This window comes from Cupressus sempervirens, chromosome 7 (assembly GCF_028749045.1).
Source record: "Cupressus sempervirens isolate cs-2001-9-10 chromosome 7, ASM2874904v1, whole genome shotgun sequence".
In the NCBI taxonomy this organism is placed as follows: domain Eukaryota; kingdom Viridiplantae; phylum Streptophyta; class Pinopsida; order Cupressales; family Cupressaceae; genus Cupressus; species Cupressus sempervirens.
The window spans coordinates 284,489,377-284,561,465 of record NC_143124.1 but is presented as its reverse complement, the minus strand read 5'-3'; positions in this window follow the sequence as shown (position 1 = coordinate 284,561,465).

The window sequence follows — 72,089 nt, the reverse complement described above, 5'->3', positions numbered from 1 at the left end:
TGAAGATTAAACTCTGTTCTGGAGATAATCTTCTAAATGGTATCAATTTTAGGTACCTAGATGTTCTGTTTGGATCCTTAAAGATTACGCTCCATTCTAGAGATAGTCTTTTAAATGCTACCAATCTTAGGTATATAGGTGCTCTACTTAGATTCCTTGGGATTAACCTCTGTTCTAGAGATAGTCCTTAAAAGCTTATCAATTGGTCTCCATGTCATCAACTTTAGAACCAATCTCATTTTCGCATCATGCTTTCTGATTTTCTTTGAATTGAACATGCTGCTCGCACATTCATTCAAAGAGGGGCAAAATGTAATACCCAAAAATTGGCTCATTGGCATGATACCAATTTTGGTCTATTTCTCACCAATCCTAAAGTCCTATTCCATTAGGAAAATTCTTATTTGGCTACTCGCTACTTGACTTAATTGTCAGATGCAAAAAACCCTAATCTGCATTCATCATGCTTATTATTTAATTCTTATAGTATTTACTCATATTAGTCACATTAAACCTATTGATTAATATTTAATTTAATTACTAAGTATTTATACTTTAATTAAATTAAATTATATCCTAAGGCTAATGTACTATAGAATTAAATTTATTTAATTTAATAAATGTGCCTATTTTAATTAATTTAAAAAAATTATTTAATTGAATGGAGAACTTACTTCTAATTAATTAAAAAAAATTATTTAATTAAATGGGAAGCCATTTCTAATTAATTAAATGAAGTTATTTAATTAAATAAGAAAAGTGTCTCTAATTAATTAAATAGAATTATTTAATTAAATAGAAAAGGTAATTATGAGAGCATATCTCATTTTATTAAATTAAATATCTCACCAAAATCTCTCTTCAGTTCAAAAAAGGAAATTCCCAGTTCATTGTTGATCAAAAAGGAATTGAATCAGTTAACTCCTTATTCTACTCAAAAGAAATCAATTAGCTCCCTCTAATTTGGGAATCTTCCTTTATGATTGAACTTCACCTTTAATCTTGACCGTTGATTAAAATCAATCTCAACCATCGGATGTTTTTTAGAAAATCCATATAAGAGACCCTCCTCTCTTCATTTCAGGGGAGGTTGAATGAGAATTTGCATCGAATTTCTACTGGATTGTGCATTCATTTGAGCTCATTATTTTCATAAGATATTCATTTTCTATTTTAATCTCATTTAGCATAATATGCATACATTTTAGCATAGCTTTCTTTTACATGTTCTTAGATTAAACGTGCATACTCCATTCTAGATTAATATGCATTCTCATATAGATTAGTTGCATTTTATTTTAAATCCTTTGTTCTTAGAGGGTCTGGTTGCTTAACACCTCAAATCTAAGGATATCTAACAAGCAATTCCCTTTAGATAGAAGGCAACAGGTTGCCTTGCCGACTGATTTCTAGATGAACAATCCAATGTTCATTCCAGGATGAATTCGCAAATAATGACCATATTGAAGTGTGTGTGTTAGTATAGGCCACATTTTCACATATATAGATCTTACCTAGAAATAGTCAATATTTTTTTGAGTTAAGGTAGAATTACCTCTGAGACAAGATAAATGTAGCTGAGAGTACACTCACTAACATGGAGTTAGCAACAACAAGGCTTGATGATAGAATCATTCAAGCCCAATAGTTCTTGGAAGATGATGAATTTAGGAAATCCACCGAATTCAATAGATTTCTATACAAAATAAAAAAAAGTGAGCTGGTACTAAAAATGAAGCTACTAAAATTAGATGAGAAAAAACTAGAACTGGTGGAGAAGTTGTAGGCCTATGATCCTGAGAGTGATGTCATGATTTTAGAGGAGGCAAGGGATCTTGTACAAAGGAGTGGTATGTTATTGGTGCCTGGATGGGACTTGGAACAAGCTATTATGCTTGATGAAATAAGAAGGTAGGAAAATGCCATTTCATATGAGGCATTTGGTGTTGATGGACTATAGAGAGGAATTTTTTTTTACATTGATACCAAATCTTTGGTAGTTTGGAGTATGGATTCATCATCAAACAAGCCAAAATTAATGGATGTATAGAGCACTAAATAGGGTAATATGATTATATGGACTCTACAAGGCACCTCTGGTATAGATATTTCTAAAGCCATGAAATTTTTTTCATTTATGAATGAAGCCAAGGTAGAGGAGACAGAGACTAGACTTTCCAAATCCATACATGATTACATTGATGTAAGAAAGCTCTATGAAGATGAGATTGGAAAGAGGCATACGTACAAGGAAAGAATTGTAGAGCTTGAGGCCAATCTCTAAGAACTTGAAAATGAAGTTGCATCACTTAGGGAGCAAATTTTATAGGTAGAGCAAGTAGTTGCTATAGAATGGAGACAAGAACATGAAGAACAACAATAGCCAACTAGGAATATAGCTGAGGCTCCAACACAAACAAACGATTTGGGGGAAGAGGAAGTAGTAGAACTTAGGAGGATGAGCATTGATGCTCAATTTGCTCAACAGGGAGATGAGATAAGGACAACTGTCCTTTAGAGTTTGATGAGCCATAGGATTGAGATTTTGAAAAATATGTCACAATAGGCTCATATTTTTTTCATTTCTTTACAAAGTGTTGGGCAATTTTGCAATAAGGCACTTTCATGGCTATCACCCACATTTAATCTTTAGGGTACATACACTTAGTTTTTGGAGAGGCTAATTGTACTAATGGCTAAAAAGCTATATTTTCCTAACAAAATAATCATAGTGATGAAAAGCTTGGAGATAGTCAAAGAATTGATTGGTTTCTTCACTAGGAAGTTACAAATTATGCAAGGAAAACTAAAGGTTTTATCTCAAGGAGTACAACCTTATATACCATAAATTTTGGATGCTGTTGACATAGTGATAGATTAGAAGGAATGGTCCAATTACTTTGGTGGAATTTTAACTTAGGAGGCTACAATATCAAATTTTTAAGATACTTTTGATGTCCCATACGATAAATTAATTGGTTCCCTTTTTAAGGTAGAAATAGATATTAATAAATTTATTGTTGAATCAAAAGCAATTATGGATGCCAGGTGGACCAAAGCCGCTCAGGATTTGCAAGAGTTCAAAACTATAGAATGGCCCACAAAAAGGAAAAATTATGTTTGGGAGGTGGTAGGAGAGATTAAAGCTCTACTGATAGGAAGTAGTTGAGATATTTCTCATGAAGGATAGTGAAGGAAAAAGAGGAGAAAAATCAAAAGCATGATATAAATGTTCACTTACTTTCTCAACTACTTTTCTTTTTCTGATCAATCTTTTGGACGAATGTTCTACATACATTTTTGTTCCCATCTTCCAAGTTTTTGTATCCATTCTTGTTTTGACATGTGTCATCCTCTTGTCTGTAGCTTTTTGCAATCCTATATGGATTTCGAAGGTGAAGAGTAGAGGTCAATTATCTATAGAATTTTCTCATTATCATGTATTATTTTGTAGTCCATCTATTTGATCTAAGATTATGTGAATGAATTTAGTTATTACATACTTGAATATAAAAAGTAAAAATTTGGTACATGTGGCTTATCTCTAAGTTATATTATGAGTCTCTATTAGCATTAAAAATATCTTAATAAGAAGGAATTTCACTAAACTATCATTGTCTTTGAGTTTTGTCTCCTTTCTCATATATTCATAATCTTGGGATTGATATAAACAAGTTTCATTTAGTTTAATCCACAAATTTTATATCTCTTATTGATTGCCACTAATTTAAAGAATTAGGTAATTACTTTCTGTAATGGATAAGGTTTATGGTTTGTGAAAAGGATATAATAAGAATGAAACTTAGAGTTTAATCTTGACAATTTTAATCACAAGTTGATTAAAAAGGTACAAATTTGTTAATCTTTGACTCTATATCCCATTGGATAAGACACTAGTCTATTTAAAAGTTCAAGAATAAACTAATGATTCACTTAATTATAGTAAATTTATAACAACAAACCAATTTACTATTTCATGTACTAAGAGCTAACAGTGCTGGTCATTACTTATTTGCATATACTTTTTGGTTATAGAAAGCTAATGTGCTTAGGAAGTTTATCAATAAATCATAGAAGAATATTGACCATTTCTACTATAGGGGATAGTCTTGTAGAGAAGAGTATTATGTTAATAAGATCAATCCCTAAGGTTTTCCCACCTTGGCCTTACAGAGCCTAAAGTGAAGTGAGTCTTAATGACTCTGTTAATTTTGGCCTAGAACTAAGATTAACCCTATTGAATATAGGATTGAGCTCATCCCCGTTAGATTTAAAACCATCTAATATGTTCCTTATCAGAAATAACTCCAACAGGCTCAATTCTTCTTGCTAACTAATCCATTAGTTTCTCATTAGATTCAAAATTTTTAGTACTTGATTAATTATATTTATAAATTGATTAATGATTGGTGTTTCCTCATCTAAATTTTATATGTCAAAAGAATCAACAAAAATATGCTTTACATCTTGTAATGTCTGTTGTTGCTATAGCTCTTTTAGCTCTTCTTGACTCTTTTTCTTCTTCAAAATTTCTTATAGAAAAAAGTTTTACAGCAAGGTGAGATTTTCTAGATCAAATTGTGGCATCTCAATGTTTTCATCTAGACTAACCTCAATATCTGGTGAAATATCTTTTATTTCTTTCCTCTTCCTATTCAGTAAAGGGGTACTACTTCTCAACACTGCCTTAGGAGTAGGTGAGAAGGTGTCACTTCTCAATCTTGCTTGTGCATCTATGCTCAAGATAGCAACAATTTTGCTTGGTTCAACCATATTTAATTCTTTGTTTTTCTCAATATGAGGTGCTGAAACAATGTTATCATTTTCATTAGTTTCTCTATCTTCACTATCTTCTTCATCATTTGTAAGCCTTGACCACTCAACTTCTAGAGTATCAGGGATGTCCACATGTATAGGATACATGCTACCTTATGGACTTGGCACACCTAAGCTTTCTTCACTACTATGCTCATCATCAATGTTCATAGTCTCTTCCTTCTTTGTAGTTATCCCAAAAATGATCTTCCATAGAAACTTGCTTTGCTATTGTACAACTTCCTCTTTATTTATCTGTATAAAAAATGTTCTAAATTTTGGGACAAATTTTTTCTTGTATTGCTCCAAAAATGTGTCCTTCTACTCTTGTGAGAGATCAAGAATAACTTTGACTAATGTGTCAATTCTTATATGATTTTCTACTAGCTTTACCTATTGCCATCTTCTCTTTAATCTTTCAAAAATATCTTGAAGTATCTATTTCTCCATTTCATTGGGAACTATCCTTAAATTTGATATCATTTCTATCATAACTTCTTTAATTCTATTCTTCTCATTATTGTCTAGTGTGTCATATTTCACAAATTTAAAAAGTAGATACTCCTGGAGAATTTTTTTATATCTAAACATACCTCATCAATGAACTTCTATTTCCTTTGAGGTGGTCCTTTGACCAATCTCCTTCTTCTAGTATAAGGTTCACTTGGTTTGGTAGTCTCTACTACTTCCTACTTTTCAAACTTCTTAGCAATAGTAACTACCTTGGTGATGTAGGAGCATCTTTGGTTGCCTTTTTATCCTACTCATTTTTGTTCATTCTACAAGTTGTTGCCTAGAAATTCCTTTACATGCCTAGTAATTCCTTCATATGCCTAGCAATTCCTTCATGTACCTAGTTACTGTAGCAACTCCTTCATGTGCCTAGCAATTCCTTCATGTGACAAGTTACTATAGCAATTCCTTCATGTGCCCAGAAATCCTTTCATGTGCCAAGTTACTATAAAAATTCCTTTATGTGCTCAGTTATCCAGTATATATTGAGTGACTCTTCATGTGATGAGTTACCTAGTGTATGCCAAGTGTCAACATTTGGATATGATTTCTATAAGCTGACTTGTGGGATTTATTTTGATCACAACATTTATGTTAAGATCTTTTCTTGAGATGCATCTAGACCATTGTTGGGTTGGCCTTCCTCTTATGCAGTATTCTAGAATAATCTATAAGCCATTTTGACAAGTATATATAGAGTTTTTAGGCTTAGAGTTAGGCAATTTTTTGAGAAGAGGAATTTTGAGAGTAGAACTAAAAGTGTGAATTTGTAATTGGATCTTTGAATGTGAATGTATTTGTAACTGGCCATAACCTAGAAGGTCTTATAGCTAGGCATATATGAAGATGTTTTGATGAATCAATAAAAGTATTTCTCTCTTCTTCCTCCTTTGGTTGCTATTCCTTGTGTTTGATTCTATTGTGTTAACTCTTGCAGGGTGGTTTGGATAGCTAGGTGAGCCTTTGGCCCTATTTATTCCACCCTTGCCTATGTTAGTTGGTATTAGAGCTTGAGGTTCATCCTTGCAAAAATTGGATCATGGAGAACCCTAATTTAGATCTGGTTGTAGGGTTGGAAATCTATAGATTTGAACTATAACTTGCAGAGGGTTATGATCTTGCAAGAACCTAATTTATGAAGATGGTTTGTGGTAGAGGAAATAATGTTGATAATGCTATATTGGATCAGTTGAGACAAATTGTAGCCAGATTAGATGCTATGGAGATAGCCTAGAGGAGAGGAGCACATTTTGATGATGTAAGTGATGATGAAGTAGTAGCACCAAACCATAATCTAGAACCTAAAGAAGATCAAGGTGAGGAATAATTAATGCGAGTGTTGTCTAGGGAAAATTCAAAGCCTATTGTAGTAGTTATTCATTGTGATGGAAAATTGGATACCAATGTTATGTTGGATTGGATCTATGACATGGAGAAGTTCTTTGAGTATGCAAACACTCCTGATAATAGAAAGGTGAAGATTACAGACACTAAGTTGAAACGTCATGCATCACTATGGTGGGAACATTTGCAAACTGATAGACTAAGGAGAGGAAAGGAGAAGATTAGAACTTGGCTAAAGATGATGAACAAGGTAAAGAAAAAATTCCTTCCTACTAATTACCAAGTTAGCTTGTTGAGAAAGATGCAAAATTTGAAACAAAAGAACATGAATATGAAAGAGTATTCTATGGAATTATATAGATTGGACATTAGATTTGGACATGTGGATGATGATGTTGAGAAAATTGCAAGTACATAAATGGATTCAGATCTAGAATTCAAGATGAAATAATTTTTATAAAGCTGGAAAGTGTTGAAGAAGCATATCAATATGCCTCGAAAGCTGATGAGATCTTAGCAAAGAAGCATGAACCAAGACAAAGAGGTAGAGGTGGTAGATTCTAGAGAGGTAGAGGTAGATCTTATGGTGAAGGTGGTAGATCTAAAAGTTTTGTGTAGGTTAAAGGAAAATCTAAATGGAAGAATGACGATAAAGGCAATACTAAATGGAAAAGTTGTAATTCTTACCAAGGAGGTACTAATTCTTATCGAGGAAGAGGTAATTCTAATTCTAGAGGTGGATTTCATGGTAATTATTTTAGATATGGTAAAGAGGGACATAGATATTTTAAATGTAGATCCTTTGAAAGTGGACAAGATAACAAAAATGTTGTGGTTCAAGGAGATGATGAGGGTTCACCAAGTGGACTTGAGGCAGGAGAAAATTTGATGGTGAGAAGAACCTTATGTAATAAGGGAAGTGATGAGGAACTTGCTCTAAGGAGAAGTCTTTTCAAGACAAGATGTAAGATGGCTAAAAAATGCTACAAAGTGATCATTGATAGTGGAAGTTCTACAAATTTGGCATCAGAAGAGCTAGTTACAATGTTGCAATTGTAGAGGCAGAAGCATCCCAAACCTTATCATGTTTCATGGATCAAAGATGAGCATAATATATTGGTAAGCAATGCATTGTGAAGTTCAAGATTGGACATTACTTTGATGAAGTTTTGTGTGATATTGTGCCTATGGATTGTTGTCATATTCTATTGGGTAGACCTTGGCAATATGATAGATATGCTATGCACGATGGAAGATTGAATCAATATACTCTTTGGGTGAATGGGAAGACACAAACATTGTTGCCTTTGATTGAAATTCTAGATGAGGTTAGTTGTACTGCAATAAAAGTTTTCATGGTTAATGGAAAGAAATTTTAAAAGGAAGTAAAGAAGAATCGAGTTTTTTTTGCTATAGTTCCTAGAGGACCAAGTGTTGGTAGTAATGACTAAGCAGTAGAAGCTAGTAATGATTGAGTTATAGTAGATAGTGATAGCTGAGTACCAGTAGAAATTATAGAATTGCTGAATGAGTATAAAGACATTATTGCTAATGATATTCTTGATGGTTTACCTCTAGTAAGAAGTATAAGTCATTGTATGGATCTGATTCCTGGAGCTAGTTTGCCAAACAAAGCACCATATAGATTGACACCTATAGAGAATGAAAAACTTAACAAACAAGTGAATGAGTTGTTGTAGAAAGGTTTGATTAGAGAAATCTTGAGTCCATGTGCTATACCTACTATATTAGCACCTAAAAAAATGGATAATGGAGAATGTGTACTGATTCTAGAGCTATTAACAAGATCATAGTGAAATATAGGTTTTCTATAATAAGGATGGATGACATAATGGATTGTTCGAGTAGAGCAAAGTATTTTAACAAGATTGATTAAAAGAGTGGCTATCATCAAATTAGAATCAGAGAAGGTGATGAATGGAAGACTACTTTCAAGACAAAAGATGGTTTGTATGAATGGTTGGTTATGCCTTTTGGTTTGACTAATGCACCTAGTAATTTCATGAGATTGATGAATGATTTTCTAAAAAGATTTTTGGATAAGTTTGTGATTGTTTATTTGGATGATATTCTGATATTTATTAAGACTAAGGAAGAACATCTTAAGCATATTAGACAAGTATTACAGAGGTTGAAAGAGAAAAAGTTGCCGATTAATCTAAAAAAGTGTTCTTTTATGCAAGAGGAGATTGTGTATTTGGGATTTGTGATTTCAACTGATGGATTGAAGATCAATTTTGAGAAGGTTAAAGCAATTTTGGAATGGCCTACACCTAAGAATGTGGGTAAGGTAAGATCATTTCATGGTTTGGCTAGTTTTTATAGAAAGTTTATAAAGAATTTTAGTGCTGTTTGTAATGCTATGACTAAAACAATGAGGGGAGATAAAAAGGAATTCAAGTGGACACATGGAGCTGATAATAGTTTTGAGACTTTGAAACAAAAAGGTTGCTGAATTACCTATATTGGTTTAACCTAATTTTAAAAAAATATTTCAAGTTGAATGTGATGCAAGTGGTAACACAATGGGAGCTGTATTAAGTCAAGAAGGTAAACTTGTTGCTTTCTTTAGTGAAAAGTTGAATGACGCTAAAAGGAAGTATTCTATGTATGATCAAGAGTTTTATGCTATTGCTTAAGCATTGAAGAAGTAGAGACATTATTTGTTTCCTAAGGATATTGTATTATATACTGATCATAAAGCTTTACAATACTTGGAAAGTCAACATAAATTAAATTAGAGACATATCAAGTGGGTTGAGTACTTGCAGAGTTTCAAAATTTTTATTAAGCATAAGATTAGAGTTACTAATAGAGTTGCTAATGCATTGAGTAGAAGACATTCTTTGTTGACTAAAATGAAGGTTGAAGTTCTTCATTTTGATGAAATGAAAGAGTTTCATGATGCTGCTCCTAATTTTTCTAAGGTGTGGAGAGAGTGCAGAGAACCAAATCTAATAGATTACATAAGTAAGTATGATGAGTATTTCATTCAAGAAGGTATGTTGTTCAAAGGTATTTAGTTGTGTATTCTTAGAAGTTCTATGAGGTTGAATCTGATTAAGGAAAAACATAGTAGTGGATTGGCTGGACATTTTAGAATTGACAAGACATTGAGTTTGCTAAAAGAGAAGTATTATTGGAAACAAATGTAGAAGGATGTTCAAAAATTTATAAAGAGTTGTGGATTTTGTCAAGTTGCAAAAGGAGTGAGTCAAAATACTGGTTTGTATACACCTATTATTGTTCTTGAGAAACCTTGGAGTGAGATTAGTATGGATTTTGTTCTTGGATTACCTAAGATAGTAAAGGGGTATATTCCATATTTTTTGTAGTGGATATGTTTTCTAAGATGGCTCATTTTATACCATGTAAGAAAACATTAGATGCCAAGCATGTTGCTAAACTTTTCTTTAAAGAGATTGTGAGATTGCATGGATTACCAAGAAGCATTATTTTGGACAGAGATAGTAAGCTTTTTGGTTATTTCTGAATGACTTTGTGGAAGAATATGGGCACTGAATTGAAGTTTAGTTCTACATTCCATCCACAAATAGATGGATAGACATAGGTTGTGAATAGAAGCTTAATTAATTTGTTAAGATGTTTAGTTGGGAATAAGCCAAGTAATTGGGAGATGGTATTGGCACAAGCTGAATTTGCATATAATAATTATGTGAATATAAGTACAGGGAAGAAACCTTTTGAGATTGTTATTGGAATGCATCTTAGAGGTATATCAAATTTGAGAGATGTTGCTAGTGAAGAAAAGAGAAGCATTGTAGGAGAAGAATTTGCTGATTTTATGGAGTCTCTACATAAGGAAGTGAAGTTGAGGTTGGAACAAAGTAATTAGAAGTATAAGGAGAATGTTGATTAGTCTAGAAGACACCATGATTTTCGAGTTAGTGATGAGGTGATGATTCATCTGAAGAAAGGAAGATTCCCAGTTGCAACATATAATTAGCTGAAGATGAAAAAATTTGGACCTTGTAAGATCTTGAAGAAGTTTGATAGTGGTAATACTTATGAAGTTGAGTTACCTTATGACATGTATATATCTCCTATATTCAATATTATTGATTTGTATAAGTATCATGAGTTAGAGGATGAAGTTGTTGTATCAGATGATTATCCTAAGAAGCAGATTGAAGAAGTTGAACAGATATTAGATCGGAGAGTTTCCAAGAGCACAAGAGGAAAAGATTATTATGAATATTTGGTAAAGTGGAAGAATAGACCTATTGAAGATGCATCATGGATTTTTCAATTTGATTTGGATTTAGCTCAGGTTGTGACATCTCAATGATTCAGGAGAATCATTTCTTTCAAACCTAGTTGTTTGATGCAGGAGCATCCTAGATTGCCTTGTTATCTTGCTCATTTGTGTTCATTCTACAAGTTGGTGCCTAGAAATTCCATCATGTGCATAGCAATTCCTTCATGTTACTAGAAATTCCTTCATGTTCCTAGTTACTATAGCAATTCCTTCATGTTTCTAGTTACTATAGCAATTCCTTCATGTACTTGGAAATTTCTTCATGTGCCTAGAAATTCCTTTATGTGTTGAGTTACCTAGTATATGTCGAGTGACTCTTCATCTACGGAGTTACCTAGTGTATGTTGAGTGTCAGCATTTGGATGTGATTTCTACAAGCCAACTTGCAAGATTTATTTTGATTGCAACATTTATGTTAAGATCTTTTCTTAGGATGCGTCCACACCATTGTTGGGTTAGCCTTCCTCTTATGTAATGTTCTAGAATAAAATTTAAGCTATTTTGGCAAGTATATATAGAGTGTTTAGGCTTAGAGTTAGGCAAGTTTTTGAGAAGAGGAATTTTGAGAGTAGAATTAAAAGTGCAAATTTGTAGTTGGATATTTGAATGTGAATGTATTTGTAATTGGCTGTAACCTAGAAGGCTTATAGCTAGGCATGTATGAATATGTTTTGATGAATAAATAAAAGTATTTATCTATTCTTCCTCCTTTGGTTGCTATTCCTTGTGTTTTCTTCCATTGTGTTAACTCTTGCAGGGTAGTTTGGATAGCTAGGTGAGCCTTTGGCCCTAGTTATTCATAATTTGCCTACATCACTTGGTCCTTAGATTATTTGGTGGTGGAGGTGTCACTGCCTTCTTCTTCTCTATTCTTGGAGCCTTCTTTCTTGGTGGTATGAAAAAAACTATTGCTTTACCTGTTTTAGCTTCTTCTCTTTCATCTTCCTTATCACCACTTTCTTTTTCTTCATCTTCACTAAGACCTTGTGTTATTTGCAATGATTCTTTTCCCTTTCCTAGGGTGCCTAGTTTAGCTTCTAGGTCTTCAATCATCTTCTTTACTTTCTTCTACTTAGAATCTATCTTGATGGTCATTATTATCCTTTGCTTTTCTTCTTCATATCTTCCAAAAGGTTTGGCCTCGACATCTATTTCTTCTTTTAATAGTGCATCAATGTTTGTACTTACAACATCACTATCTATCTCATATTCAAAGCTTTGTAGCCACACCTTCCTTGGCTTCATTGCTTGTACAAATGTTGTGTTTGTACCAACAAGGAAACATGTTAGTGTAATATTTTATGACTAATTCCTCTAAAATTCTCATTCTCCTTTTCATCCTTAACTTGAATTCATCAAAAAATGTATTCATTACATTATAAAACTTGTCTCCCAATCAAGTAATAAAACCATTAATTTTCCTTTTCACTAGTTTATCTTGTTTCCATACATCATTACCTATACTAGGAAAATACTTTTGGATAAAAAGAATATTCAAACAATTAGGGAACTAAACTTATACATTGAATTCTTTGCCTTTCTTATTAATGATAGTTTTTCTACTAGTTGTAACATTTTTAGCTTAGTAAGAGCATACTCATGATCTTTCATCACAATCTTCCATGCTTGGTCCACATCCATACATGACACAATATTCAATCTACTTGATTGATAGAATTTGTGAGAAATGGCCCTCACTAAAAATTCTATGGGTGGATAAAAAATTCTTGTAATGGATTGACCTCATCCATTCCACTATGATCCTATATTAGCCTCAATTTCTCCTCAACTCAAGAATCACATGGTTCTATTCTTATCTAGGGTTGGATAACTTGTAACCCTATGTATCACCTTCTTCATGATCTCTACTAGTCCACTATATAACTAGTACTTCATATCATGAAATCTCCTCACTATAAATTTGATCCATTCCATTCTATTTTTTTTTGAAAATTCTAGGGCTCAAGTTAACCCTTTCCTCTCAAAAATTTGAAACTCATCCTTCAAAGTTCATTACACAACTTCTCATAAGCTTTCCTAATTTCATAATCTACCACTTCTCCAATTTTTCACATGTAACACTTCCAACATCATGAATCATAATGACTTTAGGTGGTATCAAGGATAATGCACCCATTGAGTCTCTTTGACAACAATCTCTAAAATAACGCAAAATTTAGGTGGAGGACAAGTGTCACTCATCACCAGTTAAAATTTAGTAACCTTTTTGAATCATTATAGTGGTTAATAAAGCTTCTATGATCATAACTAGGGTTTTATGTTCTTCCAACTCTAGATACTTGACACTCATTCACACTCTTTACTCATTCAAACTTCTTGATCAAATTGCTCCTTGAAATCTTTGTTGGTTTCTTGGAGTCACTTAATCTCTTTGAGCTCCTCAAAAGTCTAGATGCAAGGTATGAAGTAATGTATTTGAATTTTTTTATACACCTTATATTTTGATCAATTAGGTTCACCATTAATGTTGTGGACTTCATTGAATGGAATCCAACTAGTACAACAACTTGGCCTCTTCCATAACCTTCGGTCTCTATTGGAGTTCTTAGTCTATGTTGTGATGTTTAGTCAACATAGAAAATTGACTAATACTTGACAACCTTTCACAAAATTTGTTCTCATGCATCTTAAATATGTAAATATGAACTTTTGGAACACATTTATGTAAGGAATTGATGTATGATATATCATTTAGGTATACAGTTCCATACATACCTCTTTTTCTTAGTTAGAGATGACATGATCACCTTCTCCATTAGATTGGGTGACCTCATCTTCATTAGCTTCACTATTTCCATCTTCTATTTTATTTTTCCATGTTTGGTTCATTTCATTCCTCATTTTCTCAATGCTTACTTTTCCTTTTCCTTTGTTCTTTGTCTAGTTTTCTAACTATACTCAAGTCTTATAATTCTTGCTTTGATGTCCAAACTTGTGACACTTGGAACATGTATTATTAGATGCATAATTCTTCTTTCTCTGACTTGGATAGTAGGATTTTATCTCTGATCTATATTCAAATGCTCTATGCCCATATTTTTGATAGTTATAGCAATAACCTTCAAATCTATGTGTAGTAGGTGTATTTCTATGTTTTGATCTACAATCATGTATTTGACGACCTTTTTTCTTGTAGTAAAATAGTAACCAATAAACTTATGTTTAGAAGTTTAGAATTTTGCATACCATTTTTTCTTTGATAGATATTTGCAATATGACCAATTTTTCCATAGTGATAGCATGTTGGTTTGGTTTTTGGCTTTGTCTTTCTCATTTCTCCATTCCTAGATGATTCTCCTTTCTAAGCACATGAATGTCTTAATCCATTAGAATAGTTTAATAAATTCACAAGTTATTCAAAGTAATTCATTGATTCCTTTGGTTTCTTATAATTATCCATAGTTTCCTTCCCATTATTTAGTTAATTATTCAATATCTTATTGTGTGATTTCAGATTTGCAATATCCATATCCTTGTGATTCAATTCCTAATTTGTAGTCATTAGTCGATTCATCAGATCCATTTCTGTATTCATGAGCTTCTACACATCTGATATCCTTTCTTCAAGTCTAGTAGCCATTACCCTTTTATCTTCTTCTACCATAATCCTGTCTTCTTCAACTCTCTTTCTTTGTTCACTCACTTTACATAGTCTTACTAACTAGATTTCATGTTCTCTTTTCAGTGCCTTTGTCTCTTCATTGAGGAGTTCTTTCCTTTCAAGTAGTTCAATAGATTCTTTATCATTAGGTTTTATTTGTTCAAATAGTCCTTTAGTTTTAACTTATTCATAAGAATATTTCTTTATCTAGATGGAAATTTCTTTTCTCCCTTTTAGGGAATCCTTCAAATCTTCTCTTTCTTTCTCAAGCTTCTGTGGTGTGAGTTAGATGTTAATCACCTAATTGTCAATAGTATTGTCTAGTTTCAAAGCCTCTATCTTTCAAGATCTAATATCCAAGTCTTTAAGCTTCTTTTAGATAACAAGAGATCCGATACCAATTGTTGATTTATGGAGGTGTAAAATAGATACTAAGAGAGAGGGGAGTGGGGGTTGAATTAGAATCTATAACAATTTATACTTTTCACTAATTCATCCACATCTATAAACAACTTGTGGATGCAAACTATGAATGTAAATTTCTTGTAACATGTAAATTAGTTCAATCAAATGCATGAAAGTAATAACATATAACACAATATTTGTTACCCAAAAACCTTCCAAGGTGAAGGTAAAACTAGGGTGGGGCTAACACCCACAAATCTTCACTACTATAGTAATAAAGTTAACTAGTTAAGGTTACCATATTTTACCATAACATATGATCTACCCTATGAGAAGTCTATCCTATTAAAGACTTAAGAAATGATTAGGTTTTACCTTGTTAAAGGATTTGACACTTACAACTGAGTAAGGACTTTGTGAGGATATTTACAAAGATTTGTTAAGACCATTCTGTTAAGAGATTTACCTTGATTTACATCTATTAAAACTAACTGAGTACCTAACTCTCAATTTTCTCTACAAGATGATTTCATGTCTCCTCCTTACTAATTGATCCTCTCCTCTGATATGATAACTCTTGTCTTTCCCTTTTACTTTCACTACTTATGAATAGGTCACTTGCTCTATTAGATGATAAAATAAACCTTGAATGAATTTTGGTCTTCTCTAATCATCATCTCATGCTCTCATACTATGACCTAGGTTAAGATCATCACTATTTAAAGATTCTATGAAGAGTTTTATAGATGGTTCTATGTTTTTATCTCTTCATCTTGATTATTGAACATACACGTAGGGATATGTGATCCATGTCATGTAAATGTTTTGTAACAATCTCTTTAAAACTTAAGTAAACCTTCCAAGTTAGCATGATAATCGTTTTGCCTAAAACTCTGTTCCATTCTTGACTTTTATATAAACTCCACAATGCTTAGCCTTTACTATTTCTAATGCTTGACATTACTATTGCTTGGCCTTTGTGAACCTTCTGATGCTCAACATATACTATGCTTGACATATACTATATCACTTGATACTTGGAATTTCACTCAATCACTGATGATTTGCTCATCACTGATGAGCTTAGTACATATAGAAAATTACTCTAGGACCATACTTACTCAATTTCTATAGAATTACTTAGTACATACTATCTTATATGCATGACTTGGCCTATGTAGAGTAGCTCAGTTGTAGTGATGAACATCTAACTCTACCTAATAAATGACTAAGTGATTGACACTAATAAACAATAATGGTTAGAGATACCAACAACTTTATAGTTAGTATATAAACAACACAAAATCCTTAGGCATCAAATAATGTCTCTATTTCTTCAAAGCTTGAAAATAGCATAGAATTATTGATCATAAACTAAATATTCTCTCTTAGCATCATTCAATTTCTCACTAAGGAAAGTTATAGGTCTTCCTCCTTGACTCAAAACAACTCCAATGGAACTTCCACTAGCATCATATTCAACTTGGAAAACTTTTATTTAGCAAAGAAAGTGTAGGAAATTTTGAAATCTTTTGTTTTAATGTTTTAAAACTATTTTGTGCTCTATGTATCCACTTGAAATCCTTTTTATCTCCTCTCATAGTATCAGTCATAGTATTACAAATAGAGCTAAAATTTCTGATGAACTTCCTATAAATAATTTCCAATCCATGAAATGATCTTACCTCTCCAATATTATTAGGTGTAAGCCAATCAACAATAACTTTCATCTTTTTAGGATCCATCTTTAAACCATTAGTTGAAATAACAAAGTCAAGAGACACAGTTTCTTCCTTCATAGAAGAAATCTTTAGGTTAATCAATAATTTCTCCTCTTTTAATCTTTGCAATACTTTCCTAAGATGTTCAAGATGCTCTTGCTTAGTCTTGAGATCTATTATATTTCCACAATCCATGCTAATGCTTTCAAATTTTTGGATTTGATTGTGTATAGGTTTTTTACATCAACATTTTAGATCATACTACATGACCCATCATTAGGATGCTAGAGAGAAAAGAACACGAGTATCAAAATGTCATCTAGGTATACAATCACAAATTTACCCAAGAATATTTTCAAAACCTCATTCATCAACCTCATAAAAGTACTAGCTGCATTAGTTAAACCAAAAGGAATAGCCAACCACTCATACAAACCTTTATTATTCTATTATTCTTAAAGTAGTTTTTCTTTCATCCCCTTCTCTAATTTTGATATGATGATAACTACTTTTCAAAAAAATCTTGGTAAAATGTTTTGCTCTACTCAAACTATCTATTATGTCATCCATCTTAGGAAAAGGAAATCCAAATTTCATTGTTATCTTGTTCATAGCTATAGAATGAGTGGACATTCTCCATTCCCCATTCTTCTTAGGTGCTAACACAATAGGTATTGCACAAGGACTCAAAATTTCTCTAATTAGACCCTACTCAAGAAACTCTTACACTTGTCTATTTAATTCAACCTTTTCATTAATGTGTTAATCTATGTGGTGCTTTATTAGGAAAACTAGCTCTAGGTATCAAATCCATACAATGTCTTATACTTCTTATAGGTGGTAAACCATTAGGTACACTATCATAAATAATATCTTGGAATTATGCTAACAAGGACTCAATCTTAGGTGCCTGCTCTAACTCATCTTGTTTCCTAGTCTTTCTAGGAATCAAAGAAAAAAAAACATTTTGTTCCTTCATATCTTTAGAAAATTGATTACCTTCAACCAAACATGATTTAACTATGGTACAATGGTTCTCCTAAGGTTTTTCTATTGAGGGAAGCAATATTTGTTTCTTTCCATCTACCCAAATAGTATATTGATTCAATCTACCATCATGCAAAGATTTTCTATCATACTATGAAGGTCTACCCAAAAGAAGATGACAACAATCCATAGGCATAATATGGCACAAGATTTCATCATGATAATTCCAAAATTTGAATCTAACAAGGCCTTTCTCACTTACAAGTAATTTATGCTTCTTCTAGATCCAAAAAACATGATAAGGCTTGGGATGTCTTAATCTCTAGAATTGCAATTTGTTAACTAGTTCCTAAAATGCCAAGTTATTAGAACTTCCACTATCAATGATTACCTTGTAACATTTTCTAGCTATCCTATATCTAGTTTAAAAAAAAATTATTCTCAAAAAAGGTTCTCCATTAACTTCTTCAATCCACAAGATTCTCCTTTAGGTTCTCACTATTTTTAGGTTTATTAGGTATTTCAACAACTTCCTCACAAGCCAAAGTGCTTTCCATTGTTACCCCCAATCTTCTTCCCAGAGTAAGTACATTAAAAATCTCTATACCCTTCTTCTTCAAGCTTATAACAAGTACCTTTTAAACCAAAATCTTTCTTCCCATTTTCCACCTTTATTATTCCTACTGTAACTAATATAGCTACCTCTAGTGTAGTTACCTCTTCTACTAGGAGGTTCTTCCTTCCATTCTAATTTTCCTTTATCTTGAATTGCATTGTTAGATGTGCCACCTTCTCCAAATGTTATGGTCTTCTTCTTTGGAAATTTTCACCTCTTCCTCTTTGTCTTTGATCATGTTTCTTTGCCAATATTTCTTCAACCTTAAAAGTGTACTGATATGCTTCCTCCATATTTTCCATCTTAACATAGCTAATCTCATCTTGGATACATGTCCTTAAACCATTCAGGAATCTTGCCAACTCTCAAATTCATCATCTACATACCTAGATTTGATATCCATTCTATAAAATTCCTTAGTATATTCCATTATACTCATGTCCTTTTGTCTCAAGTTTTGCATCCTTCCCAATAGATTAACTTGATAGTCAACAAGGAGAAATTTTTTCTTCATCTTTCCAATAATCTTCGCCCATGTCTTACTCTTTATTTTTCCTTTTTTTGCCCCTTAGTTTGTAAATGATCCCACCAAAGTGAAGAGTGACCTTCAAATTTTTGACTGCTACTTTAACCTTCTTTTTATCAAGAGTAGTTTCATAGTCAAAGTATTTATCCATCTGAGTAGTCCAATCTAATACAATATTAATCTCAAGTCTTCCATCATAGCAAGCAACTTCAACAAGAGGTCTAGCATTAGCCCTAAATAAAACTCTTAGAATCCTTTCCTCATCTTGTTCAACCTTAGGTTCAAGGTTAGGATTTAGGGCCTCCTCTTCATCATCATTAACATGTTCAAGATGTACACCTTTTCTATACATTGTCTCCAAATGTTCAACTATTTTTGTAATCTACCTCAGTATATCCATAATAGCATTATTAACATTTCCTCTATGATAAACAATCTTGATAATAGTTCTTGCAAGATCACAACCTTTTGCAAGTTATAGGTTAGAATTTAGATTTTCCACCCTAGAGCCAAATTCAATGAGGTTCTCCACAATCCAAGCCTCATGAAAGAAATCAATCAAATACCACATGACACAATGAGGTAGGGGAATTGAAGAAAAATATGTGGAATAAAATAAAATTCAACCATCCAAAACTCCTTGCTCATAGATGCATACATAAGATACAAATAGATCAATGAAACCACATGAAACATAAGGCCAAATGAATCATATTTGCAAGTGTAATTATTTAACTTTTCATATAAAGAAAACACAAAATGCCTGACTGTAAGGAATTTTGGGTTGCGCCCTTATAAAAAATAAGAAATATACAATCTTGAAGTCTTAGTTTGCATCTTCTATCTTCTTTTATTGAAGAATGCTACTTTCCTACATCTAATCAAGTTTCTTTTATACCTAGCTAAGCCACAATGTAGCTAGTCAAACATTTAATTATAATATAGGTCTAGACTTGGAAGGGTAAGCCAAAATCCATGTAAGTGACAATATGAGATGATGCACACTTGAAGGTAGATCCACACATGTGTTAGGAGTCATCTCCTAAATGTGCAAGATGCCATGTAATCAATGGAAATTGCACCAATTAGGACAACATGCTACACAAGATGCAAACAATACGAAAACAAGACCACAAAGAATAACATAGAACTTGAGAAATATAGAACTCCATAATTCACACGCTTAGGACAAGGATATAGGAGATGTCCTTGATAGGGTGTCAACTATGCATAACCTGAAAAAAAAAACAACAATGACTACTTTGTGAATAAAATACTAGTATAGAAAATTGGAAATATTTTTGGTTGATGCAAGATTACTCAAAGATCCAAGATGCTCCTGCATCAGTAACAATATTTTAGTACTATCTTTATCTAAGACACTTTTTTATTGGATTTGATCAACCCAGTAACCTTGCACATGTAATTTAATCTTTAGTAAAAGAGAGGATGGTAATGTAGTTCTAAATTTGTGGTTATCATCTTAGAATATTTTTGAATATATATTGATGAGTGGTTGTATAATAAGTGATGAGCATTTCTTTCACTATATAAATGCCATGTTAGTAGAATGGTGCATTTATACTTGATATTTATGTTTAAAGAAAAGTTGAACTATATAACAAAAAGAATCATTAAATTTTGTAGTTATAAATCTATGGTATACTTATAAGTAAAATGTGTATATCTAGTTTTCATCCAAATAAATTTTGAATGGGGAAATGATTCTCTTGAAATTATTTGTTAATTTAAATAAATAAAAGTAAAAGAGATCTATGAATCAAAAATAGAAAATAATTATTTGATAAAGCATAAATAGTCAAACTTATCATTCAATTATTGATCATATTTTTTTTTTTGATTTGTGATGTATTTAAAGCTATTGAGGAAAACAACTAAAGTAGAGGGGGAGAACCGTTACATTAATTTTCTCCAAGAGAAAATAAAGTTATAAAATAATCTTTTTAGAATTATAAAAAAAATAGAGATAAAAATAAAGAATATTATGATCCTTTAAAAGAAATAATAATAAATAATATTGATCAAAACTACTATTAAAAGAGAAGATTATATTTATTAAAACATAATTAAAGGTGATTTTTACAAAAGGGTGTGATAGTTTGGAAACTGCCTCTGAAGGTCTATATATGTCATTATTGGAGACCTAGAAAGAGGAAGAGGGAGAGATTGAATAGAGAAAATAATAGTGGAAGGAAAGTAAATAATTAGAAAAAGACATGTGTGCGGGTATAGTAAAGTTCTCTAACTAGGCATTAAACATTGGAGAAAGGGCATACAATGTGTGTCCAAGTCAAGGTACAATGTACACCAAGAGTATCCTAGCCACGACTATGTTATTTTAATCTATGAGGAATATATTTCATACTGTAAAGGTATGTAGGGTTTTCAGTAAGAACCATGTCCTCTTGTGAATGCTCCTTGCTTGCAAAAAAGCTAGAACCTATAACTAATCCTCTACTTGTCATTGTTCTTTGGTGGATAACAAATTCTTCATGACTCACATATACATATAAACCCATTTTTATATTATAGTTATTGAGTTGTCTATTGAGATTAATATATTTATTTTATTAATGATACATTAATAATTATAAATAATCAATAAATAATATAATATAGCATAAATATTATTTTGAAGGAATATAAGATTTAAAATATAGTAAATGATTTACTTTTAAAAAAACCTAATTTTAATTACACTTTACAATATAAGAAAAATCATTTTAATTCTAACTGATTTTACTTGAGCTGAAATGGTAAATTATAATGAAGATCTCTTGTTTATAAGTGTGTTATCTGCAATTGCATCTTGCTATATTTTGTTGTGTTTTATTTTTTGGAGGTTTGGTTATCTTTTTTGGATATACACCTATCTTGTACTACATTAAATGATATTAGAGTTGAAGGTTGAATCTTATTAGAACAAAAGGTTGAATCTTATTAGAGCTAGTTGTTTGATATGGTTGATTCCTGTTAGAGCAAAAGATTGATATTGTTAGTGACTTTTCAAAAGGTGGTTGGATCTAATAGTTGTTGATCTAATCTTGTTTATTCTTGGAGAACTTGTGAAGACTTGGAATCCTTGGTTGTGAGGTGATAGATTGAATTTTTGGCTTGCAACTACAGAGGACTTGGTAAATTTTTGTTCAATTTCTATTATAGACACTTTGATCCTTCTTGGTGGAAAAATCATCAAATTTTGAGGTAGTTTCTCCTTATTTTAAGTCAGTATGCCACCTAGAAGAATGAATCCTAGGAGGTTGGAGAATATGTTTGAAGAAGTTAATGCTAAGATGAGGAATGAGATCCAAAATTTCTTGAATGGCTTGAGAAGGAATCTTAAAACTAGAGAAGAGTATGTTGACACTGTTGAAGATCTTGAAGTCCCTAAAGTAGAGATCCCTATAGAAGAAGAAATACTATTAAAGGCTATGGAACAAGTTTATAAGAGTCATAGAATTGAAGTTTCAAATTATTTTGGTTCTTTAGATCCTAAGAAATTGGTAGATTGGATTAATGAACTTTAGGATTACTTAAGAGCTTGAAAATATTGTAGATCCATAGAGAGTCAGGCTTGCACAAACTAAGTTAAAAGACCATGTTGCTATGTGGTGGAAATAATTGTAGGAAGATAAAGAAGATAATGATGACCCTAAGATTAGTATATGGAAACTCATAGTTTCTAGATTGAAGCCTAAATTTATTTCCAATGACTATGAACTTGAATTGTTTAAAAATTGCATAACTTGAAGCAAAAAGATATGTTTCTACATAATTACATCGATGAATATTACAAAATATAAATAATATCTAGACATCCTAAATCTTCCAAGGAAAATGTTTCAAGGCATGTTAATGGTTTAAAATTAAATGTTCAAGATGAATTGAGAATATTGAAGCTTAGTTCAATTGAAGATACCTATTAATATGCATTAAAGTTGAAGAAAAGTTATGTAGAAAGAAAGGTAAACAAGTGACTAAGTTTGACAAGGGTAAGCAAGTTATTTATGATAATAATATTTTACTTAGATGTACTTTTTTTAAATGTGGTAATGATGGACACTGAGCTTTTAAATTTCCTAGTCCAAGAGTTGATAAACGAAACTTGGTAGTATAGGAAGAGCAAAAAGTGAAATCTTCTAATGTTGATTTGGCTAATTTGAAGAATCTGTTTTAATGAGAAGAATCATGTTGGCTAAGCATGATGTGGAACTAGTGCAAAGAAGGAACTTATTCTGAACTATTTGTAACTATGGAGGTAAATGTTTTACAGTTATTATGGATGGAGGTAGTACTGATAATCTTGTTTATGAAGAAATGGTAAGGAAAATTGGTTTGCAAAGATTACAACATCCCATTTCTTATGGTATAAAATGCTGGTTACAAGATGATCACTGGATGTAGGTTTGGAAATAATTCTTGGTTAATTTTAGTTTTGGACCTTTTAAGGATGGAGTTTTATGTGATGTCGTAGACATGTATGCTTATCATGTTTTACTTGGAACACCTTGATGATTTGATAGAGGAGCTATACATTATTGTAAAAAGAACACTATCACCATTGAGAAATATGTTAAGAAATTTGTTTTGATTCCTTTGAAGAATGAGGAAGTTGCTAGAGAAAAGAACATGAGTATTTTCAAGACTTTTAGTTTGAAGAAAGAAGGACCCGTGGTTGAGGTTATAACTGATGAAGGATAGTCTAACTTGAAGAAGTTATCCAATCATGTGGTTAAGAGAAGAGATAAATGATATAAATCTTCTAACTAGTTAAATACATGTAATAGCTTTAATTCATTTAATCTTAGAAGTTGTAGTAGTAGTAGATCTGAGGTTTCTAATGGCATAGTTGGTTATAGAAGTGAGTTTGGATAGACTTCCATGTTGATTGATGAAAAGGGTTTGTGGATTAAGAATGAGCATGATATTTATGTTATAAATTATGTTAGATGTTCATAGGTTATTATGGAACATCTTTTTATCACCTTGGGTGTTTGATGTAGGAGAATCCTTGGGTTGTCGGCAATCTTGCATCCCAAATTTTTTAATTTTTTTTTTGGATTACAATTATTTGTACAATAGTTTAATTTGGAAAACTCTTGTTTGTCATTTCTAGATTTTGCAAGCTTGGAACCATATGTTGGAGCTATCATGGATCATTATACCAAGTTCAAATAATTGAATGTTACATTTGAAAGAAGTCATGCTTCATCTTCTTGAGTGTTGATTTCTTATGTTGTTCTTCATAGGATGCCTGGTATTTAATTCGGTGATGTTCTATATTTAAGATTTTTATGTGCTCTTGGATCTAGTTAGTTTGTTAACATGTGGATATATACCTAAGGATACACAATATTGTCTCATGTAATATATATCTAGTTATTGAATATGTGAGGGCTAGTCCTATATTGTAATGTGTGTTTCCTATTATTGGAGATTGTGAACTCTAAGCCAACTTGTGCATTCTCATGGCTATATATGTAGTGTTATGGAGTCTTGGAGGGATTATTATCTAATAGTGATCAAGGAGATACTTGGAGGAATATTGAGGCTAGCAAGTTTTGGTATATGATCTAGAACACATTGGCTATAACTAGGAAGGCCTTACAACCTTGCATGTTGCTTATCACTTTGTATGGAACTCGTATAATCAATCAATATTCAATGATGTATATGAAGATATATTATTTATAATTGTGTTATCTTTGATTGCATCTTATTATATTCTATTTTATTTTATTTTTTGGTGACTTGGTCATCTTCCTTGGAGGTACACCTATCTTGTATTGCATCAGATGGTACGTGAGTTAAAGGTTGAATCTTATCACAACTAAAGGTTGCATCTTATCATAGATGGTTGTCTAATCCATTTTAATCTTATTAGAGCTAAATCTTGATCTTGTTGGTGATTTTTTAGAAGATATTTGGATCTAATAGTTGCTGATCTAATCTTGTTTAAGCTTACAAAGCTTGTGAAGACTTGGAATCCTTGGTTTTGAGGTGGCAGATTGAAATTCTGGATTACAATTATAGTGGACTTGTTTAAGTTTTTTAAATCCTATTACATAACTATTGATCCTTGTTTGTGTATAGAACACTAAAGTTTGAGGTAGTTGCACCTTTTTTTAAGTTAGTATGTCACCTAGAAGAATGAATCCTAGGAGGTTGGAGAATATGTTTGAAGAATTCAAGACTGAGATATGAAATGTATCGAGAAGAAATCCTAAAATTGAAGAAGAATATGTTGAAGTTCTTGAATAACTTGTAGTCCCTGAAGTAGAGATCCTTGTATAAAAAGAAATATTTTTGAAGGCTATGACACAAGTTGGTAAGAGTCATAGAATGAAAGTTTCAAATTAGTCTAGTTCTTTAGATCCTAAAGAATTAGTAGATTGGGTTAATGAACTTGAGGATTACTTTGAGCTTGAAAATATTGTAGATCTATAGAGAGTTAGGTTAGCACAAATGAAGTTGAAAGGTCATGTTGCCTTATGGTGGAAAGAATCACAAAAAGATATACAAGATAATGATGAACCTATGATTAGTAGATGAAAACCCATAGTTTCAAGATTGTAGGCTATATTCATTCCTAAAGAGTATGAACTTGGATTTTTTAAGAAACTGCACAACTTGAAGTAGAAAGATATATTGGTGAAAATTTATAGTTAGGAATTTTTAAAAATACAAATAAGATCTTGACATTGTGAGTCTTCTAAGGAAAAGGTTGTAAGGTATATTAATGGTTTGAAATTCAATGTTTAGGATTAACTAAGTATGTTGAAGCTTAGTTCAGTTGAAGATGCTTATCAGTATGCATTAAAGGCTAAAGAAAAGTTAGGTAGAAAGTAAGTTATACAAGTAACTAATGTTGATAAGGGTAAGAAAGTTGTTTTTGATAAGAAATTTGTATTCAAAGGTACTTGTTTTAAATGTGGTAAGGATGGACACCAAGCTTTTGAATATTCTAGTGTGAGAGTTGACAAATAGAACTTAGTAGTACAAGAAGAGAAGAAACTAGAATCTCCTAATGTTGATTTGTCTTCACCTCAAGTTGGAGAATCTCTTTTAGTGAGAAGAATCATGTTGGAAAATAACTATGTGGAACTAGTGCAAAGAAGGAACTTATTACAAACTATTTGTAAGTATGGAGGTAAATATCTTAAAGTTATTATGGATGAAGGTAGTACTAGTAATCTTGTTTTTGAAGAAATGGTTAAGAAACTTGGTTTGCAAAGAGAGAAACACCATAACCATATGATATCAGTTAGTTTCAAGATGATTATTGGGTGTAGTTAGAGGAAAATGCTTGGTTAATTTTGATATTGACCTTTTAAGGATGAAGTTTTGCATGATGTATTAGATATGAGTTTTTGTCATGTATTACTTAGAAGACCTTGAAAATTTGATAAAGGAGCTACACATGATTACAAAAAGAATATTGTTATCATTGTGAAAGATGGTAAGAATTTTTTTTGATTCATTTGAAGAATTAGTAAGTTGCTAGAGAAAAGAATCTAAGTGTTTTCAAGACTTCCAATTTGAAGAAAGCAAAACGTGTGGTTGAGGTTAGAATTGATGAAGTTCAATTTGACTTGAAGAAGTTAACTAATTTTGTGATTAAGAGTAGAGGTAAAAAGAATATTTTAATAAAACAAAAATATGCAACATATATGATTTATTTGTTCCTAGAAGTTGTAGTAGTAGTGCATCAAACATTTTTGATGGCATAGTTGGTTGTAGCAGTGAGTTTGCATATACTTTTATTGTGGATTGATGAAGAGGATTTATGGATTAAGTATGAGCATGGGATTTATGTTATGAATTTTATTAGATGATCATAAGTCCTTATGAAAAATCTTTCTATCACCTTGGGTGTCTGATGTAGGAGAAACCTTGTGCTATTGGCAATCTTGCATCCCCAGAAGGATATTTGATGTTTATATGTTTCATAGTTATCTTACAGTTTGATTTGGTGAACTCTTGTTTGTTCTTTCTAGATTCTACAAGATTGGCTTCATATTGTGGAACTATCATGGATCATTATCCTAAGTGTGCATAATTTAAAGTTACAATTTGTGGAATTTATGATTCATCTTCTCTAGTCCTAATTTCCTATGTTGTTCTTCATACAATGCTTGGTATTTAATTTGGTGAGGTTTTATATTTAATAGTTAGCTTATGCGCTCTTGGATCTAGGTATTTGGTTAAAGTCTAGACTTATACCTCAGGCCCTATAATGTTATCTCATGTAATATGTATCTAGTTATTGATTATTTGAGGGTCAATCCTATATTGTAATGCACATTTGGTATTATTGGAGATTGTGAACTCTAAGATAACTTTTGTGTCATGATGGCTATTTATGTAGTTTTCTTGACTCTTAGAGGGATAATAATCCAATAGTGATCAAGGAGATACTTGGAGGAAGCTCAAGAGTAGTGATTTTTACTCTATAATTTGAAATGTATTGGTTGTAATTGGGAAGGCCTTACAACCCAACATGTTGCTTATCATTTTGTATGAAATTTGTCTAATCAATTAATATTTAGTGATGTATATGACAATCTATTGTTTATAAATGTGTTATCTACAATTTTATCTTGTTATATTTCACTATGTTGTACCTTTTAAGAGATTGGTCATCTCTTTTGGAGGTATGTCTTGAGTGGTCATTTTGCATTATGCTTAATGAAAAAAATACTTTTTCAAATCTCTCTCTTGAAAATTTGATCAATAACAATCTCCAAGGCTCTAGATGGTTGTTTTTCAATCTATTGGGTAACTCAATTGAAGATAAATGCGTATGTTCACAAAAAGCCTTTGCTAGTACTAACTAATCTGCACACCTATTACTGAACTATAACCACACAAGTGATATTTTTTTGTATTTTTTATTTATGATGAATGTAGTTTATCAATGCAACTATATGAATTCCTAGTTTAACCAAGCGCTTTGAAAAGAAAATAACAATGATAGAGTAACAAGAGATTAAAGAAAATTACTAAAAGGGAATATTTGTGATGGGCATAAACCAAAGTAACAACACCTCTATGAATTAAATTATTAAAATAATTTGGTAGGAAACCAATGAAATTAGGAGAAAAACTTCCTCATCTCCACTGATGCAATTTTTGATGAGAACTTCAATAATAACCAAAAGATATTCCATATTTCATTGAATTGCGAGTGTTGGAAATGATTGAAAACATTCTTTACTAGTTCCATCATTCTTCACTCATGATCTTTTCAATCACAATTCTAAGTTGAATGTTCTTAAGTCCTCTAATAGGGCACACTCCTAACAGGGTATAGAAATCCTTTAATAGGGTCACATCTGACAGTTTGTAAAGCCTTTAACAGGGAAAACCATTCGAAGTGGTTGAAATCAATTGCACACTTATTTTTTGGTTGTCATGCCCACCCTAGTTTTACCTTCTTATTCTTGGAGGGTTTTTGGGTCACCAAAATCCTTTGTGTTATGTGGTGATGCATGTTTACTTTTCATGATTGTTTAATGTTTAATTGCATGCATGATAATTTCAATTATATGATTGGGCGGGGGCCCTAGCTCGGTTGGCTAAATCTTCCCTATTGCAGGGGGTTGGTCACAGGTTCTAGTCTCCCCCATCCTTGTGGTACTGATGGGCATGTCACACCAGCACTACCGGTCATGTTAAAAAGTTTACCCGACGCACTGTAGTTTATAGGGGGGGCCGTGCTGCACTCGATTCCTGCAGTCTAAAAAAATAAATAAAAAAAATTCAATTATATGCCATTAAGGATTTGAAATTTTTATTGGACATATTGGACCTTGAATAACTGATTCACCCCCCTCTCAATTATTCTAAAAGAATTCTAACAATTGGTATCAAAGTCCACTGCTAATTTGTTTCAAGGTACTAGCAGTAGGAAGATCAAGATGTCCAAGAGAGAAGTTCCCAAGCTAAACAAAGACAACTTTGTTGCATGGAAAAGTCTGATGAAGTTGCACCTTGGATCAATAGGTGACTATGCATAGACCTCAATCATAGTTGATCATGTAGACCTTGCAAGAACCCTCACTACAGAAGACATGAGCAAGAAGAAGGAGCACAATCAACTGATGTTAGATATTGATTTAGAACTAAGCTATGCCAAGTATGATGACATCAAAGAATGTGATATTACACATCAAATGTGGAAAACATTATCAAACATATATGGAGGAGACGATAATGTCAAGAGAGCCAAAAGAGAGAGCCTAAGAGGAAAGTTTGATGACATGAAAATTGAAGGAGAGAATGCTGCTCAATACAGTGCAAGGATGAAAGAAGTGGTAAGTGCCATAAGAAGCCTAGGAGGATAGTTATCAAAAGAAATAGTATGTGGCAAATACTTGAGGACTTTGCTTCCTATCTATGCTATAAGAGTATCAACCATCCAAGAGCTAAGGTGTGTACCAGGCAAAACATTGTCATTTGAAGGAATAATTGGAAGACTCACTGCCTTTGAGCCATCCAACTTTGACAACTACAAGCTAAAAAAATTTGAATCTGCATTCAAAGCCAAGATGACAATAAAAGACAACAAGGAGGTGCAAACAAAGAAAAAGAGTGGAAAAGGAAAGTATGTATCTATTGACAGTAGCACTGATGAAGATGATGTAGAGTAATTGGAGGCATTACTAGCAAGAATATTTCATAGAGGAGTATGTATCTAGTGACAGTAGCACTGATGAAGATGATGTAGACTGATTGGAGGCATTACTAGCAAGAATATTTCATAGAGGAAGAGGAAAATTCAAAGGTAAGCTACCAATCATTTGCTTCAATTGTAATGAAGTTGGTCACATTGCACAGGATGGAGGCAACTTCAAGAACAAGAAAGAGGACAACAAGGACTACAAAGGTAAAGGCAAAAGATGCTACATTGTTCAAGAAGACTCTGACAAGAATGATAATGAAGTAGTCTATGTGGCTATGAATGATGAATCAGATGAAGATGAAGCAATTGCACTAGTAACCTACATGAACAAGAATAAGAAATGGATTATAGACAACAGATGCTTTCATCACATGATCGGAGATAAAAGTAAGTTCATTTCCTTTATTTAACATAAAGGAAACAATGTTAGATTTGGTAACAATGCACCATGTCGGATCAAAGGGAAAGGTAGTATCAAGCTTACTAAAAAGATATCATGTAATATTGCATACTATGTTGAAGGCCTAAATTATAACTTGTTAAGTGTCTCATAGTTAGGCAACATAGGATGCAAGGTTGAATTTAAAAATGGAGTTGACAAGATTTATGATTCTCAAGGAAGTATAATAGGAGAAGGCAACCAAACTAGGAGTAATTTGTTCTACCTAGACATGGATGATGCTTCTTGTCTCATTCTTCAAACTGTTGATGTATGGTTATGGCACAAGAGGCTATGTCATGTAAATTTTGACAATATGATAAGCATTAGCAAAATGAAGAAAGCCAGAGGTTTGCCAAAGTTGAAGAAGCCTGATAACACTATGTGCAAACAATGCCAACTAGGGAAGATGACCAAGTCCACTTTCAAAAGCAAGGCTTATACTTCTAATGAAGTATTAGAGCTAGTTCATATTGATTTGTGTGGTCCTATTGAAGTACAAGGCTACAAAGGTGATAGATACATAATGCTATTTGTAGATGACTATTCAAGGATGATGACAATCATGTTCCTGAAACAAAAATCAAATGTGTTCCAAATGTTCAAATGGTACTTGGCTAGAGTTGAGAAAGAGACTCAGAAGAGCCTAAAATGTCTTAGATCTGATAGAGGAGGTGAATTCACATTAAGAGAATTTGAAGAATTCTGCAATGAAAGAGGAATCAAAAGGCAGACATCATCACCTAGGACTCCACCTCAGAATGGTATAGTAGAAAGAAGGAACAAATCAGTTATTGACTATGCTAGGACCTTAATGATGGAGAAAAATGTTGCACTAAAGTACTGGAGAGAAGCTATAAGTACTACAGTCTACACAATCACCAGAGTTCAAGGCAAGAAAGGTACAAACACAACACCTTTTGAATTATGGTATGGGCATTCTCCTAATGTAAAACATTTCAAAATATTTGGATGCAAATGCTATATATATAAAGAGTCTAGAAATGGAAAGTTTGATGCAAAGAGTGAGGAAGGTACATTTCTTGGTTATTCCACTAGAAGCAAAGCTTATAAGTGCTTGAATGTTAACATTAACAAAGTAGTAGAAAGCACAAATGTAAAATTTGATGAGCTTGCAGAAGTTCAAAGTGATGAGAACACCAAGAAAGAAGAAGAATACAAGACCTTTGTATACTTTTATGAAGGTATACCTAATAATGGTGAAGTTGCAACTCAGAATGACAATCAACAACAAAATCCAGTATCTGCCGAGTCTTAGACAGTGAATGCCAAGCAATAGACACATTCAGAAGCTGAGCTATAGAATATAGAGAATATTCATTCAAATTTTGAGAACTATCAACATGAAGGAAATGAAAAAATATTTGATGAAAATACACATGAAGATTTAGATTCTGAAAGAGACAACATGCAAACAAGGAAAAAACTAGTATTGGAAAAGTATGTAAGAAGACATCATCCTGCAGATCAAATTATTGGAAACAAAGAAGTAGGACCAATGACAAGGAATAGACTCAAAAGTGAGATATGTCTACTCAGCAAAATGGAACCAAAAACAATAAGTGAAGCCATAACAGATGATGACTGCTACAATGCTATGAAAGAAGAAATAGAACAAATTGAAAAGAACAAGACATGGACCTTAGTCTCAAGACCAACTAACAAAATTGTAATTGGAACCAAGTGGGTGTTTAGAAACAAGTTAGATGAGAATGGTGAAATCGCAAGGAATAAGGAAAGACTAGTCTATAAAGGGTATGCACAAGAAGAAGGACTAGACTATGAAGAAACTTTTGCTCTAGTTGCCAGAATGGAAGGAGTAAGGACCTTATTGGCATATACAGCCTTCAAAGGATTTAAATTTTATCAAATGGATGTTAAGTCTGCATTTTTGAATGGTATACTTGAAGAGGAAGTCTACATAGAGCAACTAGAAGGATTTGTTGATGAAAATAACAAAAATAATGCATGCAAATTGCATAAGACTCTATATGGATTAAAGCAAGCCCCTAGAGCTTGGTATGAGAGACGTCACAAGTATCTAGTACAAATAGGATTTGAAAGGGTTGATGATAACAACAAAACATACATCAAATTGGAAGAAGGTTAGGATATCCTTTTATTTGAAATCTTTGTGGATGACATAGTTTTTGGAGGAAAGGAAGCACTTTGCAAAAGTTTTGTTGTCAAAATGAAACATGAGCTTGAGATGTCTATGATTAGAGAAATCAAGTTCTTTGTTGGATTGCAAGTAGATCAACTAAAACATGGTATATTCTTGATACAATCAAAGTACATCAAAGAGATACTCAAGACATTTAGATTGAAAGACTCCAAACTTGTTAGCACACCAATTGCAATAGGACATAAGCTATCCAAAAATGATGAATCAACTGAATTCAATCAAACAATGTACATATCCATGATTGGAAAACTACAATATTTTGTACATAGTAGACTAGACATAGTATTAGCAGTTGGAATAATGGCCAGATTCTCTACTAATCCTAGAGAAAATCATCTCATGGTAGTAAAAAGGATAATGAGGTATCTCAAATGAATTGATGATTTTGGCCTATACTACAAAAAGAATGAGAAGTTTGAGCTCAATGCATACACAAACATAGATTGGGGAGGCAACATTGATGACAGGAAAAGCACAAGCGGAGAAGCATTATTCTTAGGTAAAAGGCTAGTTACTTGGACTAGCAAGAAACAAACATGCACATCTCAGTCCACTGCAGAAGCAGAATATGTGGCAGTAGCAGTCAATTGCACAAATATTGTGTGGCTCAAACATCTATTGAAAGGAATGAAAGAAGAGGTAACCAAACCTGTGATACTGTATTTTTATAATACAAGTGCTATAAACATATCCAAGAATCTAGTAATGCATGCAAAAACCAAGCATATTGCAATCAAGTATCACTATGTTAGAGAATTGGTGGAAGAAAAACAAGTGAAGATGGAGTACATGCACACAAATGAACAAATTGCAGATATCTTCACCAAACCATTTCCTTAGGATACTTATGAATATCTTAGAGGCAAGTTGGGGGTAATGCCCCTAACTCAAGTAGTCTAAAGCAACAAAGGAGTTGTCCTACATCAAAAAGGAACAAATCATTGAAATATTAGAAAAATGGTGCAGAGGATATTAATAGGAGTAGAAACTCCAGATCAGTCACAAGCATGGTGATAGAGGGAGAAAACATGAGATGCAAAGCTTATATTTAGCATGTTGAAGATGCAACATTTTTGGCATTTATGTAAAAGAGGGAGATTTATAAGAAACTGATCAATAAAAAGATAAGAGGGAGATGTATGAGAATGTATGAGATCAGAAGTAGACCAAAAAAGATAAATGAAAGAGGGATATTTAGAATAGATAAGAAACTGATCAGGAATACAGCTATGAAGGATTAAGAATATAGAGCAAGGATGCATTAGTCAAGAGAGAGAAGCAAAACAAAGGATTTATTTTGTATCAGCAAAAGAGGGAGACATGATACAAAAAAAAAGGTAAGATATGTAATGACAACAAGTTTTCTATTTGGTATATAATTTTGGTGGTAACTAAGTTGATCAGCTCAATCAATTGATCAGTTTGGTTTGCCATCAATGCCAAAGAGGGAGATTATTGGAAATGATTGAAAAGATCATGAATGAAGAATGATGGAACTGGTAAAGAATATTTTCAATCATTGTTTTGTCATTGATGTCAAACTTGCTACTTGTAGGAATGGAAATTTCTTAAGTGATCCAAATAATATCAATTGGTTGATTGACAAGGAGGAGGCAATCAATTAGATGTAACTAGAGTACCTAGAAAAAGGTTGAAGTTATGTTGTTGTAATGAACTATAAGGATCAACTAAGCCATTGATGAAATAGTGTATTGATGACATACTCTAAGACACAGGGAATGGACACACTACGACACATTAAAGATGTAAGGTTTAACTAAGTTCATTTGTGAGTGCTGAGCAAGCTAGTTAAAGGCAAGCAAGTTCAACTTAAATGTGTGCTAAGCAATCCTTCAGGTGCTGAGCATCAGAAAAAGGTAGTGGATGCCGAGAAAATTTCTTTAGATGCCGAGTGATTCAAGAAAATAGTAGAAGCTGAGCAATACAGGGAAGCTTCAGGTGCCGAGTAAAGTAGAAACTATAGAGGATGCTGAACAATCCAAAACTAGATAGTACCGAGCATCAGTAAATAGTAGTAGAAGCTGAGTAACCTAGTTAATGCCGAGCATCAGTAAACCAATGATGCCGAGTTGGTGCATTATTTGTTAAGTCAAAAGATTTTCCAGATCAGTAACAATAAGTTTGTTACATTGAATTTTGTGAATTAGTTGGATGATAAGGATGATGAGTAGATGTCACATAATTTTATGTAAACCATGAAAACTAATTCAAGGTGAATGCTGATGGACTTATCATGAAGTTTTTGGAAGAAATAATTTGGAGGGAAAACAATATCGTTCTCTCAGATCAATTCAAATTGAAGACTTGAGCAGGAAATGAAGAACAAAAATTCTTAATAAGGAGTTACAAATCAGAGATTAGATGTGTGAGGGAGTTGATCATAAGTATGGTAGTGCGAAGAAGCCAAGAGAAGGCTAGTGTGAAGTGTCAAGAAGAGGACATAGTGAGGAGCAAGCACAAAGCATCAAGACTCTGAGTTGATCAAGTGACCATATAGTGCATTGGCATAATGAGCGGAAGAACTCAAGGAGATAGATCTTGAAGGGTGAACAAGCTATCAGCACTGCAAGGAAGAAAAGCCAAGCAAAGAGAAGAACTGAAGAGTGATCTAAAATTTGCAAGGTTAGAGTTGCAATATTTATCAGGTCAAAACCTTTCTAATATTTTCTTACCATTGTATTAGACATTGAAATCCTAAATTTCTAGGTTAGCTTAACAACCAGGTGGATAAGCCTCAGGAAAAGGATAGAAGATCCCTAGGAGAAGAATAAGAGATCCTCAGGAGAAGGATATGAGATTCTTAGAGAGGAATAAAAGATTTTTTTGAGAAGGTGACTGTAAATCTCATGGACTTGGGTGGGATTAATAGCTCTATGTAAATACTTTAATAGGGTGAGATTCTAAGTTGAATGTTCTTAAGTCCTCTAACAGGGCACACCCCAAAGAGGGTGTAGAAATCCTTTAACAGGGTCACATCTGACAGTGTGTAAAGCCTTTAACAAGGCATGCCTTTAATAGGGAAAACCATCAAAAGTGGTTGAAATCAATTGTGCAGTTATTTTGTGGGTGTCATCCCCACTCCAATTTTACCTTCTTATTCCTGGAGGGTTTTTGGGTCACCAAAATCCTTTGTGTTATGTGGTGATGCATGTTTACTTTTCATGATTGTTTAATGTTTAATTGCATGCATGATAATTTCAATTATATGCCATTAAGGATTTGAAATTTGTATTGGACATTATTGGACCTTGAATAATTGATTCACCCCACTCTCAATTATTCTAAAAGAATTCTAACAGTGAGGGCACATAAAGTGCACTTACACAAGTCAAAATGCTATGTAAGAACAAAAATGATCCTTTCTCCAATTCATCACAATAGCATAATTCATTAACATAAGGAAAACAATAGAACTAAAAGATCACACAATTTTAAACATTTAATAAAACCATTAGCTCCATTATTATTTATGAACATGCATTCACAAAAATAACACACTCCAACAAGAATAACTACACCTAGAATAAGAGTGCCAATATCATATATTATTGCATCAAAAAAATGGCCTGGAGTACATATTATTGTTGGAAATATTATCATAGGATAGGTTTCTGAGAGGGGAGGGGTGAATTAGTAACCAATAAAGGTTAATACTTCATGAATATTTTGATCTAATTGCATGCATGAGAAACTGAAAACATTAAAACATTCATAACACTTTGACACACAATTTGGTGACCCAGAAACCTTCCAAATAGAAAGTAAAACTAAGGTGGGGATGATACCCACAAGCTTTAGTACTACAATATAAAGTTGGCCTATTAAGGCTTACAATGATCACTTCTAATGATCTATCCTATTTGGAGCAATAAAGACTACTAGGTCCACCTTGCAAAAGGATTTACAAACATACAATGAAGTATGCACTCACTAAATAGATCTACATAAGACTATTAAGTATACCTTGTGAAAGAATTTGATTGATCCATTTGATGGATGAAACAGTAGCTAATCTTTGATCTACAACTTGGTTTTCTAAATGAGATTCCTTTGAGTATAGTAATCACCTTGTTGTGATAGATAAATCTTTGCTACTCCTTATACTATAGTAGCCTTTGTAATTCACTCTTCTACTATTCTCTAATTATTACATCACATCATTCCTTCTTATTTAATGTGATACAATGTGTTACATATATACCAATCCAATTTACAAATTACAAAGTCAACCACAGTAAAAGTTTACAAAAAAATCACAAATTCAGTCCAATTATAGGAACTCAAGTTCTGAAGATTGGCTCAGTGAGGTTTTAATACTTAACATCCACTGTCAATGCTTGACATCATCATGTACTCATTAGATGTGGAAACTAGGTCCATATTGATCACTTCCACGAAGTCTTGAACTCTGTCTACACTGGTGACTTGACAAATACTATGAAACTTGACATATAAACTGAATCACTCAATTCACATTACATAGCTTGGTCAATGCTATCACTATGAGCTCGATATAAACTGAGTCACTTGGTTAACATTGAGTAGCTTGGTTAACACTAGACTCACATCATAGTAATTGCAAACTTAGTAAGCACTGCACAACTTAGTTTGTACTGATAAACTTGGCATACACTGAGATGCTTGGTTTATACTACTGATCAATACCTTGGTCGTAATTGCTCAGTGCAAACTGAATATTGTCCCTTGAACTTGGTAGCAACTTTAGAACTCAGTAGAAATTGAAATGCTTGGTTAATACTATTAACTGTACAATGCGCTTGGTAGATTCTTACAATTTGAACAAGTGTATGTCACTAATAACAAATATGACTATAATGTCAACAATCTCCCCTTTTGGTATTAGTGACAAAAACACTTATCAGTCAAAATTGAATTCAAAATTTTTTTATCCATCACCTTATGTCTTTGACTTGGTAGAGTACACTATTTTGAGATTTTTCAAAATTGGTTTTGTAAGAGATGTACCTTTGAGTATTTGTACATGAATAATATTATAATGCTCCCCCATATAGTATACTATACATCTTTTTACATGTGATATATACATTTCTCCTCTTTTTTGTACATCTTCTCTCCTTTACACAATATTCATCTACTCTACAATATACATCTTCTCCCCCTTTTTGACATTAATGCCAAAGATGTACGCTATATATATTATATAGTAATGCCAAAATGTGACAAGAAATCTAAGTGTATATTCAAAATTATTGCCAACATCTTGTCCCAATTCTCTTGTAACACCTTGCATGTGTGTAATGCAATTTGCACTTTTGCTGACAATTCTATCATGTGGTCTACAATGGAGAAGTTGTTATCATGGATGAGCATTTTATCATGTGCAATGTATTTCTGCAATGCATCCATGTTTGGGAGAATCATACTCTATATATCTATCAATGTAGCTATTATTCTTGCCTCTTCTCTCAGCAATTCTACCTACATATCTATCATGAATCTAATCTTACTGAAATGGATAGAGCTATAGCTCGAGTCAAGTTGCAACTACTATGCACTTTCCTTTATATCTTCATCAATCTTTGATAGTTTATCTTTTATTTCCTTAGTGGAATTTTAAATATCACAGAGTTTACCAAATAGAGAAGACACATTGTTGCAAGAGGTTTCTAGTGAGCCTAGAATAGTAGATAAAGCAATTTGTTGAGCAATAAGTTCCAAAACCTTATTCTCAAACTTCTTCTTAGCTCTCTACAACAATTTCTTTTGTCCATTCAAATCATTATTGAACTTTTGGACTACCTCTACTAATTGGTTCAAATTGGTTGAGAAGTATCAACCTCTGCATTTAATGCCTCTGCAAGAATATTCTTTGCATCTTCTATTATTTGGAATTCGTTGTTCCTTTCTTCTCTAAACCTTTGTTGCTTGGTTTTCTTCTAAATAATTTCTCCAAAAACATGCATATGATCAGGATTAAGATTTGAGATGTCCCAATTTGGAATTAAAATCTCCTCATCAAGATCTATGTATTCTTCCTTCTCTTTTTATTTACTCAAAAATCTTGTACTCAGTTGAGAATTAGTCTCAATTGTCTTTGCACTTATTAATTGCATGCCAGGAATGGAAAAAAACTATAGAAATGGTAGGAATAGTTGTAGATATTGTACTTACTACCAAAATACCTATGGTATAAATACCTAGATTTACCAAAACTAATGTAGAGGGAAGTGCTGGATGCTTAGTAGATGAAGTGTTTGTCACCTCAGTCAATGAAGTACTAAGCTGGATGGATGCAAAAATTCATTGAGTGCTTGTGCCAACTATGTTTGTCACTATCAATCCTGCTAAAGCTTTCTCTAGGTTTAATGTTTTTAGTGCTTTTCTTGAAGAATGAAAAAGTGAGGCTATGACTACTATAGCAATTTTCACTGGCTCAGTCTCCTTAGTATCTTGTACATTTGGTAGATCTTCCTCTATAGCTTCCTACCCCTATTCCTCTTCATACTCATCTACATTGTCAAAATGAGTAATTTCTTCATAATTAATTTCCTCATCTTTTTCTTGTTCATTATCACCTTCATCTTTGTCACTAACATTGACAACAAAATCACTCAGCTTGTGAAGAAGATAAATGTTCTTCCATACATTTGTAGTGTTCCTTACTACATGTCCAATGTCATTCAACAATATAAGACAAGTGTTGAATCTCAAATTAAGCTTTTCTTCATTTTTTTTAGAGATTCCTTTACCTCCTTGTCATCTAAACTCGGCATGAGTTGCCTTAGGGTCTGCTCATATATGTCTAATGCATTTTTCATGGAAATCTCCCATCTTGGATTGATCTTCTTCATTAAATCACTTAGAATCTATTAAACAAGCTAGTCTGGAGAATACTTCCATTTTTCCATTTTGGATGTTAACACATCTTCTATTTGCCTTTGCTCATCTATAGTCCTAGTCTAATACTTTAGTGCCTTGAAATTTATTATGCCAAATCTTGATTTTAAATCTTTTATTCTTTCCTCAAAAGTAGGTGGAGGCCTCTTAAAGATTGCATCTCCTCCTTCTTTATCTTCTTTCTTCCTAGGTGATCTTCTTGTAAGCACAATAGTAGATGACTTGGAAGGCTTGGTAATAATTACCTTACCTTTCTTCTTTAGTGGCTCTTCATCATCTGATTTCTCTTCATATTCTACTTCTTCATCCTTAATATCATCTCCTTTTCCTTCAATCAACAGAAGAGTGGAACTAGTTTTTAGTTTGGCAATTCTCTTCTTTCCTTTATTGACTACATGAGGGCATTTGATTTCAAGCTCAATTCTAGCCTTTGCCTCATCATAAGTGCCAAAGTATGCAGTTTTAGGATCAACAGGCTCATTAATTAATGCCTCAATAATGTCCTTGGTTTCATTTATGTTTACCTCATAACCAAGTGGTTTTACCCATACTATCCTTGGTCTAACTACTTGAATGTATCCTTTGTCACTATCAACCATGAATCAAACATCATCTTTGTAATCTTCAACTAGTTTCTTAGGAATCCTAAATCTATTATTCATCTTCTCTTTGAATGCATCAAAATATTTATCCATAATAGTTACATAGTTCTGTCCCATTCCAACTATATACTCATTAATCTGATAAAGAACAGGTACATCCTTCCTCCAAACTACTATACATTTAGATGGGAAGAACTTTTGCACATAGAAAAATAAATGAGTCAAAAGTGAACTACACTTACATGGGTTGTTCTTTCAAGTTCTTATACTCTCCATGTTCTTGTTGAACTAATTTAGCATCAACTTGGCAAGGTCAAGTGAAATATTATTTTTGACCACTTTATATGCCAAATCCATTGCTTCACATGACACACTGTTTAGTCTACACAAGTTGTAAATCTTGTGAGAAATGACATGTATCTTAAACTTGAGTTCTATTTCAGTAATATAATTGATCTTCATTCCCCTTCCATCATATTTGGAAAGGGTTTTCTTCTCCAGTTCAACCTGACTTAGGGTTTTAGTTATTTTTTCTTTCATCAACATGGGAAGACCAATGATCCTATGGATCATCTTCTTGGTTATCAAAATAGGTTGTTCCAACCACAATTGACCATTATGCACATGATTGTGAATATATCTTATCCATTTTAGTTGAAATACCTGTGGCATATGAAAAATGTGAGTTAAACCTTTAATTTCAAGATGTTAATGTTCTGATTTCAACACACCATTAATGCATAATTATTTCAATGATTCATCCATCTCTAGTGTTCCAATATCTTAAATAGATCATTTTAAATGTGAATGGATATAATTGATTAATAACACTTTTGGTATAATTTGTGACTATGCTCCACTTAGATCAAGGGTTTCTACAATGGCAAGGCTCAGCTTAAAGTTTGGTGCTATCCACTCTACATCTTGAACTAACATGTTTGAACCTTTCTTTGATTTGTTTCTAGTGGATTCCATCTTTTCTTGATAGGGTTGGAGAGAATACAAAGGTCTTTAATAAAAATTCACTCAAATTTATTAAATGCTCTAAAGATTTCCTTGCACATATAGCTCTCAAAAATTCATGGGGAGAAATGACTTCAATTTTGCACTTTTTCATCAAATTTTTCCATAAATGTCTTGTACATTTTTTTTCTCCAAATGATAGACTATCATCCACTTCACTTACGTTGAATTCTTAGTAGAGTCTTCCATGAATCAGTAACCACACAATACTTAATTAATCTCAACCTTGCTCGGTAGGGTCTGCAACCCAAACTCACTCGGTAAGGTCTACAACCTAAACATGCTAGGTAAATATTGCATCTTTTACTTGGTTATCCCTTTGCATCTTGAAAGCTAATTTGGATCTTTTGTTCTACTAACTAGAATTGATGTGAGATTTCTTCTTTAGAATCCTAGTTCCAGTTCTCCAATGAGAGATCAAGTGAAAATGGTGGAGTCATGCAATTCTTGAGTGACTTGTTCATCATTACTTGAACTTGTATTCTCAAAAGATTTTTGAACCCATTTTTATCTCATATGCTTTTTGATGTTATCAAAATTTGCCTTCTTTTTATCTTTAATTCTTCTATTATTCATATAGTTCTTGACAAGATGACCAAGATTTGTACAAATGAAACATCTTCTGGTAGTGTCTCTTTTCCTCATGTGATGTTTCACACAATTTATTCCAATGTGTCCACATTCTCCACAATAATGACATTTGCACCAAGTGTTATATTATAGTCCCAACCAAATATAGCTTTCACAATCTATTTTACTGGGTTTAATATCTTAGCTTTTCATTCTGAGGATTTGTGCCCATGTTTCTTACATTTATGACATTTTCCTTCAAACTTAGTTTTCTCTTTGCATTCATTTTCCCTATGACCATGTTGATTGAAATTATAGCACTTACCATTGAATTTACCTTTTCCATTGCTCCAACATTTTTTTGATGTATGACCTATCTTACCATAGTGACTATAAGTAGGTATTTTATTCTTTTGAGCTCCTTGCTTGGATGATTCACCACCTTCTATATATTTAATTCTTAATTTTTCTTCTTATCTGTAATTGAATTCATCATTCAATTGATTCACGTTTGCTTAAGATTTCATCATCCTCTCATTGGTTTTCCTTTTAGTGTTTAGATCATTCTACAACCTTTCATTCTCTAATCTTAGATTCATGATTTCTTCATTTGCATTGGTGAGTTGATTGATGAAGTCTATTTGCTAAAGGGATAGATGTTGAATTTCATTGTTCTTTCCTTCTATCTCTTGTTTTATCTTGTTTTTCTCTTCCATGACTTCACACAATCTTACTGACTAAATTTATTGCTCTCTTCTTAGTTTTCTTACTTCTTCTTAAAGAGTACTATTCTTTTGAAATGGTTCCTTGATTGCTTCATCAACTTCATTTGAATTGCTTGAATGGATGTCTTCAATTCTCTCTTCAATGTAGAGTTGGTCATTCATCTGGTTTGCAAGTTCTTTTCTTCTTTTTAGGGATTGAGAGAATTTCTCTTTTTTTTTCTTGAGTTGTCCAATAGTCAATTCCAAATCTAGCTTCTCATCATCAATAGCCTTGTTAAGTTTGAATACCTCCACAGCCTTTGATCTTTGCTCAATCTATTAAACTTTTTTTTGAGAACCACAAAAGCTTTGTTACCAATTGTTGAAAATGTATATGATAGGCTAATTTAGTGAGAGGTGAGGCATGAATCAGTAACTAAGAAAACTTTAATCATTAATTACCAATTAGTCATTAATATGTATTTTGATCTAATTGTATGCATGAGATACTAAAAACATTAAGTATTCAAAACACTTTCACACACAATTTTGGTGACCCAAAAACATTCTAAATAGAAAGTAAAACTGGGTTGGGGATGATACCCACAAGCTTTAGTACTATATTATAAATTTGGCCTATTAAGGCTTACAATGATCACTTCTGATGATCTCCCCTGTTAGGAGCTATAAGGAAGGTCCACCTTGCAAAAGGATTTACAAACATACAATAAAGTATGCACTTCATAAAGAGTTTTACAAAAGACTGTTAAGTCTACCTTGTAAAAGGATTTAACTAATCCACCTATTATGATGAAATAGTGGCTGATTTCTAATTTTCAACTTGGTTTTCTAAATGAGATACCTTTGAGTGTAATAATCACCTTGCAGTGATAAATAAATCTTTGCTGCTCCTTATATTGCTTATAGCATTTTACTTCACTCCTTTTCTCTTCTCTTCTTGTTACATTACTTGCATATTCATATTTTGGATGTGATACAATACATTACATATATACTAATCTAATTTACAAATCATTAAAGTTAGCTATAATACAAGTTTACAAAAAATACACAAAGTCATTCCAAACTGCAAGAACTTAGGTTTTTAAGACTAGTTCGGTGAGGTTCTAATACTTGGCATCTAAAGTCAATTCTTGGCATTGTCATGCATTTAGTAGATGTAGAATCTTGGTCCATATTGATCACTTTCCAAGTAGTCTAAACTTGGTCTACACTGGTGACTTGGTGAATACTGTGAAGCTTGGCATATAAACTATATCACTTGATTCATACTACATGGCTCGATAAATGCTATCACTATAAGCTTAATATAAATTGAATCACTTGGTTAACACTAAGTGTTTTAGTCAACACTAGATTCACATTGGTGATATTGTGAACTTGGTAAGTACTACATAACTCAGTTTGCACTAAGGAACTTGGTAATCCTTTTGAAGCTCAGTTTACATTGTTGATCACCATTATCATAGAAACTACTAGACACAAACTAAATATTGTTCATTGGTTTGGTAGTAAATGTCAAACTTAGTAGAGACTGAAATGCTTGGTTAACTCTATTAACTATAAAATATGCTTGGTAGATACTTACAATCTGAATAAGTGTGTGCCACTAATAAGAAACATGACTGTAATATCAATAGCAAATATCCTCTAAATAGCTTGCTTTCTTTGTGCAAATTTATTAACTCATTCTCATTATCATCAAAATACCTAAACACCTCCCTGACACCTATAGTGATCATTACTTTAGCTATATCTACTATGGGCTTTCATAATAGGACTTCTATAATTTGATAGTCCTTAGGAGTTAGATCCTTGGTCTCAACATGTTTAGGAAGAATGGTTAGATGAGAAAGTAGGTCCTAGTGTCTATTATTCATTGTGAAGGTCAATTTTTTTTTATCACTGATAGGTGGCTTAGGCCTCTTGATGGCTTCTACAAGTGCATCCATACTCTCCTCTTCATTCAAATTCAACTATTGCTTTTGTCAAACCATGACTTCCCTTTTCAACTAGGCTGGTAGAATACCCATTAGAGACATATATTTGGCTAATAAGGATAACTACCTTGCAGACCCTTTTCCCTTATCCCTCCTTTCTAGAGGCTCCTCATTTAGAGAGATATCTACATTTGGTGTCCCTACATCTAGAGTATTGAAAGAAACTCCTACAATGGTGGTGGTGAGGTACCCAAAGATCCTTGTGGTAGAAGTGAAATTTGATTCCAATCCTCTCCCAAAGGTTGATTAGTGGGTATATCTCATATTTTATCACCCCCCATTTTAGTCCCTACTGGTATAAAGTTGAAATTAGACATCTTGAAAACATCTGGACCTTGATCCTCTTCTTCATCCATCCATTGTTACTGCTCATCCTCTAAATTTGTAACCTCAATAGGTTTCCTAGGAATAGAAGAAGACATGATGGTGGAGCTTCTCCTCCTCTCTTCCTGAGTGACCCTTGCCAAGTGTTTCCTTTGACTCAATGGAAGATTATCTTCTTCATATGCTTCATCCTCTTCAACCTCTTTAGGGATGGTCTCCAAAACTAGAGGAAAAGGTATAACACTTCTTTGTATCTTCTGCCTCTTAGTTTTTTTGATCGTAGGTCTAACTTTAGCTTTCTTGGAAGCTGAGGGAGAAGCTTCTTCCTCTAGAGCAAATGGTGAAACCTACTATGCTTCCTATTTTAGCACTTGTTCCTATTTCTACTTTGGTGGAGGCACCTATGGAATATCTTGAACCTAAGCTACTTCTTCATTTTGAGGCTCTTGGTTCTTAGGTACTTGAGCTACCTCTTGGGATTGTGTTGCCTCTTCTTGTTGAGGTACTTTAGCTTTAGGTTCAACTAGCTTCAGAGATGCTCTTTTCCACTTATTCTTCCTTTTTTTTGTCTTGAAGTAACCAACTTCCTTGTCATGTTTATATACTATTTCTAGCCTGATTAGATATTGTGCAAGAAAAGTGGGTATTGTTACTTTTGCACCTTTATCCTTAACTGGGTGTATTGTGGCTTGGAGGGTGATTGTTTGAGGAATTGGGTCCAACATAAAGGGCTTCTTGATTGAATCTCTTGTCAATATAATTACATGTCTAGCCATATGTTTGGTATCTATGTTCTCTTCCTTGTCAACTTCTACATTCATAATTGGTCTATCAAATATCTTATCATGATTGTACTTTAGGAGCTAAGACCTCTTGAGTGTCTTGTTTAACAACCTTTAGTAGGATCTTTATCTTTCTTCCTACCAAATATAGAGTAATCCTAAAATAATCCCTACTTAGGATATCATAGTCATCTATCACGTTCATCCAGTAATCCTCTACTACATCTTCATGAAAAAATTATTTTCCTACCAAAAGTTGAAGTTTTCTAATATTTTTAAAGAGCATGTGAGGAGAGTTGTAATCTTCTAAGGGATATTGATCTCATTCTATATCAAAGGTAATGATATTATTATTTTTCTCAACTTCAAATGGACCTATAGTGATAGGCCATACCCAACTCTTCTTATGTTGTTTCCTCACTTTTCTATATGAAAATGTGAGTTGTCTTGCAATCTCCAGTAAAATGATCCTATCAAATGGATATCTTAGGAGTTTTTTTAGATTCATGGTTGTACCTACTACCATTAAGTAGATGAATGTCTTGAATTTGATGTAGTAGGAACCCATCTCTACAATCCTTTCTGCTACCTCTACTAACATCATCTTGGCATAATCACCCTTAATGAAATGGATAATTGCAAAAATGAAAGCATCATTCACTATTTTCTATAGCATGGTCTAATTTGAGAGCTTCTTCTTCACTAGTTGGGGATATACTCCATAAGGCCAAGCATTAGCATCCTACATTATTTCCTTCTTATACAATCTTGGATAGTTAGTTGTCCTTACTGCTTGTAAATACACTAAGTATGATATCTTGTAAAAATTGGGGTTGGCTTTTACTCCTACCAACTGCTCGTCTAAGTTTTCACTTAGTATGGTGGCCCAATCAATTGGTATTTTAGTTGTTCTGATGGTCTTGATGAAATGTACCATCCATATATTTAGGTATGTGGCTACTAGTAGACCCATAATGCTACTCAAAAGCACAATTAAGCACCTGATATCATCTTTCATATATCCTCTAGTCATATCTACCCTGCCTACACTCCTTCCCACCCATGTTCTCTAAATCAAGAATGATTATTGTATGATCTCTCTAGATTCCTTTTCATGTTCCCTATACCATCTTTCAGCTTGATGATAAGTAATTTTCACATATTGATCTACTCTTAGAATATGGAAGACTTTCTCAATGTTCCTCGGTCTTAAGTCCAAGACTATCTCCCCTGTTATACTCTTCACAACTCTTTCTTTTGAAACATAGTTCTCTACTAATGCCATGATCAGCTCTAAAGATTGCATTGATATTTGATGTGAGGCCGCATTCATCAGGCCTAATCTAATAAGTGCTGAGACCAATTAGGGACCTCTCCTTTGGCTTGTTGCAAAGTATCAAGAATGTGTTCCAATCTATATGTCCCAACTTAGCATTCGTAAGTGCTGAATGAACATCTTGAAAGCATGATTTCTTTAGTGTGCCTTGAAACTTGTTCAAACAAGTAGTTTTGGAGCTGTCTTCTCTCCAAGTGAGGATGATGAGGAAGTCATTTTATCTACACAAAACATAAATATATTAGTTTAGAGAGGTGAAAATTAAACCCTAAGAAAACCCTAATTTCTAAAAATTTAAACCTAGAACCCCAAAACCCTCATAAGGCTAGTTAAATCCTCTATTTAACTTTGTTTATGTAGTACAACACACCTGTACACCTTGATAGGTGCACTAGTTGCACTTAATGACTCAAGAATAGTCATGCAGCTGCATAGGTGTGCACCAAAATAGGGTGTGAACATGCACATTTTCTCTACTACACACATTTCATGTATAATGGGACTTAGCTAGCTTTGTGAGGTTAATGGTGCGCACTTGCATACCTTAATGGGATGTGCATGTGCACACTAAAAGGTCAAAAATAGTGCACATATGCAAACCATTATTTAGGTTCTTTAGTTAAGTCTTTATGAAAGGTGTGCACCTGTGTACCTTGGATAGGTGCACATGTGTACACCTTTTTTTTAGGAGTATTTATGTTTTAAAACCTTTGAAATGTTAAATAAAGGTGAACACTTGTGCACCTGTGATAGGTGCACAGGTCTGCACCATTCTTTTTGTTAAATTTGTGTTTATTGGTGTGTGAAGGATGTTTGGCACACCTTTGTATGTGTGGAAGTGCACTTTGGGAGACTACAGGAGACTAATGAAAGAGAGGAGGGGTGGTCCTGGGTATATATAGACTTGAGACCATGTGCACCTTTGGGATGTGCACACTAGCTATGCATGCAAACTTGCATCCAGTGCACCTACGTATTGATGATAGGTGTGCATGTGTGCTAGGTGTGCTAGTGTGTACATAATTCTCTATTTCACATTTTTGGTCCAAATCTCTCAAATATGAGAACTAGGTTTTTCACATAGGGTACTAGGCAAGACCTAGATTCTAGGCAGTGTCCAAAAAATTACTCAAACCTTAGACTAGGTGTCTGGGAAAGAAAAAATTTACTAGGGGGTCCGCATTTCTAGGAGAAATGGGACATGTGTTGTGAAACCACAATAATTAAGAAAAAAATTGTAATCATTGAAGAAATAAGAAGTTTGAAATTTAAAATAGGACATTATTATCAAGACTTGGTATAAGTTTTGAAGATGCTTTTTTTTTTGCCATAAATCAAGAAATACTATCAGTTTATTAATAGTCAAGATTCCTAGACATAGATGGTCTATTTTTCATTCATGAAATTTTTGTTGAAATTTTTTAAGAAACCATAGTATGTGAAGTTCCCCCCTCCAATTATATTGTGGAACTATTCAACCTACAAGGCCGATGGGAATTACTATGGTGATGAGGTATGTGGTTTAGTCTCATGATGTGTAGAACACTCAATACTTGCCACAAACTTTACAATCACTAAAGTTCTCATTGTTCTTTTGAAATTTTGACAAATATTAAGTGATATGAATATTCACCTAAGCATAAGAAGTTAACAGTGGGGTGGTTTAATATAATGGCTACTCTATTTAGTGTAGAGAAGCTTTCAAGAAAAAAAATAACAATTGGAAACTAAAAGTGCATTTATAATGTAACCAATAATACTTAATCTTTAATTAGCAATTAATCCTTCATTAATATTATGATCTAATTGCATGCACGAGAAACTAAAAATGGTAAAACATTCATAAAACTTTGACACACAATTTGGTGACCCAAAAACTTTCAAATAGAAAGTAAAATTGGGGCGGGGATGATACCCACAAGCTTTCGTACTATAGTATAATTTTGTCTTATTAAGGCATATAATGATCACTTTTGATGATCTGCCCTATTAGGAGCAATAAGGACTACTAGGTCCACCTTGCAAAGAATTTACAAACATACAATGAAGTATGCACTCGGTAAAGAGATTTACATAATATTGTTAAGTCTACCTTGTGAAAGGATTTGACTAATCCACATGAAATAGTAGTTGATCTCTAATTTGCAACTTGGTTTGCTGAATGAGATTCCTTTGAGTATAGTAATCACCTTGATATGATAAATAAATCTTTGTTGCTCCTTATACTACTATAGCCTTTGCAATTCACTCTTATGCTCATATCTACTTATTACATTACATCATTCCTTCTTATTAGATGTGATAGAATACGTTACATATATATCAATCCAATTTATAGATTACAAAGTTGGCCACAATACAGGTTTACACAAAAAATCACAAAGTTGGCCCAATTGCAGGAACTCAGGTTTTGAAGACTAGCTTAGTGAGGTTTTGATACTCAACATCCACTATGAATGCTTGGTCCATATTGATCACTTCCAAGTAGTCTTGAAATCACTTTGCACTGGTGACTCAGCTAATACTATGAAACTTAGCATATAAATTGAATCACTCAATTCAAACTACATAGCTCAGTCAATGCTATCACTATGAGCTCAATATAAATTGAGTCATTTGGTTAACACTGAGTAGCTTGGTTAACACTAGAATCACATCATAGTAATTGTAAACTTGGTAAGCATTGCACAACTCAATTTGCACTAATAAACTCGACATACACTATGATGTTCAATTTATACTACTAATCGATACCTTGGTAGTAACTACTTTGCACAAATTGAATACTATCCCTTGGACTCGATAGCAACTATAGAACTTAGTAGATACTAAATACTTGCTTAACACTATTAACTATACAATGTGCTCGGTAGATACTTACAATTTGAATAAGTGTATGTCACTAATAAAAAATATGACTGTAATGTCAACAATTACATTCATGTATTTAAAAGCAAACATCTCCTCCCTTTGTGTTAGGAGTGAGATCTCTTCAAATGTGAACTCATGTGAAAAACTAATAAAATAAAAATCTAATTATATACAAATTGACTCTCTAAATGGTGCTAAGTAGGTCTCCACCCTTGTTTATATCAATAAATGGGTGCATGAGCCTTTATATGATATAAATGAAAATAATAATAAGAAGGTAGAAGCCATTAGATGATCTAGAAGTCTCTAGGTGCTCTAAAAATGGAAGCTCAACCTTCTCTAGGAATTTTTAAGAGTTGAACTTCTGTCAAAATGCATTTTTGATGCATGGAATGCTCTAAAATAATAGTTAGAAGTTAACTATAAGCACTTTGCCTCTCTTCAAAACTATCAGGGAACTTCTAAGAAAAGCGCATTTGTGCATCTATGCAGCTTGGTGATAGGCTCCAAAAATCCAAATAATCTTCTAAGTGTCAAAACTAAATTTCCAACATCTAGGTTTTCTTCCCCTTTATAAAAAAATGATGTCTAGATGTTTTCTCTTAAACTTCTCTAATCTATTTTTTAGTTAGTTAGCCTTTGGTAAATCTAATGAACCATACTTATTCTTAAATTCTTAAGCTTGGTGTCTAGTTCCAACAATGTTTCTTCAATTTTGAATGCTTTTTGTACATAATCTTCTGATGAAGAATTTGCAAATGTATCTCTGAACTTTTGAACTATTGATTGCACTAAGGAAAGCTTGGTTTTTGACTTATCTTCAAAAAACTCAAGGCTAGCGATATTAAAGTATTTTTCTACCTCCAAAAATCACTCTTGAGATTTATCCTTTATTCATTGGATTCCTTCATGTAGTCCTTCCATAACCTTATTCCCTGAGGATATCTTCTCTATCCAATCATCTAGCTTATCTATCTCTTCTATTTAGTATATCTCCATCAAAAGCCATTACCTTTGAACCTTTACTGATCCAAGTGCTTGTAGATCATCAACCTAGGCATGCACTTCATCCATTAGCCCAAAATAATGGTTTATAATGGAAACCAATTTGTTAGCATTAGTCTAAATATTGTGCAACAAGTTCAAATTGCCCTATATTTATTGAGGAAAGATTGTTTTTGATTAGATAAACAAGTTTTGCAGGGATCCTGAAACCCAAGTTTGAAATAGAACAACAGGCTAAAAATAAGCAGATAAAGCCCAACCAAAGGACAAAGGCCAAAAAATAGGCCAGTACAATAGATCACCAAACAAAAGGTGACCAAAGTGGTAGAAAAATAGCCACCAACACAGGTTTTGACTAGGCTCTTGAAACCCAAAGAAAAGAGGGGAAGAAATCCCCATCCATTATGCACTACAAAGAATGACATTCCAAAATCCAGGGGGCAAAAAAGAATAGTAGACCAAAATCAACCCTTGCCTTTATATCCCTTCTTGTGAGAATGTAATGCCATGTCAAAAGAGGCTATGGATGGCTTGATCTTTTTACCTTTTTCTACAGTCCATCCATCCTCCACCAAACTCGCAGCCTTTTGCCACCAAAAATTAGCAACATCAGAGCCACCAAAAATCCCTGAGACCAGGGAAGAAGCTGCAATAGGAAAGTCTGTATCCAGGGAAGAGGACACAGGAAGGGCTGATCTAGATGAAATAGAAATGGAGGGCACTTTAACTAAGGACCTTCCAACCCCCACCAAATCAGTAGCCGGTTGGCACTAAGAATCAAGAAAGCTACAACAAGACCCAAAAACCCCTGAAGCCCGGGGAAAAATAGTAGCAGTGGAGTTTGCAGAAGGAACAAGAGAAGGAACAACAACCATAGATGGAGAAATAGAGGTGGCTACCCCCAAGACACTAGAAGATAGATCAGCTTTATCCACAGAAGATGGGACAACAAAAACTAGAGGAGGAGCTGATGGAGGATCCTCCTTTAAAGCACCAGAAGATGGGACATCAAAAATTGAGGAATGATTTGCTGCAACCAAACATGCCAAAGGATGATCCTTTGTTGAAGAGCCTAGAATAGTAGAAGAGACCTCCACCACAATATCTTGAAGAGAGTCTTCATCCCTTGGAGAGAGGACCTTGTGGACCATGTAGTGCTCTTCTGAGAGTCCTTTCCACCAAGAAGGGAGCATCTTCGGTCTAGATTTTCCCAGGAAACAACCAGAAGCCATGTGACCAATCTTGTGGCACTTCCTACAGTGGAAGTGGATACCCTCATAGTCAAGAAGGATATTTCAAGATCCTAAAGAAGAAGCCACTGAAATCATTTCTGGGAGTCCCTTAGAAACATCAATTTCAACTAGTATGTGAGCATACATAGTACGAAAAACATTGGAAGAATCTTTATCAATCAAGCAGAAAGAACCAAGGGAACTCCCCACCTCCTCCAAAATAGAATCAACCCAAAGGTGAAGGGGGAGATTCAACAACCTAACCCAAACAGGGAAAGTGTTAAAGGATTCTGTCAAAGGGTTAAAATCTTTATGCCAGGGTTTAGCCATCAGGGGATACTTTGAATTCCAATAGAAAACATGGTGAAGGATGGCAGCTCTATCAATAGAAGATTCAAATTTGACAATGAATAGCCCCATAGGAAAAGAGTAAATAAGGGCTATCTCTATAATAATGGGGTTCCAATGATGAGAAATCCAAGCATGCAAGTCTGATAAAGAAGGCCAAAAACCCTTAAAGTAAAAGATAGTAGCATTAGCTGAGAAGTCAGCCAAACAACTAGAGATCTCATCAATAGAAAAGGGATTTAAGTCTAACTTTAAAGGGTTACTAACTGCAATCGGCTTCCCCAAATGCACGACATCATGGAGCCCTAGTTTAGTAGCATGTCCACCAAGACTAGCCTCAAAGGTAGCCACATCATCATAGGAAATAGCTGAACCACCCACACCAGGTGAACAAAACCCAGAAGCCAAAGGGACCTCCATAACACCAAATATAGGAAAAAAACTTGAAACAAAACCAGTCATTGGAGTAAGAGCCAGACCCTTGTTGGAGCTGAAGCCAAAAATAGGAGCAGAAGTTGAGCCAATCTCAGATCCAGGCACAAAAGCAGGATCAAAGCCAGGGGCTGAAACTGAAGTCGAAGCCAGGCAAGGGAACCAAAAGGAAGATTGTTGAAGTGTAGAAATGAAGAAGATGTATCAAGGAACAATCATTATTTTGTCATTGATGTCAAACTAGCTACCTACTAGTGAGATAATTGCTAATATGGTCCAAATGCCATCATTTTATTGATTGATGAGGAGGATTTGAAAAGAAAGGATAATAATAGTGCTTAGAGAGAGGTTGAGTTATATGGTGTATAAAAGGAGCACTAAGACCAAGTAAGATAGTGATGATATAGTGTATTATTTATCTACTTAAGGCTATAAGAAAAGGATACTCAAGCAAAGACTGGAAGAAGACTAAGTGAAAAAGTGTATCTACAAAGCCTAACCAAGAAAATAGTGTAAGTTGAGAAAATTCAATTTAGGCCAAGGAAAATTCAATAGCATCCAAGAAAAGAAAAATATTAGTTGCAACTGAGTGAAATAGAGTGTGTGTTGAGTAAAGTTTAGTATGTGCCAAGCAATTTAGTATTGACCAAGCATCAAAAGACAACGATTGTTGAGCAACAGTATATTATTGCTGAGTGACAATAAAAATATTTTGATTAAAGATCTAAAGAATCTTAGCTAACATAGTTGATTTCTTGAATTCTGGGAAGCATGTGGAAGATAAGCTTGATGAGCTAGTGGCACAAAATTCAAGATAAACCATTTTGAGGTGAATTCAAAGAGGATTATAAGAGAAGTTTCTAGAAGGATAAAATGGAAATATGGATAGATTCAATTAATTTGACCTAACCCTAAGATGGATGATTGTGACAAAGTGGTAAATGAGCTAAATTATCTATTTAAGGAGATAATAGGCCAGAAGCAAAGAGAGAATAGAGAAGAAGTGTGTGAACCTAAGATAGACAAGAAGTCTAGGGTATTGCTTCATATGGTGGTTAAGGGAATGGATATGAAATTGGAAAAATAAGCAAGGAGGCTTAAGGAATTGAAGGCTTGAAGGGTGAACAAGCTATTGAGATGAAGAAGATGAATGCTAAGCATAATGGAGGACCAAATATGAGATCTATAATTTGCAAGTGAGTTGTTTTATTACTAGATCAAAGTCCCATTGTTACTTGCTAACAATAGTATAAGTTAGGATAAATCCATTGGATTAAGGTTAACCTAATAGTCATTTGTAAATCATTTAACAGGATGACATTCTAATGGAATGTTATAAATTCCTCTAACAAGGCTCACTCCTAAAAGGGTGATTTAAACCCTTTAACTAGGTCACATTTAATTGATGACGGGCCACACCACCCGTACCAACTAACAACAAAAAATGCAACAAGATGGACATAGAGAGATGACAAAAAAAAATGCTTCATAAAGCATCCATTAATTCTCGAACTTCCTTACAAGAGATTACATACAAAGATCTTCTACTTGAAGAGCTTACACTTGAAGAGCTTCTATTTCTCCAACTTCCATTAGAAGAGCTTCCATTTCTTCAACTTGATTACAAACGATTATAAGCCTTGCTTAAATAGGCACTTCTAACCCAAGACATTACAAACACAAGCAATGTGGGATAAAAGGTAAATACAACTACCTTTAAATAAATATTAAATTCCCACCCAAATACAACTAAGCACCCAACAAATATTAAATGCATGATTTAAGGAACTTTCCACAAACTTCTAAGATGCCACCTACACACCTCGATTAATGGAATGAAAACTATTTTTATTATTTTCTATTTATGCCACCCATGCACCTTGAAAATAGAAATTCCTCTTTTCTCCTTTTTTTTTTCCCTATTTTTTTATTATTTTCCTTCCATTTTCGTCACTTTCTCTCTCCTCCAATTTTTTTTTTTTTTTTTCTAATAATTTAATTTTTCCATGCAAGATGCTCCTGCATCAGACTCCCCTGGTAGATAGAAAAGTGTGTCCCACACTTTGATGTCAAAAGAAAGATATAGAACCATCTTCATCTTCACCACAAGCTTCTACCTCAATAGGAACAAGAAAACCAACATACAAATCTTCCACATTTTTTTTTTGCTGATGCATGATGCTCCTGCATCCGACTCCCATGGTAGGAAAAATTTTGTGAATATGGAATCACAAAATGAAGTAGCCACTGTTGACAGATTTTTTTCCTCTTCCTCCAACACATAGCTGGAACAAGTATCCGATGTCGATATATTTCCTTCTTTCTTCTTTTCCAACACCTAGCTGGAACAAGTGTTTGCTGCAGAAATCTCTCTTCCTCATCCAATCTTGTTGAATTAATCACACCTGTAATAAACCCAGCAACACCATACCAATCTTCCTTTGCATACCATACATCACGAACAAGATCCTCATGCAAACCATCATTAGTATCTTTCAAAATCACCTCAAATTCAGCATCATATAATTCATAAGAATTTATCTCTTTGACATATTCATCTTTTCTTGCCTCTTTCACGCATGTAACTACTCCACTTGCTTGATCTCCAACTAAGGCACTATATTCTTCCTCCATTGCTGCAATCTTCAAATCATCTTGATCTACTTCAGGTTCGTAAGTCTTGTCATCTTTATGTTCTTCCTCTTCTCGTTCATCTTCTTCAACTTTAGGTTCGCAAATAATATCCTCTACATCCTCTTGCTCTTCTTTTGTACCACATGTCTCATACTCCACTGGATCCTCCTTCTTTTCCACATCCAAGGAATTATCAACATCTCTTTTCTGGTGACATGCTCTTCTCTTCTGCAACTCAGCTTCTAATTCATTCACTTGCTTCTGCAAATCAACTAGCAATAATTGTTGATTTCTTGCTCTAAATTTCTCAAGTCGAGGAATCCTCAGAATCCATCCAATCACAAAAGTCATCTTCTTCTTTCTCTTCTCCATAATCAAGTCTTTAGAAGACAAATCTCATGCAACACAAGAACCTCGTGCAAACTGCCTCACAGTCGGCGATCTGTCTACACAATCAAGAACTTCTTGACAAACTTCACCCACTCAAGGTCCTGGTGCAAACTGCCTCACGTTCGGCGATCTGTCCGCACTCTCAGGAACTCCTGCTCTGATACCACTGATGACGGGCCACACCACCCGTACCAACTAACAACAAAAAATGCAGCAAGATGGACATAGAGAGATGACAAAAAAAAATGCTTCATAAAGCATCCATTAATTCTCGAACTTCCTTACAAGAGATTACATACAAAGATCTTCTACTTGAAGAGCTTACACTTGAAGAGCTTCTATTTTTCCAACTTCCATTAGAAGAGCTTCCATTTCTTCAACTTGATTACAAACGATTATAAGCCTTGCTTAAATAGGCACTTCTAACCCAAGACATTACCAACACAAGCAATGTGGGATAAAAGGTAAATACAACTACCTTTAAATAAATATTAAATTCCCACCCAAATACAACTAAGCACCCAACAAATATTAAATGCATGATTTAAGGAACTTTTCACAAACTTCTAAGATGCCACCTACACACCTCGATTAATGGAATGAAAACTATTTTTATTATTTTCTATTTATGCCACCCATGCACCTTGAAAATAGAAATTCCTCTTTTCTCCTTTTTTTTCCCTATTTTTTTATTATTTTCCTTCCATTTTCGTCACTTTCTCTCTCCTCCAAATTTTTTCCTTTTTTTTTTCCTTCTTTTTTTTTTTTTTTTCCTTTTTTGTTTTTTTTTCCAAGGGAGTCTGATGCAGGAGCATCTTGCATGGAAAAATTAAATTATTAGAAAAAAAAAAAAAAAAAAAAGGAAAAAAAACAAAAAAAGAAAAAAAAAAAGAAAAAAAAAATTTTTGGAGGAGAGAGAAAGTGACGAAAATAGAAGGAAAAATAATTAAAAAATAAAATAAGGGAAAATGGAGAAAAGAGGAATTTCTATTTTCAAGGTGCATGGGTGGCATAAATAAAAAATAATAAAAATAGTTGTCATTCCATTAATCGAGGTGTATAGGTGGCAATTTAGAAGTTTGTGGAAAGCTCCTTAAATCATGTATTTAATATTTGTTGGGTGCTTAGTTGTATTTGGGTGGGAATTTAATATTGATTTAAAGGTAGTTGTATTTACCTTTTATCCCACATTGCTTGTGTTTGTAATGTCTTGGGTTAGAAGTGCCTATTTAAGCAAGGCTTATAATCGTTTGTAATCAAGTTGAAGAAATGGAAGCTCTTCTAATGGAAGTTGGAGAAATAGAAGCTCTTCAAGTGTAAGCTCTTCAAGTAGAAGATCTTTGTATGTAATCTCTTGTAAGGAAGTTCGAGAATTAATGGATGCTTTATGAAGCATTTTTTTTTGTCATCTCTCTATGTCCATCTTGTTGCATTTTTTGTTGTTAGTTGGTACGGGTGGTGTGGCCCGTCATCAGTGGTATCAGAGCAGGAGTTCCTGAGAGTGCGGACAGATTGCCGAACGTGAGGCAGTTTGCACCAGGACCTTGAGTGGGTGAAGTTTGTCAAGAAGTTCTTGATTGTGTAGACAGATCGCCGACTGTGAGGCAGTTTGCATGAGGTTCTTGTGTTGCATGAGATTTGTCTTCTAAAGACTTGATTATGGAGAAGAGAAAGAAGAAGATGACTTTTGTGATTGGATGGATTCTGAGGATTCCTCAACTTGAGAAATTTAGAGCAAGAAATCAACAATTATTGCTAGTTGATTTGCAGAAGCAAGTGAATGAATTAGAAGTTGAGTTGCAGAAGAGAAGAGCATGTCACCAGAAAAGAGATGTTGATAATTCCTTGGATGTGGATAAGAAAGATGATCCAGTGGAAGAGCAAGAAGATGAAGAGGAAATCATTTGCAAACCTAAAGTTGAAGAAGATGAACGAGAAGAGGAAGAACATAAAGATGACAAGACTTATGAACCTGAAGTAGATCAAGATGATTTGAAGATTGCAGCAATGGAGGAGAAGTATAGTGCCTTAGTGGGAGATCCAACAAGTGAAGTAGTTACATGCATGAAAGAGGCAAGAAAAGATGAATATGTCAAAGAGGTAAATTCTTATATATTATATGATGCTGAATTTGAGGTGATTTTGAAAGATACTAATGATGGTTTGCATGAGGATCTTGTTCATGATGTATGGTATGCAAAGGAAGATTGGTATGGTGTTGCTGGATTTATTACAGGTGTAATTAATTCAACAAGATTGGATGAGGATGAGATTTATACTTGGATAGAGTTCATTGCAAAGGAGAAATTTCAGCATCAGATACTTGTTCCAGCTATGTGTTGGAGGAAGAGAAAAAAAATCTGTCAACAGTGGCTCCTTCATTTTGTGAATCCATATTCACAAAATTTTTCCTACCATGGGAGTCGGATGCAGGAGCATCATGCATCAGCAAAAAAAAAATGTGGAAGATTTGCATGTTGGTTTTCTTGTCCCTATTGAGGTGGAAGCTTGTGGTGAAGATGAAGATGGTTCTATATCTCTCTTTTGACATCAAAGTGTGGGACACACTTTTCTATCTACCAAGGGAGTCTGATGCAGGAGCATCTTGCATGGAAAAATTTAATTATTAGAAAAAAAAAAAAGAGGAAAAAAAAAAAGAGGAAAAAAAGAAAAAAAAGAAAAAAAAAAATTTAAAAAAAAAAATTGTGGAGGAGAGAGAAAGTGACGAAAATGGAAGGAAAATAATTAAAAATAGAAAATAGAAAAAGTGGAGAAAAGAGGAATTTCTATTTTCAAGGTGCATGGGTGGCATAAATAGAAAAATAATATAAATAGTTGTTATTCCATTAATTGAGGTGTGTAGGTGGCATCATGCATAGAAAAATAATAAAAATAGCTGTTATTCCATTAATTGAGGTGTGTAGGTGGCATCATGCATTTAATATTTGTTGTGATCCACAAAAGAAATGTAATTTTCTAATTGGGCCACATAGTGGTGCTTAGTTGTATTTAGGTGGAAATTCTAGAAGGTTGTAGATATTGTAGAAGGTTGTGGAGATTCTAGAATGTTGTGGATAAATCATGCCTTGGGTGGTAAGTGCCTATTTAAGAAAGGCCTATTATCATTTGTAATCAAGTTTTGGAATTGTAAGCTCTTCAAATGTAATCTCTTCTAATGAATTTCAAGTATTAATGGAATTTTTATGAAGCATTTTGTCATCTCTCTTGTCTCCATATTATTGTATTTTTGGTTGTGAGTTGGTACAGGTGGTATGGCCCCTTCATTAATAGTGTGCATTGTAACTTTTAACAAGGTTGGCTCTTAATAGGGCTCACCTCAAAAGAATGAAAATTGGTAGCATGTTACTGGTGGTTTTTTCCAAATTGATTTTCCACATTAAATCCTTGTGTCAAAAAAGTGTGAATGATTTTGTGTTAACTTATGTTTGCAATTCTGCAAATTTATTTTGACATAGGACATGAATATGCATAAGGTTATGATATTTAATGATCTAATGGATGGATGAACATGTTGAAGTATTGAAAAGGTTTGATTTTTATATTTGGACCTTCAATAACTGATTCACCCCCCCACTTAGTTATTCTATAAATTTCAACAATTGGTATCAGAGCCTAGTTCTTCTTAGTGAATAGTTTGAAGGTACTAGAAGCTAAAGATTAGGATGTATAGAAAGGAGGTGTCCAATCTTAATAGAGACAATTTTCTTGCATGAAATTTTTTGATGAAGCTACACCTAGGAGGACTTGGAGATTATGCACAATCAACTATCATAGTTGAACATGTGGACCCTATAAGAAACAATAGTCCACCAAGATAATTGAGAGGGGGTGTGTGAATTAGTTATCCAACAATTAAAAAATTTATCTTCTTTAAACAAACTTCAGCATTCAACCAAAGTAAAAAAAAACCATAATAAACTACTCATAGACTATTATACCAAATATGTTGACTAGGGAAATCCTTGATCAAAGGGAAAACCCTAGTGGGAATGATGCCACAATATGATGTACTAACATAAGTATTCCTTGTTAGAGGATGGAACCTGTTAGGAATCTATTACCACATTTAATACAATGAGTCCCTATTAGGAGACTTTGAATCCCTATTAGGAGATTTCAACCCTATTAGGAGTTGTGCCAACCCTATTAGGAGTTGTAGTACAATGTATGCAAAAAGAGCCCACTGCCCAAATATTCAATTTCAACTACAAGAAGAGGTCGTTGCTCAAACATGTAATTTACTATTACCTTCTTCTTTCCTCTATTTTGTTAATTGAAACGATCATTGTCAAACTTTGTAGACCAGGTTACAAACTTTATATCCAAGTACCAAACCTTGGATCACTCAACAAAACCTTGGCAATGAAGTTTCCTTCACTTCCACACTACTCTGTTCAACTTTTAATTTTTCTCTTTTTTCTACTTGCAATTACTTCTAATCGATGCCCATGATAAAGTAAAATGTCCTTCCTTTATACTAACTCCATAAAACAATTCCTAAGTCAACTATTAGACCTTCTTAATTAATTATTATAGGACCACACTAAGAACACATTACACTTAGCAATAACATGAAATCTTCCATCTTGCAACTTGAATAACTTTCTATACACATAATATTATGGCAAGCAAGCTTAGCCACATCATCATCAACATGTCTTCTTCATGTCCTCAGCCTCAATCCTCAGGATATCAGCTCTGCTAAGAGACATATCAAGTTTACTAGAACATGCCTCTGTAAACTCTATCTCAAAATAGACATCACCAAAACTTACATAACTTCTTCTAGACTTATCATTTCGTATTCTAAGGTAAAATCCATATACTAGATACTTAGAAGTATCTCCCATAACTTTATATGGTTAGAGTGCTTAACTATCCATCCATACCAACTTGATCTTTATGCTATCCTTCTATTAGATACCATAGAAAACTACTATGTTGACATCATTGACAAACTTAGCCATGAATGTAACATATCATCATAGTAGCATATCTATAATACTTCCCCATAGGAATATCACCAACATCCATGCTGGTAACCAATCTTTCTAATCTTTCGACAATCTCCCCCTTTGGTATTGATGGAAACATAGATGAAAAACATCTAGTTTCAAGAACACCAACAAAAGAACAAAAGACTATTAATATTCTTTTCAAATCATCTTCATCAATCATTCTATCCCATTGATATACCTTAATGTGATCTATACCAGAATAATATACTCATGCTGAACATCTTCCTCAGCATAATATTTTTCATACAATATTGTCCTCCATGTGTTTCATGATGTTTTTCATGCAATACTTCTCCCCCATTGACATCAATGTCAAAGGTTTTAGCAACAAACATATTTGCATCAAAGTTTGCAACAACTGATTCTTACTAGCTCAAGTGTCAAAAGACACTGTTCAGAATAATATCCAACAAGAGTCCTAGATGACTTTGTCTATCATAGATACTCCCCCATATAGGAAGCATCGAAATTTAGTCCAGACAACAATGGTACTTTGTTATACTAGACTAAAATACTCTTGCATCATCTACTCTAAAGTAGGGAGGGGCATAACCCCAAGCATACCTCATAAATACTCAAAAGTCTCTTTGGGAAGAGGCTTAGTGAATATATCTACAATCTACTCTTTCATGCTCACATACTCCAATTTGATTTCCTTATCTACAACTTTCTCTCTTAGCATGTGATACTTAATAGAAATGTGCTTAGTCTTCAAATGCAACACTAGGTTTTTAGACATATTTACTATACTCATGTTGTCACAATGTATAACAATAGGCTCATTGATTTCTATCCTTATATCCTTTAGCATCTACTTCATCCAAACAACTTGATTGCAATTATTTGCTGCTACAACATATTTTTCTTCTACTATACTTTGAGATGTATAATCCTACTTCTTGCTTAACCAAGAATCAATCTTCCTTAAAGAAAGAAGGTTCTACCACTAGTTCTCTTTCTATCATCCATATGGCCTACCCAATCTACATTAGTGTAAGCACTTAGATTAAAATCATCAGATCCCTTTAGATATCTAAATATCCTTTTTATTACTACATAATGTGCTTCTTTGGGATCAGCCTAGAATCTTGCAACAATTCCAACTATATTTGCTATATCTAGCCTTGTGTGAGTTAGATATTGCAATCCTACAATCATAGATCTTTACTTTTTTTTCTCAATAGTAGGTGTCTCATCTTTTGTAGATAACTTGTGTCCAGTTACCATAGGCATTCCAATGGGTTTACATGCTTTGAAACAAAAAAATTTTAGTAGATCCTTCAAGTACTTAGTCTAAGAAATAAAGATTCCTTCTTTATTCTATACAATCTATAATCTTAGGAAATATTTCATATCTCCTATCATAATCATTTCAAATTCTTTCTTCATTTCCTTAGCAAACTTTTCACTTTCTTTATCATTTCCTTCAAATAGGATATTATCAACAAATATTACCAAATCATCAAATCATCATCAATTTGTTTCCAATACACATTTCTATCTATCATACCTTTTCTATATACAAGATTTGTCAAATTCTTGTTAGACCTCACATACCTAGTTCTAGGTGCTTGCTTCAAGCCATACAATGATTTCTTTCATCTGCATACTATGTCCTTATCATTTGTCAAAGGAAATCCTTTAGGCTACTCAATGTACACTTCTTCTTCAAGTTCTCCATTTAGAAATGTTGACTTGACATCCATCTGATATAATTTGAATTTCTTCTATGTTGCATAGGCTAAGAATAATTTTACTAATTTTATTCTAGCATAGGTTTCATCATAATCTATTCCTTCTTGCTATGAGTAAGCTTTACATACCAATTTAGCTTTATTTCTTACAACTTCTCCTTTTCCATTCATCTTGTTCCTGAATACCCATTTGGTTCCTATCACATTCTTGTTTGCTAGTCTAGGGACCAATTCCCATGTCTCATTCTTTACTATCTGATCCAATTCTTCTTTCATATCTTTCTTCCAATAATCATCTTTACATGGTTCATCTACATTCTTTAGTTCAACTTGAGATATCAAGCATAGTTCTTGATTGACTGTGCTTCTTGTCATGACACCTTTGTCTTTGCTTCTAATGATCTACTCTGATGGGTAATTCTTTATCATATTCTTTCCTGAAGTAGGAGTTGCTATCTCAATTCTTGGTTCTATTGAAGGTTCTAAGCTTAGTTTTTGCCTTCGCTCTCCTTTACTTTTCAAATCATTATTAGTCTTAAGAAATACTTCATCATTCCTTGGCTTAGTAACAACATCATCATCATCTAAATTTTAATCAACTATTCTCTCTTGTATTATAAATTTCTTATCAATTTTCACATTTGCACTTTCCATAATAGTCTTAGTGCTCTAATTATAACATCTTTAATCCATGTTTTTCAATGAACAATCAAGAAACATACCTTCATCACTTCTTGCATCAAACTTACCAATATCATCATCTCTTTTGATATAACACTTACTCTCAAAAATTCTGAAATACTTAACTATAGGTGAGTGACCAAACCATAGTTCATAAGGAGTCTTGTTTGTGTCCTTTCTGACTTGCACTCTATTCATAGTGCAGATTGTTGTATTCACAATTTCTCTCCAAAATGTCTTGGATACATCATTCTCTGCTAACATAGCTCTTGTAGCTTTTGTAACTAACTTATTCTTTCTCTCTACAATGCCATTTCATTTAGGGGTTCTTGGGGCTGATAGCTATCTTTTAATTCTATTTTCTTCACAAAACATGTTAAACTCATTTAAAGTAAAGTCTCCTCCTCTATTTGATCTCAAAATTTTAATCTTCACACCAGATTCATTCTCAATCCTATTCTTGAATATCTTAAACTTATCAAATGTCTAAGATTTCTCTTTAAGAAATGCAACCCACATCATTCTAGAAAAATCATCAACTAGAATAATAAAATACCTTTTACTATATAATCCTTTAGTCTTTGTAAGAATTCTTAGATATGTGTGTACAATATCCAACCTTGATATAGTGGTAAGCTTTTTGCTAGGAAAAGAAGTTCTGTGTACACTCTCCTTGCAAATAGTGTTAGTAGGCTTTACAATCTTTCATAAATCTCTAACTATGAACATTCTACTGGTCTTCACAATATTATCAAAGTTTATATCATAAAATCTCTTATGCCATAACCAACTATCATCTACCTTTGCAACCAAACATGTCTTTTCAATAGGATTCAACTAAAATACTTTACCTCTAGATCTATTTCCTATTTTAATTAGCTTTCTTTCCTTGTCTTTGATCATGCATATCTTCTCTCTAAACTGCAACTAATAACCTTTTTCTACTAGTTGTCCAACATTCAAAAGATTTTTCTTTAAACCATCAACAAAGTATACATCCTCAGTGTTAGTTTTACCATGAAGAGTTATAGATCCAATACCTTTAAATTGACATGCTACATTATTTCCAACTCTAACAATTCCTCCATCTTGACTTTTGAAGTCAACAAAGTCTTTTATATCACTAGTCATACGATGTGAACAACCACTACCAATTATCTAATTTCCTATGATACCAAAGCTACCTTTTCTAGACTTTCTTCTTTAATTTTCACAAATCCAATTTCATCATCACTACTACTCAATGCTTGTTCATTAGAATCATTATCTTCATTTGCATAGAGACACTCTCTATCCTTTCTAAGTTTGTAATTTCCCTTATACTTTTTCTCTCTTTTAGGAAACTTAGATGCATAATAACCATATTCATCACAAGTCCAACATTTGAAAATTTACTTACCTCCTTTTCCTCTTCTTACTAAAAGGGCTACTCGAATCTTTCTGTCTTCCTCAGATCTACTATTGCTAGCAAAATCTCCTTTAGCACTTGTACTCCTTGATAGACAAGGTTGAATATTCAAGCCACTACTGAAAGCTATCTCTGTTCTTGTCAATTCTCTAGACTATCTAAGTTCATTCTCAACTACTTCAAGTCTTCCAAGAAATGTCTTCTTTGTGAAATCTTTGGTACAAGATATCAACTCAAATGGTGGTGTTAGAGTTTTTAATATCTTCCAGATAACCTCATAATCCTCTTTTCTTTCTCCTTGAGCTTTAATACCTGTAGTAATTTCTTATTTCCTACCTATAAATGTTCTTACATATTCATCTCTTATCATTTTAGCATCTTGAAATGCACAAATCCAACTTTGTAGTCTCAACTTCTTAGAATGTGCATCACCTTCAAAACTATTTTCCAAAGCTTTCCAAACAAAATGTGAAGTAGCAAGTGATTTTACCTGATTGTACTCAATTTTAGGAAGTGCTTCTCTAGCTCTCATGTCACCCATAAAAAAGATTTCTTTCTACCTTCGTACAAGATTCCAAGTCTTCTTCAACAATGATTGTCTTCACTAATTTCATCAAGATCCAATATCTTGGACCTATACACAATAAATATGTCTTCATCTTTTCTTTCCAACTATCATAATTTATTTCATCAAATTTCAAACTATCTTTCTTGAAATTTTTTTCCATGGATCTCCAAAAGTTATTAAACTTTATCCTTAAGGACCTAATGCTCTAATACCAATTGTTAGAAAAAATAGTCCACCAAGATAATTGGGGGGGTGGGGGGGGTGGGGTGAATCAATTATCCAAAAATTAAAACATTTATCTTCTTTGAAAAAACTTAAACATTCAACCAAAGTAAACAACAACCATAATAAAATGCTCATAGACTATTACACCAGATATGTTGACTAGGGAAACCCTTGATCAGAGGGAAAGCCCCAGTGGGAATGATGCCTACAAGATGACGTATTAATATAATATTCCTTGCTAGAGGATGGAACCTATTAGAAGTTTTTTACAACATTTAGTACAATGAGTCCCTATTAGGAGACTTTGAATCCCTGTTAGGAGATTCCAATCCTATTAGGAGTTGTAGTACAAAGTATGCAAGAAGAGCCCACTACCAAAACATGCAATTTCAACTACAAGAAGAGCTCACTACTCAAACATGTAATTTACTATTATCTTTTTCTTTCCTCTATTCTGTTAACCAAACCAATCACTATCAAAAGTTGTAGACTAGGTAACAAACCTCAGATCCAAGTACCAAGCCTTGGATCACTTAGCAAAACCTTGGCAATGAAGTTTCCTTTACTTCCACACTACTCTGCTTAACTTCACATTCTACTCTTTCTTCTACTTGCAATTACTTATAATTGATGACCATGATAAAGGAAAATGTCCTTCCTTTATACTAAGTCCATAAAACAATTCTTGAGTTGACTATTAGACCTTCTCAATTAATTATTATAAGACCACACTAAGAACACATTACACTTAGCAATAATATGAAATTTTCCATCTTGCAACTTGAATAACTTTCCATAAATGCAATATTATTATGAGTGAGCTTAACTACATCATCATCAACATGTATTCTTCATGTCCTCAACCTCAATTCTCATGATATCAACTCTACTAACAAATATAACAAGTTTACCAGAACATGCCTTTGTAAACTCTATCTCAGAAGAAACATCACCAAAACTTACATAACTTATTCAAGACTTATCATTTCATCTTCCAATGTTAACTGTCTATAGTAGATACTTGGAAGTATCTCTCATAACTTCATATGGTTAGAGTGCTTAACTAACCATTCGTACCAACTTGATCTTTTCATTATTTTTCTATTAGATACCATAGAAAACTACTATGCTGACATCAATGACAAAACTAGTCATGGATGTAACATGTTATCATAGTAGAATATCTACAATACTCCCCCATAGGAATATCATTAGCATCCATGCTTACAACCAATCTTCCCAATCTTCCAATAGACCCAACTGGAGCTACAACTGTTGAACAACTAAAATCATAAAAAGAACATAATCATGCAATGTTAAAGATTGTATCTACCCTAAACTATTCAGAGTTTGATGACATCAAAGGATGTGATACTACCAAGAATATGTGGGATTCCATAAAAAAGATCTATGCAAAAGAAAAGAATATGTTGAGAGCTAAAGTTGAAAGTTTGAGAAGAAAGTTTGATGAAATGAGAATGCAAGAAGGTGAAACTATAGTCCAATGTTGTACAAGAATCAAGGAAGTTGTAAATGCAATTAGAGGAGAAAATTGAATTATTGATGATGAGACTATGATAAGAAAAGTGTTGAGAGCCCTACTACTTATCTATGTTATTAGAGTCTCTACAATACAAGAACTGAGGTATTCTCTTGGTAGTAACCTAACCCTTGATAGAATGGTTGGTAGACTCACTACTTTTGAACTTTCTAATTTTGATAATTTCAAATTTAAGAATATCGATTTAGCTTTCAAAGTTCAAATGACATTGAAAGAGCCTAAGGATAAGAAAAATAAAAAGGTTAAAATTTTTGCTAGTGATAGTGATACAGATGATGTAAGTCTTTGAAGAAATTGAAGCATTGTTGGCAAGGAAATTTCATAGAGGAAAAGGAAAATATAGAGACCTAAGCTACCTATCATATGTTTTAACTATAATGAAGTTTGTCATATTGTAGCTAGATGTCTTGAATAGAAAAACAAAAAAAGTGGAGACAAATACAAAAGGAGAAAGGATGATAACAATAAAGGTTACAAAGATAAAGGAAAGAAAACCTACTACATTGCTAAGGAAGAATCCGATGATGGATCAGAAGATCATGATGATGAAGTTGTATATGTTGCTATGAAGGATGTTTTTGATGAAGATGAGGTAACTACATTAGTTTCGTATGTAACCAAAAGTGATAGATGGACCCTTAGAAGTGGGTGCTAAAATCACATGACTAGAGACAAAAGTAATTTCATTACCCTTGCACATTATAAAGGAAAATATGTTAGATTTGGTAATGACGCATCTTGTTTGATAAAAGGAAAATGATCAATAAAACTGATAGATAAGATCATGTGTGATAATGCTTACAATGTGGAAGGTCTTAACTATAATTTTTTGAGTGTGTCACAATTACATAGTTTAGGATGTAAGGTTGAATCTGGAGATAGAAATTCCTAGATTTATGACATAGCTGGAAAACTTATTGGAAGTGGAGAGAAGACAAGAGGTAATCTATTCTATCTTGACACGAATGAAGCTACTTGTCTTGTTGTGAAATTTGATGATGCGTTGGTATGGCAAAAAAGCTTATGTCATGTAAATTTTGATAATATAGTCAGTATCACTAAGCTAAAGAGAATAAGAGGTTTGCCAATATTGAAGAAACCTACTAATATGATTTGCAAACAATGTTAGTTAGGAAAAATTAAAAAACATCTACTTTCAAGATTAAGACTCATACTTCTAAATAAATTTTGGAATTAGTTTGTATTGATCTATGTGATCCAATAAATGTGCAAAGCTACAAAGGTGACAAATACTTTATTTTATTTGTTGATGACTACTCTAGAATGATGATATTGATGTCCTTAAGAGAGAAATTTGATGGTTTCCAAATGTTTAAGTGGCATCTAGCAAGAGTTGAAAAGGAAATAGGTAAAAGCTTGAAATGTATGAGATTTGACAGAGGTGGAGAGTTTACATCAAATGAATTTTAAATCTATTGCAATGATAGAGGAATCAAAAGAAAAAATTCTGCACCTAGAACCCCTCCATAAAATGGGATTGCTAAAAGGAGAAACAAATCTATAATGGATTGTTCTAGAACACTGATGATGGAGAAGAATGTTGCTTAGAAATATTGGAGAGAAGCTATTAGTACAACTATCTATACCTTGAACAAAGTACAAGTCAAGAAATGTACAAACTTTGCACCTTTTGAGCTATGGTATGGATACTCTCCTAATGTTAAATATTTTAAGATATTTGGAAGCAAGTGTTATATTCTAAAAGATAAAAGAGAAGGTAAATTTGATGCACAAAGTGGTGAGGGTATATTCTTAGGATACTCCACAAGAAGTAAATCTTATAAGTGTTTAAATACTAACACTAACAAAGTTGTGGAAAGTGAAAATGTAAAGATTGATGAATAAACAAACATACATGAAGAAGAACAAAAGAAGGAACCTAAAGATTACATAACCATTTTATAATTCTATCAAGAAATGTTCGTTGCTAATGATGGAGCTATGAATCAAGCTACAAATTAACAAGAATCAATGACTATTGAGTCACTTACAATGGATGCTGAGTTGCAGTCAAGAATGGAGTTACATTTAGGAACTTAGACACATTTTGATATAGAGATCAGTTTATGAAAAAGACACATTAAGTTACCTAATAGAGAAGTGCACAAGGAATTTGAGATTGGACTTCATGAAAGATCTATTGGAGAAAGAAGAATAGAGCCAAGGCTATCAAAGTATGTTAGAAGACATCACCCTACTGAATAAATCATTGGAGATAAATAAGGGTGAAAAATGACAAGGAATAGGTTGAGAAACATGTTTTCTGAGAATGCATGAACCTAGATCAGTAATGGATGCATTAGAGAATGAAGATTGGATCCAAGCCAGGAATGAAGAGATTTATTAGATTGAAAGGAAAAAAACCTAGGCATTAGTACCTAGACCAAAGAACAAGAATATTAGTGGAACCAAGTGGGTGCACAAAAATAAACTAGGTGAGAATGGTGAAGTAACAAGGAATAAAGAAAGATTAGTTTGCAAAGGATATGCACAAGAAGAGGAAATAACTATGGAGAGACATTTGCCCCAATTGCTAGATTGGAAAGAGTAAGAAACCTACTTGCTCACTTAGCTTACAAAGGATACAAGGTTTATCAAATGGATGTGAAGTCAACATTTTTGAATGGTATACTAGAAGAGGAAGTCTACATTGAACAACCTAAAGTATTTGTGGATCCAAAAAGAAGAATATGGCATGCAGATTGTATACAACTTTATATGGTTTAAAGAAAGCACCTAAGGCATGGTATGAAAGATTGCACATTTATCTTGTGAAGATTGGTTTTGAGAAGACTGATGATAAGAAAAACCTATACTTGAAGATTGAAGGAGGTAAAGAAATTTAACTAGCTAAAATATTTGTTGTTGATATCATATTTGGAGAACAAAATGCACAGTGCAAGACATTTGCAAGTGAAATGATGAAAGAGTTTGAGATTTCTATGTTTGGAAAGATAAAATTCTTTATTGGATTAGAAGTATATCAGATGAAATATTTTATTTAAATTACTTAGTCTAAGTATGTAAAGAAAATCTTGAAGACATTTGGTATGGAGGATTGAAAACTAGTTAGTACTCCCATGGTAACATGATATATCAAAGACTGATGATTCTTCTGAGGTAAATCAAACATTATATAGGTCTATGATTGGAAAATTATAGTATGTAGTATATAGAAGACCTGATATAGCATTAGCTATTGGGATTACTGCAATATTTTCTACCAATCCTAAGGAAAATCACTTGATGGCTATCAAAAGGATTATGAGATATCTAAAAGGAACGAAAGACTATGGTTTGTACTACAAGAAGAATGATAGATATGATATGAGAGCCTATACAGATGTTGATTAGGCTAGAAACATTGATGACAGAAAGAGCACAAGTGGTGGTGCATTTTTCTTGGAAAAGAGATTAATCTCGTGGACTAGTAAGAAATAGAATTGTATTTCACAATCTACTGTTGAAGTTGAATATGTGGATGTTGTAGTGAATAAGACAAATGTGGTATGGATTAAACACTTACTCAAATGAAGGAAGGAAGAAATTATTAAACCTATTGTAATCTACTATGACAATACAAGTGCTATAAACATATCTAAGAGCCTTGTGATGGATACAAAGACAAAACACATTGCAATCAAGCATCATTACTTGAGAGAGTTGGTTCAAGACAAACAAGTGAGAATGGAATATTTGAATGCAAAGGAACAAATAGTTGATATATTTACAAAGGCTTTATCTAAGGATGCACATGAATATATAAGAGGTAAACTAGGGGTAATGCCCCTATCCAAAGCTACTTGAATAAGTAAAGTAGTTCCCTACATCAATTGAGTTGGATGCCATACTTTACAACTTGATACAGTGGGTCTTACTTTAGGAGTTGCATAAAGAAAAGAAGGAGCAGAGATAGTAAGATTTTATAGACACATGCAAGGTGACAGTGGGAGAACATCAACATGATCAAATGACAAGTCTTTGGCATTGTTGTCAAAGAGGGAGAAATATACTAAACGAAGATTGATACCAAGAGGGAGATGATACATGATACCAATCTAGGAGGGACAATGTAAAAGCATAAACCCGTGTCACATTTTATAAAGAAACATGATATCAGAATGTGACAATTCAACATTAATTGCAAAAAAAAGGGTACAAGTGTTCAAAATATGAAGATGATGTAAACTGATGAAATGTCTAGAATTGGATGAATTTTATGCCTATAATTTTTATAATTTTTTTGAGTAAGAATTTATTCATTTTATTTTGTTTTGAAGTCCCTTTTTTAACTATAAAATATATAGGGTGTAGTTCCTATCAAACAAGTATATGCAAATCATCTTTTTTTGTTCCAATTTGAAAATATCTTATAGATGACATGTATAGCTAGTGAACAAAAAAAGAGATAATTATTTTAGATGTATATTTTCTTTGTTATAAGTACTCAAGTTTGACCTTATTAGAATCCAACAATTTTTTCTTCTCATCAAAACTTTCCTATCAAATCTATACTTTCTTGAACAAAATTACATATTCATGAAGAGGATTCTCTCCTCTAGAGATAAATATAATTTTAAATTTTTTTGATATGATTTACTATTTTTTTTCCCTTTTTTGAGGGATCATCTTCTGAAATGTTGAAATATTGACTTTCAATATTTTTAGATTATAACATATTATAACTAATTAAAACATTCAAAAATTTATATAATGATCATATTGAATCTAAGATCTATAAAAGGGTATTTTTAATTTTTGAAAAAAATTGATTTTTGATAGAGAAATGAGATGTGCCCAAAATAGGTTTTGGTATCACAAACGATGACACAAATTTGTAATTTTACCTAAATAGTCAAAGAAAAAGGAGAATGATAATACGTATTTTAGAAGTGCTATAAAAGAAGGAGAGACTAGACAAAGAGGGGACATTCAACAAATATTATAAAGAAAGATCAGAAAGAGGAAGATTTTTTAGAAGAAAGAGGATGGACACATACTGATAGGGGGAGAAAATTCTTTTTTAGTATTGGTTTTCCATCAATGCCAAAAAGGGAGATTGTTGAGAAAAGATTGTTCAAGTGTAGAAATGAAAAAGATATATCATGGAACAATCATTATTTTGTCACTAATTTCAAACCTACTACTTGCTGGTGAGACAATTGCTAACTTTGTCCAAATATTATCATTTGATTAATTGATGAAGAGGTTTGAAAAGAAAGGATAACAAGAGTACTTAGAGAAAGGTTGAGTTATATGGTGTATAAAAGGAGCAATACGACCAAGCAAGTCCAATGATGATATAGTGCATCTTTTATCTACTTAAGGCTATAATGAAAGGAAACTCAAGCAAAGAATGGAAGAAGACTAAGTGAATAAATGTGTTTGCCAAGCCTAATTGAGAAAATAGTGTAAGCCAAGAAAATTTAGTTCAGTCCAAGAAAAATTCAATATGAGCTAAGCAAAGAAAAATATTAGTTGTGACTGAGTGAAATATAGTGTATGCCAAGTAAGGTTTA